The 60948-nt window shown below is 36.5% G+C and overlaps 6 protein-coding genes across 6 annotated transcripts; 1 reads left to right on the forward strand and 5 right to left on the reverse strand.

The window, feature by feature from the left end:
• Positions 1-10418: 10418 nt before the first annotated feature.
• LOC132188367 (shikimate O-hydroxycinnamoyltransferase) lies at positions 10419-14623 on the forward strand. The gene is made up of 3 exons (XM_059602795.2): positions 10419-10504; positions 10977-11416; positions 13508-14623. Exons 2-3 carry the CDS (start codon positions 11009-11011, stop codon positions 14402-14404), a joined length of 1305 nt encoding a protein of 434 aa, XP_059458778.1. The 5' UTR covers positions 10419-10504; positions 10977-11008; the 3' UTR covers positions 14405-14623.
• A 3685-nt stretch (positions 14624-18308) lies between these two features.
• LOC132188822 (uncharacterized) lies at positions 18309-19358 on the reverse strand. Its single transcript, XM_088517960.1, has 2 exons — positions 19148-19358; positions 18309-18737 (listed from the first exon to the last, which is right to left on the reverse strand). The coding sequence occupies exons 1-2, from the start codon at positions 19311-19313 to the stop codon at positions 18511-18513; spliced, it is 393 nt and encodes a 130-aa protein (XP_088374086.1). The 5' UTR covers positions 19314-19358; the 3' UTR covers positions 18309-18510.
• Positions 19359-30165: 10807 nt separating this feature from the next.
• LOC132188015 (putative leucine-rich repeat receptor-like serine/threonine-protein kinase At2g24130) lies at positions 30166-33495 on the reverse strand. The gene is made up of 3 exons (XM_088517672.1): positions 33396-33495; positions 30646-33090; positions 30166-30548 (listed from the first exon to the last, which is right to left on the reverse strand). Exons 1-3 carry the CDS (start codon positions 33493-33495, stop codon positions 30166-30168), a joined length of 2928 nt encoding a protein of 975 aa, XP_088373798.1.
• A 4439-nt stretch (positions 33496-37934) lies between these two features.
• LOC148585052 (uncharacterized) lies at positions 37935-38450 on the reverse strand. The gene has a single exon (XM_088517673.1). The coding sequence runs from the start codon at positions 38448-38450 to the stop codon at positions 37935-37937; it is 516 nt and encodes a 171-aa protein (XP_088373799.1).
• Positions 38451-45019: 6569 nt separating this feature from the next.
• Positions 45020-50393, reverse strand: LOC132188016 (putative leucine-rich repeat receptor-like serine/threonine-protein kinase At2g24130). The gene is made up of 4 exons (XM_088517674.1): positions 50303-50393; positions 48446-49880; positions 47109-48160; positions 45020-45432 (listed from the first exon to the last, which is right to left on the reverse strand). Exons 1-4 carry the CDS (start codon positions 50391-50393, stop codon positions 45020-45022), a joined length of 2991 nt encoding a protein of 996 aa, XP_088373800.1.
• Positions 50394-54424: 4031 nt separating this feature from the next.
• LOC132188017 (putative leucine-rich repeat receptor-like serine/threonine-protein kinase At2g24130) lies at positions 54425-57749 on the reverse strand. Its single transcript, XM_088517926.1, has 2 exons — positions 55193-57749; positions 54425-54840 (listed from the first exon to the last, which is right to left on the reverse strand). Exons 1-2 carry the CDS (start codon positions 57747-57749, stop codon positions 54425-54427), a joined length of 2973 nt encoding a protein of 990 aa, XP_088374052.1.
• Positions 57750-60948: the final 3199 nt, after the last annotated feature.

Genomic DNA, 60948 nt, shown 5'->3' on the forward strand with positions numbered 1-60948 from the left:
AATTGGAGAGTAAGTTTCACAGTAAGGTGAATTCTACAACGAAAATCTCTTTCTCTTTTCTTTTTTTTTTTTTCTTTTTTCTTTTGTTTTTGTTTTTGTTTTTTTTTTGAGCCTATGATGAGGGTCTCCAATCGTCAATTTTTTAATTTTTTTTTTCTAGGCAAGAAAAATATTATATAACAAGAAGAGAAAAAAATAAATAAAGGAGATGCGAGCCCCATACACAAATTACATCATTAGAGATGATGGACAAAGAGTTAAGCCTAAAGCCTATGACTAGCAAAGAAGGCCCAAATGCCGAAGATGGAGACATGATAGACAACCCACACTTGTAGTCGATGTCCTGAGGCCTATTGGGACAAGACATTATTTCTATTTTACATAAATAATCGGCCTTTTATTTGGCGGAGGTATTGAGAATAACTATTCCTTTTACGATAGGGTTAAATATCTTATTATCGCATGTGGTTTAATTTATTTATTTTTTATTCTTTAGGATTTATTTTTTATTACATAAAGTATATTTAATTTGCTAAAAGATGAAGATGATACTTCTATCTAAATTTCATTTAAAATTTGATGAAATGTCACATCAGCACAATTGGTAATTGACACGTATCTCTATAATTAATTTAATTTTTTTTTAAATTAAAAACATTAAAAATTATATTTAATTACATTTTTTTGTTTTTTTTTTTAAAAAAAAAAGTTTGGGGGTGGCCTGGCCCACCCCATCTGAGGCCACCCCCAAACTTTTTTTTTTTAAAAAAAAAATTAATTAAATATAATTTTTTAATGTTTTTAATTTAATTTTTTTTAAAAAAAATTAATTATATGGACACATGTCAATTTTTTATTGGTGTTGATGTGGCGTTTCGTCAAATTTTGGATAGAATTTAGACGGAGGTACCATCTCTGTCTTTAGGTAAATCAGAGGTACCCCATTTGATAAAAAGTAAACCATATGAGGCAAAAAATAAAGAAGTTAAACTACAAAGGAATAAAGTATTTAACCCTACGAAAATGAATACCAATTCTTAAGAAAATAGAAAACATTTTCTAAAAATATCTCATAACAGTCTTTGCGAGTGGTTGCACCACCCCCAATACACATGAATGTGGTTTGGCCACCTCTAATTGGCCTCTAGGGGTGGTCGTGAACTTGTGGCCACCCCCAGTTGCACCGGTGGTGATGTGACTACTCCCATATACTATTTTGGGTGGCCGACCGCCTATTGCAAATTCAACATTTATGATTTTTTTTGTTTTTTTTTTTTTTATAGTTTGAAATAAAATAAAAAATAATGAGTTTTTTTAGTAATTTTGATTCAATTCTAATTAAAACATATATATTGTCATCGAATTAATGATATGAATAATTATTCAATTTCACCATCCTCTATTTCTAATAATAACTATTTACTTTCTTAATGGAATACTAATTCCACAAACCAAACCGGGTCTTAGAGTAATTTTAAATACTCAATTTTCATCATATTCTTAATCTATTGGGCTAATGCGAATATGAATAATTATTTCATTCCATCATCCTTCATTTTCAATAATAATTATTTATTTTCTTAATGGAATATCCATTCCACAAACCAAACGAGGACTTAGAGCAATTTTAAACACTCAATTTTCATCCAATTCTCATTCTATTGTGCTAATGCGGCCGTGCTCATCCACCCTTAAATTTTTACATGTTTTACTAAAAGCTGATCCAATGACTAATGGGCAGCGCTACATTAGTTCATTATAATGGGAGTTGAGGATGTAACATTATTCATTTGTTTAAATTCGATTTATTTTATTTCAAACCAATGGAAGCTTGTTTACCGTTGCTCAATTAACTAATTAATTCCTTATAAAAGGTAGATAGATTCATTAGTGATATTGCTTCATAAACCCATACTAACAATTAGTTACTTATCCTGCCCTTCGGGTCAAGGATGATGAGTATCGGCTTGGGAGTTTCGCTCTCAAGGTTGAGAAATAAGTATTGGCTTGAGAGTTTTGCTCTTAAGGCCGAGAAATAAGCGCTACCTATACATTAGATGGTGTCTGTTTGATGCAGATTTGATTTTTAAACTTGATGATTAGTCATAGGTTAGCGGATGCTGTGTTATGGTTGATTTAGTCTGCTGTTGATGACTGTATCTTTAACTTCGGCTATGATTTACTTCAGAGCATTTTGCTCTGTTTGTAAGAACTTTAAGCTCCCAAGTTTTATCAATGAATGGGTATAGTATGTTTCCAAAAAAAAAAAAAAAATTAGTTACTTAATTATTATTATTAGGATTTTACCATCCGAGTTAATTTGATTAATTCACTTTTGTTTATAAATTTATTAAAAACAATAACATGACCAAACTTATATTTGTAATATATATATATATATATATAATGAAATGGAAAATTATATTATAGCTTGTAACTGTATTTCTATATTTATTATACACATCCTGATGTACACATATACATACATTGATATATTTTGTTTTGTTTTTTTTTTTCTTTTACTTACCTTCAAAAAAGTTGAGAAAATTCAAATTAATAACCTTCATTTCACGGATCGTAATCTCCAAATTCAACTATCTTTGGGGAACTAGTACATTGATATCAAGACCGATAATTACACAACTTTTGAAAAAAGAATGCAATCCTAAGCTAGTCCTAACCTAGTTGACCCGAGTTCGGCACTAGCCTTTGTCCGTTTGGGCTTGGGGGCTAGGGGCTCCATATAAATTAATATGGATGGGGTTGATTTGAAAGGAACAGTTGGAAGTAGAGCATCATTATGAGCCTTTAGATTAGGAGAACTGTTTATCCCATATTTATAGCATATTAATCTATTCCAACCACCATTTATTTTTCTTCAAAAATAAAGTTTGAAAGATTATATTTACAGTATTATTCTTCATTTTACACTAAATAGATATTTTTAATGGAGTGAATCATTCTCTAGTTGATCAAAGTTCTCTTGAGGCTCTCGAATTTTTGTATGGGGTTCGATGTGCACGTGTGAAGTGCGATTCATAGCGCCCATTGCCTGAACTCATACATGTGTTGCGGGTGGCACTGTGCTCTTCTTCATCACTCAATTTATTGTTAAGTGAGGATGATACTTTATAAACTAGTTGACTTCTTTATATCTAGTCAATGTGGTGCCCACTTTTTTTTCCTTGTACTTTCAAATTTTGGTTTTTCTTCTAAAATCTTGGATTGACAGGAAAAATGTGGATCTTTCAATTAAATGCACTTAATACTTTAAATGGAAAATATTTTTCATAATTATTTAAAATACTCAAAATAAATATAATTTTATTTATGCATTTTAAATAAAATCTTAACAGTCCCAAATCATGTAAACATGACCTTGTAGCCCTGGTAGGACGGCAAGGGTTTGAGGCCTTTGAGGCTCTATGTATGTCAATCTCTTAAAAACTGGTTTCTCTATAAAGTTTAGAAAAAATAAAAATATCCATCTTCGGGTGCAATATATAATGTTTCTGAAATGTACCTTTTAGGCATTTTATCATATTTAGTTGTATACATTTTCATGAGTGTTATATATAATGATTAAATAATTAAATTTACCTTTTCCTATTAACTTAAGTTTTTAGGATAATTAATAATTTAACATGGTATTATAGTCAAAGGTCTTCGGATCGAACCTTGACTCCGTTAATTTAACTCTCATTTTCACTTAAATATTTCACGTGTTGAGCCTCACCTATTAAAAGGGAGTATTAAAGTAATGATTAAATAATTTTTTTTTTTTTGACATGTCCGCACAAGAGGGGGAGGAGGATTCGAACTAGTGACTTTCGCTTTATTAGGCATGGTCCCGGCCGATTAAGCTACATCTTGGGGACATGATTAAATAATTAAATTTACTTTTTTTCCTATCAGCTTAAACTTTTGAGATAACTGATAATTTAATAATATAACGATTAATAGAGTAACGTTATATACAGGACAAATGTCCACCTTCTATTTATCAAAGTTGAGTTGATGTAGCGTGATCGTTCTAGTGATGGATGAAAGGTGAAACTTCATTTGATTTTTGCAAATGCTCAAGTAACCTTTAGCATAGCTATAGCTAAATGAACTTTATTTTTCTTCTCCTTTCTCCCCTATGCTTGAAAGAGAATCCTCTTAGAGAAAGGAATTCGTGTTATTGTGTATACTTCACCTCTAATCGATGAAGTCCATCTTACATTTCCCTTTTTCCATTAAATAATTCTTTTGACTAAATGATTTTCTTCCTTTGACTAAATAATTCTTCTGAATAATTAATTTCAATATTTTAATGCTACAATTATTATTGTTTAGTTTCATGCAGGTGTTTAGGCCAATGCATGTTATGATCCACTCTCTTAGAATGGGAGAAAAATCTAACCTTATCTCCATTGAGAGTGACAATTGTGTTTGTCTTTTGTTTCTGAAATGTACTACTATACATCTTTTCTTTCAAAATTTTAATTTTTAATTTTTTTTTTTTAATTTTTCAAAATTACCATTAAATATGTGAATTTCATGTGTAGGACTTATATAGCCCTACAAATCTAATGGTAATTTTGAAAAATGGTGAAATAAAAGAAAAGTCAAGAGAAGAAATATAGCATTTTCCTTTCTTCATTTCTATGAAAGGGGTCGTAGTCGTGTTAGGCTTTATTTCTCTATGTATGTCATTGTTTTCATGTAAGAGTGTAATTTTTATGTAAGGGTTATTTTCACTTGTAGTTTGTGGGTCTATGTTAGTCCTACTTTCCATGTAAGGGTTATTTTCACTTGTAGTTTGTGGGTCTATGTTAATCCTACTTTCCATGTAAGGGTTATTTTCACGAGTAGTTTGATTCGTATTTTCTCTATTTTCTTGCAAGAGTCATAATTCGTATAGGGCATAAGTCCTAATCCTAAGCCAAGTTGGGTTGTAGTCTTTATTTAAGAACAATATTGCAACAAAGTATGACATAGAATTATTTAGTAAAAATTAATACTTGCGTTGTGAAGTTTTGAGGTCTCTCTACAAGACTCTAAGAGCATTTTGAGATTGTATTTGAGAAATATAGCTTTTAAAGTTTTAAGTTAAAAAAAACGTTTTTTTTTTTTTTTTGTTGCAAAAGCTTCATTTTTAAGCTTTTGTCAAAAATGCATTTTATCCCATTTTTGTATCTTTAAAAGCTCTTTCATTTTTTTTTTACCAATTTTTTTTTTCTTCAAATGCACTTTTAGACCTCTCAAATGTACACCTAAATAGGCCATAAGTTAGCCATAGGAAAGTCGCGAAGGCTCGTAACAACTAATGTTACAATCGTTCTATACTTTAGGACTTGATGTCCAATACTATTTGCCTAACTGATAGGATCTCCAATATATTCCCATAATATTTCTCTTAATATTGTCCTAATATTTTCCATAATCATCATGATTTCATACTATTGCAATTTCCTTATTTTAGGCATTATTCTATGATAATTATTTTCCTAGAATAAGCTGCAATACTCTCTATAAAATGATGTAGATGTGGTATGACAATTCAAGGGATGAAAAGTTTATTTACAAAAGTAAGTGTTTGTTAAGAGGTGTGATTCCATTTAAAAACTTATTTTATCCCGTTACAAACTTAATATTTAGGTTCGCAACAAGCATCTACGACCCTATTGTTAATAGTTACACCTCTTTCCGTGCTACTTCACTTTGTCATCCCACTTTGTCATCCCAAATAAGGAGAAAATTTTTGTAGAGTAGCTTTTGGGCACTTACATTGTGCTAGTCAAATATAGTCAATGTTATTTTGGCTAGTCTTATAGCAGAAATTACCAAAAAAACAAAAAAAAAAAGGCCTTTGATTAAAGATTTGACTGGCTAGCAAACACCGTAGCACAACAATGCATAAATTAAATTACGAGAAACTTCACTTTAAATTTCTGAATTATATCCTGTTTTAACATCTTCATCCCCTCAAAAAAACTTCAAAACTTCTTAATTTGGACCCCTGAACTTTCACTTGCAGACAATTTAAACCTCGTTGTCAATTTTTGCCGTTAAAATCCTTAAAAAGACAAAATTACCCTTCAATTTTCTTTTTATTAAAAAAGAAAAAAAAAAAAAAAAGAAAAGTGAAAACAAAGGGTCACAAGGTGGTCCAACTGTGACTCTTGAAATTAAGGGTAAATTTAAAATTTTATAAAAAAGTCAAAGATATAAATGTCATTATCTAACTTTTAACGTTTAAAATATAATGGAGGGTTCAAAATGATAAAAATTGGAAGTTTAGAGTCCAAAGTGAGAGGTTTTAAAATTTGGTGGCATCTCAAAAGGGGTGGTAAATCAGGGGTTCAAAGTGAAGTATTCTCTCTAAATTAATAAAAATAAAAATAAAAATCTCAATATCTCTGATTTTTATAAAATTAATATTTTAAATGGAATAACGAAAAGTAGTTAACTAAAATGCTGACTTAAATATACCTATTATTAGAAAGTAGATAGTTAAAAAAAAAAAAAAAAAAAAAATCTCTTTAGCTAAACATTTACCATTCCAAATTTGAATTTCCTGGTAAAAAATAAATAAAAAAAATGCAGAAGGTCGCTGTAGTTGATCATCTCTGACAAGTGAAGGATCACGAAAGAAAATTCCTGGTAAAATGTGCAAGTCTTCTTTCTCTCTTTGTCTCTCTATAGATTTCAAGCATCGTGCGAGGAAAGATCACTGGATAGAACATGAAAACGAACTATGAGGAACGCAGACACTTAAAGTTGATCATCTCCGACAGGTGAAGGATCACGAAAGAAAATTCCTAGTAAAATGTGCAAGTCTTCTTTCTCTCTCTCTCTCTGTAGATTTCAAGCATCGTGCGAGGAAAGGTCACTGTATAGAACATTCAAACGAACTATGAGGAAAGCAGTGATCACTCAAAAAAAGGAAAATTACAATTCTTAATTCGTTTCTTTCCTGTTGTTATTTTTTATTTTTTATAACTAGATGGTTTAAGGATTTTACATATTATAAAACTTCTAATAATTTACATGACTCGACGTGTTTAGAACCAATTGTTAAATTAAAAGGCACGATTGGATCTCTTGTCAACATGGATAAAAAAAAAAAGTACAAATAAGATCTTTTCAATGATTTTATTTTTATAAATTAAAGAAAACATTTTTAAAATTTTTTTTTGAAAAAAATCATTCCTCAAAATAATTTTTGATGGTTGACTAACGAGAAATCTGTTTGGAGTCATTCTCTTACATATTTTATGTTTATTGTCTTTTTTTAATAAATTCATCATTAAATCTGCGAGACTTACATGTTCGTTCTACATATTTAATAATAAATTTGCCATCAAATCTTAGAGGTGGGAGGAGAACGATAGTCGCATGACTCAATCTTAAAGATGAATTTATCCAATATTTTTACCAAGTCAGTGTCTGAAGTGGAAATTTCCCTAGTTTGATTTATGTTCCATGTTTATTGGAATTTTCTGCCTATATGGGCTAATCCATATCCTGATAAGTGATATCCTAGACCACGAAGAGTAAGGGTTGAAAAACAAGGGTTGGAGATGTGAGAGAGAGAGGAGAAGGTGGTCTATTTGATAATAAGGGTGATTAAGCTAAAATACAAAATTAGAAACTCAATGAGTGATATGAAAAAGACTTGGCCACAAGGATGAATATATAAATTTTTTTATTGTTTTTATTTTATTATTATTATTATTTTTATATGTCCACATAAGAGATGATTTTTTGATGTGAAAAAGACTCGAAATTAAATTGTATGGGTGAAAATGCGTACTACAAAAAAAAAGATGATTTTTTGATGCGTATAACAATACACTTTTTGCCACCTTACTAATTACTGACGTGGTAATTACTGCCACGTCAAGAAAAACTTTATTGACGTATCATTTTTGACATGTCAATAATTATTGACGTGTCATTTTTTACACGTCAATATTGATGTGTCATTATTTCACACATCAAAAATTAATTAATTAATAATATTAATTTTTTTTTAAAATATTAGTTAACAAATTATATATATCACGTTTTCAATATTGTAAGACTATTATAAACTAAAAAATTAAAGTGCTTTTTAGTATTAACAATCTAGAATATTAATACATATATGTATTATCTTAGTCTAATTAAGTATATAGTATTTTTTTAAAAATAGGTAATCATATAATTTTTTTAAAAAATTTATTGACACGTCAATTTCTAGCGGGTCAATAATTTATTGACATGTCAAAATTTTTTTTGACGTGTCAAACAATGACACATCAAAAAATCCCAATTTTTGACACTCACATTTTTTTAATGTTCGACACACGTTAATAAAGTTTAGTGACATGTCAAATTACCTAACACGTCAAAAACACCTTGTCAAAAAAAATTCCATATTTTGTAGTGTGCGGGGAGTTATTAACCGCTACCTGTATTACACCTTTTGAAGGTGGTTTGCGATTTTAACCTCTTTTGAAGGCGGTTAGAAAAACCGCTAACCGCCTTTATATATATATATGAAACAACATCGTTTTTGTGTTTAAATATATATAAAAATCTAAAAATGATGGCATATGTAGTATGATATTATCATATTACTATAAAAATTAAGTTGTTTTGGTTTTGGTTTTTTTTTTTTTTTTAAATTGAACTTAACAAAAAAAAAAAAAAAAAAAAGGTTAGCAATTAGCGAAGGTAGTTAGTAAATTTTACTAACCGCATTTTCACTCTTACTAGATTGTGCATAACATTATAATACATAATATAATGAGTTAATTTTTATAAGTGTATAAATAAAAAAGTAATTAATTAGAATGATAAAATCTGAATAATATTAACTAATATTTAATATGAATTTGCAAAAAACCAAATATATATGAAAAATAGATAAACTAATTAATTAGTTGGTAAACAAATTCCAATGAAGTCGAACAATAAATAGTCAAAAATTGATCAAGAAGCGGAAGCAAAATTATTAGATGAAACAAAGTTGAAAGGATTAATACTAATTATACTATCATCCTCCACGACAACCACGTGATCGTCGCTGGACGTTGACGGGGCGCAACCTATCGCCACGATGGCTTTGATCAGTCGCAACAACTCATGTCCATAATCAACCAACCAGCAACCGCCAGACGTGGGAGGGACGATGCGTGACGACTGACGAGCAACTATATTTTTGTATTACTTCAAAGCATCCTTAAAATCATTTTGGTTGTGGGTCCCACAAACAGCCTCAGCTAGATTACTTATTTCTTACTAAACGTGTTATGTATTTTAAATATTATTATTAAATCTGTAAAAATTTACAATTTAATCATAAAGAGTCCATACTATCTGATCCATCCTTAAAACACCCATTTTACAGCATCTAATTATCACATGACACATCATCAATTTGATAAAAATACAAAAAATGAAAATGAGAACAACCACACCAAAAAGAAAAACTCCTAGCTGACGAGGCACTGCCGGAATCCAAGCCGCCGAAGCACGCCACCGGCTAGACCCAGCGTGGGTCATTGCCTGACCCACGCTGGATCTGGCCGGCGACCTAGCCGTGGATCTGCAAACCCATAGCGGGTCTCTCGGTGTGCTTTGGCGGCCTGGATCCTGGCAATATCGTGACTCTCTGGATGCCTCAAAATCTATTTTTAATGTCTTAAAACCTATTTCTAATGCTCTAAAACTTGTTTTTATTGCCTCAAAACTCTTTTTTGAATTCAAAACTAAAATTTAGAGGTAAAATGTTAACCCTTTAGATATTTTATAATCTTAAAATTTAGTGTATTTTAGTTTAAATTATTTTTATATATTTTTTATATTTTTGTTTATATGTCGATTAAGAAGTTTAAAAATAGTATTATCGTGATTCATTAGGGGGAGTAAAAGTAGTATTATCATGATTGTCCTGACGGAAGGTTTTATCTTTTGAAAATTTTGAAGAAGGAGAAAAAGACGGGAGAGAAAATGAACGGTTTTTCATATATACGTATGAAACACCACAAGTGAGTGGGACCCATTAATAGAAAGAAAAAGGAAAAACAAAAAGTGGGCCCCAAGAGTTGAGTTTGCAGGATAAGAATAGGTGGGGAGCCAGCGCAGGGGACTATGGTTATGGGTCAGGTCACCATCTCACCAACTCTCTCTCTCGCTCTCGCACTTACAAATAATTAATTAATTAAAAAAAAAAAAAAAAAAAAAGCTCTGTGTCTCCCTTCTTTACCCTTCTAGTGCAGAAAGAGCAAATATACATTTCTTTAAATCTTTAATGATCGCGAGTGCCCTCTAACATTTACGTGGCGGGTGCTGGTTCGTTGAGGTCAATGTAGTTGGCGTAGTAGGTAAGTGACAGAACCGGCATTTTAACCTTCTCTTGTTTTCTTTTTAAACTCACTCCTTACCAAAATCTCAACCTAGAAGACACAAAACACCTGTCTTCTACTGCGTACCTCTCAACACCGCCCCCCCCTCTCTCTGCATTTTCCTGGTAACTCTCCTTCTCCGTCTCCTTCTCACTCTTGTTCTTGTTCTTCTTCTCCTTTCTACATTCCCCATTTTCTCTTTCATTTCTTCTTCTTCTATTTCTTGTAATTAGTGATTGGATAAAGGAAAATACAAGAAATATATGAGAATGTGGGCGGAAAAACGATTTTTCAACAACCCAAAAAAAATTGGTTTGTTTCAGTTTATGCAGTCTGTGACGCCTACAGAAATCTGACAATCCAGAGGGAATTTTGATCTTCTGTGGGACCTGTGATTCGTGGCCCCGGCGATTTAGCAGACGAAATTATTGAATTAAAAGATTTTTTTTTTATTATTAAAAAAAGGGTTTCTTTTGAAATTCTTTCAGAAAGAAATATGCGTTGTACAGTGATAATTAGTGATTGGCTAAAAATTTCTGAAAATGGGCACGTTAGTTTGTATAATTTATAATCTGTTGTGGTGGTGGGACCACTCAGGTTGGCAAACGGCGAAGAAAAGGAAAGCAGAAATGATTATCAACGTGAAGGAGTCTACAATGGTGCGGCCGGCCGGGGAGACACCCCGGCGAGCGCTGTGGAACTCGAACGTAGACCTGGTGGTGCCGCGGTTCCACACACCGAGCGTGTATTTCTACCGGCCAACCGGCGCGGCCAACTTCTTCGACGCGAATGTGCTCAAGGAGGGCCTCAGCAAGGCACTCGTGCCCTTCTACCCGATGGCCGCCCGCCTCAAGCGGGACGAAGACGGTAGGATCGAGATCGATTGTAATGCCGAAGGGGTGCTCTTCGTCGAGGCTGAGACCACCTCCGTCATCGATGATTTCGGCGATTTTGCGCCCACGTTGGAGCTCCGGCAGCTCATTCCTGCTGTGGACTATTCCAAAGGGATTGAATCTTATCCCCTTCTGGTCTTGCAGGTACGCGAGTTTCTGCTTTTTGCTTTTTGTTTTGTTTTTTTGGTGCTATTTTGATAAAAAAATGATTTGTTTTTGGTAACGTAATAAATATAACTTGAATTATATTAATGATGAGTCTAAATATAGATATTACTACTATAAGATAAACGTAAAACTCAAGATACAATTATTTAAAATTTGAGTTCATTTATCTTATTACTTAAATAGTAAATCTTTACCCTAATTAAATAATTAATAATTAGTGTGAATGTAAAAAAAATAAAAAATAAAAAATTACAGCTCAATAAATTAATTGAGTAGGTCGAACTCGAAAAATAAATGAACAGAGCTTGAATAGTTTATCAACTTCAACAATTAGCTTGAGCTTAACTTGTGCTTAAAAAAATTAAATGAATCGAACTTGAATATTTAATACTTTTACTCGGGTTGCCATCCTAATTAGCATCAAACCACTCTTTTATTTTATTTTATTTTTTAAAAAATCCTTCTTCCCATTCTCCAACCCATTAAAACACTCATTCTCATTAAAATATCTTGAAAAATGTTACTGGTTTTTCATATAATAAGAAGAACTGGTGTATGTTTTTGTCCAAAATAAAGAATGGTAAGCACTTGAATTGGGCTACCCAAAAAATACCAAAAAAAAAAAAAAAAAAAAAAAACAATTTCTCATCGGGATACTCGCTTTAGATAAAAGATTTGATTAGCTTCTACAATGTGCATAAGTTAAATTATTAAAAAAATAAATATGATTCTTTTTCTTCTTGGAGAAGACTGACATTGGACTAGTCAAAATAGCTAATTTTGGCCAACAATAATTTATAATTCATATTAATAAAAAATTCAATATGATTCTCTCTTCTTCGAGAATATGGAAAGTAGATAAAAAGTAATATTATTTTAAATAAAAAAGTGAAAGTGAATATCTAAAATGCTAGTCGAATGTAGGTTTAGCTTTAAAAAAGTAGGTAGTTAAAATAGAAAAATGTGTTATCTAGCTAAATTTTAACTAAATATTTGTTAAGCCCGATGTGAGTGCTTCAAAAATAGTGAAAATAAATGAAGAAAAAATATTTTAAAAAGAATAATGACAGTTAATAATTAAAATGCTGAACGGAATGAAAATGCTTTGAAAAAGTGTGGAGTTAGAAGTTAAAACATTTGCTGAGCAATGTGAATGCTGACGTGGTCCACTTTTTTGATAATTATGGGTATTAATTGGAGTAATGCTATTACTCTTCCTAGAGTCCTCTTAGAGACATTTCAAATGTGATGTAGCTTTTAAAATCACCGTTGAATTTAAGATTTGATTTATTGACTTTTGATCTATTGATGATTTTAAAAGTCGCATTACATTTGAAATGACTCTATAAAGACTTATAACATTACTCTATTAATTGTGGTGGGAATGAGGTGACAGTGGTTGTAGCTGTCTATGTTTAATAAAGGTTGTCCTAAAAGTAAAGTTTTTAGGAAAGAAATAAATGTGATAAATTATCACTAAATGTTGAAACAATAAAAGTACTATAGCTTTTGGGTAAACACCTAACAAACCAATAGAAACGTTGAAATCAAAACCTAGTTCAAAAAGTCCCACCCATTGTAGCGGCTAGAACAAATCCAAATAAAATTTTTGGTTGTCATTGACACGCCACTACCATCAGACAACAGTGATATTGATCACAGTAGCTCCATTTATTTCTCTCTTAAAACTTTCTTTTTATGATAACCTTGACCAAACATAAACCACTACAACCACTGCACTTGATTCCCACCACAGTTATCAACTTGGACTTTTGTGTATCTAAGTGTACATGATATAACGTTATTTAAATTTTTGAATAGTCTTACCAACATTAATACCATGTACATCATTAGTTGCTCAGAACTTTAAATTCTGACTATAAAATAGAGACGTATTCCCAATCAGGGAGGAGATCCGGAAGCTTTTATCATTTCCAGGAGATTTTAAAACAAGCTTTCTTGTTGGTTGGGTTAGCGTCAAATGCAAGTTTTAATGATTCAGCATTGGTTGACCAAAAGGGATTTGTGTGTTTAGGAGGAAAAAATTGATCTATTTTCTGCGTGCAGGTAACATATTTTAAATGTGGTGGAGTCTCACTTGGTGTTGGTATGCAACACCATGTAGCGGATGGGTTTTCTGGGCTCCACTTTGTGAACACATGGTCAGATATGTCTCGGGGCCTTGATCTTACCATTCCGCCGTTCATAGACGGCCGGACCCTACTCCGTGCGCGCGACCCGCCTAAACCTGCATTCCAGCACGTCGAATACCAGCCGGCTCCGCTGATGAAGACCCCTGTCCAATCCACAAAATCCGGTACCGATAGCACAATAGTCTCAATGTTTAGAATAACCCGAGACCAGTTGAATACGCTCAAAGCCAACTGCAAAGATGATGGCAACACAGTCAACTACAGCTCGTATGAGATGCTGTCTGGTCATGTGTGGAGATGCTCATGCAAGGCACGTGCGCTTCCCGACGATCAAGAGACCAAATTGTATATCGCGACCGACGGACGGTCCAGATTGCGTCCTCCGCTCCCGCCCGGGTACTTCGGGAACGTGATTTTCACTGCCACGCCAATGGCCTTGGCGGGTGATCTTCTGTCCAAACCAACATGGTACGCTGCGAGCAGGATTCACAATGCATTGAAACGGATGGACAACGATTATTTGAGATCAGCCCTTGATTATCTAGAGCTTCAGCCCGATCTATCGGCTCTCGTTCGTGGGGCCCACACTTTTCGGTGTCCAAATCTTGGCATAACAAGCTGGATCAGGCTGCCGATTCATGATGCTGATTTTGGGTGGGGCAGGCCCATATTCATGGGGCCAGGTGGGATTCCGTATGAGGGGTTGTCGTTCATGATACCAAGTCCAACCAATGACGGCAGCTTATCAGTTGCAATAGCTCTACAATCTGAACATATGAAAGTGTTTGAGACATTGTTATATGAGATCTGAGGAAGATGAAACGCCCTGCCGTGGTTTCTTTCCTTCTTTCCTATGCCATGCCAAAAAGTTTTCCGGAGGAGGTGGTTGTGTTCCTTTTCCCTAGTGCTTCTCGCCTCTCTCTTCATACATAATTTGTACCATTGAAATCTGACTTGTTTAAACTGTGAAGTGGACTTAGAAACAAGTGTATCTTTTTATTTAATATTGAATTCACAGGAAGCATAATCATTTTATACAATAATTGTTGATATAAGTTATATAACTATTTGGAAAATACCAAGCGTTATTCTAGTGTTATTTTGGTGTCTTCTTAATTGTGATGTGACTTTTAAAATTATCGTTGAATTTGTGATTATCATTATTGACTTTTAATCTATTGGTGATTTTAAAAGTCACATCACAGTTGGGAGGATATTAGAAAAACACTAGAAGAATACCTAATAATTCCCCAATTATTTACTGTGAATAGAAAGAGGGAGGGGTTTGGGGATCTGGATCCACTGAAATTCTTAAGAAAATTTTAGTTTTTGAAATTTCAGATCTAAGTTGTCCATTTTCTATTTAAAGGTCATTATTCCGTTATATGTCCCACTACTAATAAAATATTAAATATTATTATTTTATTAGTAGTGGAACACGTGACAAAACAATAACCATTGAATAAAAAATAAACAGCCTAAATTTAAAATTTAAGAAATTGAAATTTCTTAAAAATTTCAATAGATCCTCATCCGGAGTTTGGTGACAAGAGATATGCCCTAATTGTACTTGAATCAAAATTACTAAAAAAAACTTTACCCAATTTTTAATTTTTCTAAAATGCAAATAATAAAAAAAAAGAAACCATAGAAGAATTAGAAAATGTGAAGATATTTATTTATTTTTGTTTTAAATTTAGTTTTAATAATTAGAAAAAGGAAATTTGGTTTTTCATTTGCTAAAAGCGAAGATATTTTGTAGAAACTTTGGGTGAAATTTTATTTTTCTGTTCATTCTAACATTTGTTGGGCGTTTTTGCTCACCTTTGAAGCGATCATTTTTTCCTGTGCTTTACATTTATCACATTATTATATCACCGACAACCTCAAATCCTGTCAGTGTCGGTGAAATAATTACTTGAAATAAAATTTTATATATTACGACTACATGACGCTAACCTGACCACTTGAACTATCGCTCTCATGACGGCCCAACCGAGCAGTTTTCCTCCACCAAATGTAGCAAGAGGGGCTAGAGTCGCCGTCACAAGTTAGCATCCATGCGCGACGAGCCACGTATTTGTATGGTGAGTGGTGAGTCACGCAGACAAAACTCTCCACCGAAGATCAATCAAGAAGCGTGTGGACCCCAGAGAATAATAATAAAGTGTTGAGAGTACATGATAAGAGTTTGTAGGGGCGAGAGCAGAGGAGTATGCCATGCTTTTAGGTCACCGTCTCACCAACTCTCTCTGTGCCGTGCATTCCTCCCCAGAATATACCAGAGTGACATGTATCTGCCATCTGGTGACGTGGCAGGTGATGGCTTGGCTTTGACTGGTCAACCTAGTTAGTTGGTGACTGAATGACAGGTCCCGTACTTTTGATTTGATTGTTTTGTCTGAACCTCACAAAACTTGGCGCTTTGAATTGAATGCCATCGCTATTAAGTCGTGGTTATCGAGGAATCTGTGGCGGTAACAGATTTCCGGCCCACCATCTCAAGCGGGTGGGTAAAGTCGGTGAACGTGTTCGGTAAAGAGTTTTAAAATTGATTGATGTTTAAAGGGGTTTTTTTTTTTTTTTTTTTTTTTTTTTAAACTGTCATAATTTTACAAATTTGTATTAATTTTTTTTTTAATTTTTTTTCTAATTAACATATTTTGCAAAACTTGTCTTTCTCAGTCGATCTGCCTAATCAAAGAGAAAAAAAAAAAAAAAAAAAAACCCAAACACAAAACTAATGTTTGAGAGAGAGAGAGAGGAGATAAAAATGATTTTAGAAGAGATGATAGAACGATTTTTTTTTTTTTTTTTTTATTTTTTTTTAATTATTATTATTAATATGGGTTATGGATAGTTGAGCTTCAATTCTCAGATCATTATGGCTGGCATAAATAAACATAAGGTCGTGAATTTCGATGAAAATATGTTGAACACAGTTTTTTTTTTTTAAGGCAAAAAATAGTAGGTTAGGAAGACTAATTGTAGCCATTATAATTGGGTGTGACTCAACTCCACAAGAACATCAATAGAAATTCAAGGTGGTTAATACTAATTAGGCATATATACAAATTTTTATTTGCAGAGATTTAAATGTATACCTTATTACATGTCCTAATCATTTAAAATTTTTTTTAAGTTATTGAACCACCACCATTAATGGTGGGTCAAACACAGTGTTGTACTCCATAAGGCAAGTAAACAACCATAAATCCACTTTGTCACTTGCAGCCAATAAGTTCACACTAATGACTATAAACAAGTAGTCTCAAAACATTAATTAACTAATAAAGGAAAACAAAGTTACACACACAAGTAAATCAAAAGTTCGAAGTCAACAACCATTTCATGAGCCACCATCAAATTGTCAATCCTTGCATTTATCCCTTTGACAACCGAATAAATCAAAACATAATTAATTACCCGTTAACTAATTTGGGGTGTTGCGAGTAATCCTTTGAATTAATTATGCTTGTTAATTAATTTTGGGGCGTAACATTTTGTGTTGCGTGCTTGGTCTGGAGACTCATTTGATGAACTTATCACATTAAATAACTAGTTTGAAATATACATCATTGACATTTGTTGTAGTGAAGGATTTACAAAAATCAAAGGGATTGGACAGCTTGCTAAGAAAATGATAGAGTTGAAAAATGATATTATGTATCCATTGGTTTATTTATTGGCAACATTATCATTGATTTTGCTAATTGTGACAACTTTAATTACTGTTGAAAGAGCATTTTCAGTAATAAATATCGTTAAAAATTGACTATATAATCAAATGGGACATTAGTAGATAAATAATTGTCTAGTTACATACAATGAGAATTATTGATGACAGTTTTTCAAGGAGTGACTTTGCATGTTTTTCGAGGAGTCGTTGATTTGAAAAGGAAGTAAGTTTAAGATAAGTACTGCCGGGGTGTGTCGGTGGAGGATAGCTCTGATGCCTAAGTCAGTAGTTGATTTGAGAGAGGGAGAGCACGTAAGCAATAAGAGCTCGAGAGAGAGATTTGTGATTACCAAATAATGAATTGGAGCTTCTCTTTTATCGGTATCAAGTAGTAGTTGTTGTTCCCCGATTCTCGGCTCCACGTTCTCGAGGATCCATTGTGCACAGTGTTGGTGAAGTGGATTGTGGGTTGTGGGCTACTCACAATCTTGAGATCGTTGAGTGTGTTAGTGGGTGGCTTGACCACGTTTGCCTTAGACATGGCTCCCGATTTGTTCTCGGGCACACATGGCTCTGCTTGGCGCTGACAGTTGGACCACGTTCTGTTGAACGTGAAGCTTTGCTTGGACGCTGGGAGTATCCCACATTCATTAGTGAAATGTGGGCTTCCTTAACTTGCCGAATGACTATTTTACCCTCGATAGAAGGTCTATTATACCCTCGGGCTATGTTGGGCCGGCTATAGCTCGGTCTAGGGAGTCCATATCTCGGCCTGGGCCTGTCTTTAATGTGCTCATATATTTGATCGGGCCTAGAGGTCTGTTGGGCTGTTTGTGATCGATCCATTACCCAACAAGAATGATATATTCAAGACTATCATCAATAAATTAAGAAATCATACAGCAATTTCAAAATATAAAAACTCGAGGGGAACAATTGAACAAATTTTAATATTTTTAATCAAATTTGTATTCAACTTTATTTTCTAATTTTTGTCCCCAATAAACCAAAATTACTGCATGCTTCAAGCTTGCGAGAGTCTTTGCAAATCACATGACTAGTACGGCCAGTAGAATAAAATCTTTCCCACTCTGCGTAATGTTACAAATAACAACAAAATCTTGAAAAATTACATGTCTAGTGTAATCGATCAACAATAAATATTACACACAGAACGTTCAAGGAAGCCCAAAACTCTGCCACACAAAAAACTCAACCTTCACTGCATCCACAAATATTTAGACTAGTTGGAAGGAAAAACCAAGGATTAAGCCCAAGCTTACATAGAATATTAAGGTTGAGATGACAAATCGGGGCTTTGCTTCCATTGATGCTGCATTTTTTTCACCTGGGCGTGGTCGATGAACAATATTTGCACCACCATAGGCTCCCTGCTTCCCTCTCTGAGATTTTCCCGAATCATATATTTCTTGCTTTTCCTTGTAACCTTTTTCATCATGTCCTGCTTTAGAATCGTAGATAATGATCAGGAGGACTGTTAATGAGTACGACGGTTTATTTGTATACTTCCCGACGCAGCACGGGGAAGAGTTTTCCCATACACCAAACAGAAATTAAAGATAGATTCTATATTAGACAAAGTCTCATCGACCAACAATGGAGTTTGACAGAGTCTCACCACAAAAAATAAAAGGAGTCGAAACGTAAAAGAGAAGTCTTATCTCTTACAAGAGTATCTCACTCAAAAGAAATATAATTCTTCATTCATTCCTAAATTGTTAGAAAATAACACTTAAATAGGCCGACAAAAATTTTAACCCTAATTTGACTGATTTTGAGCCAAAATAAAGACCCGATTATTATTTTTTCTCCACATTACTTCCACCAAGAAATCAAACAAGAATTAATTCTTACCATGAACTTGATCTTGTTCCTGCATGAGGCGATTTGAGAGCTTGCAAGCTTGATGTTCTAAAGGGCTTTCAAGAGCCGAGATTGAGAGGATCATCACTTCACTCATGCATGAGACGAATATCAAGCACGCAAGAATTGTAATTAACTTCATCTTGCATGGGGACATTAATGTGCACTTTATTGTTCTTTTGCTTGATTGGGTTTTGTAGGATATAGGGGCACACCTATTGTGATAGGTATGAGGATAAGGTGGCAATATATATATATATATGGGCTTCAAATTACATATATACAAGTTGAGGGGAAGAAGGATATGAGGAAATAGGTGTTTTCTGGTGAAAGAATAAGCAAGAGTGGCCCATGCAAATCATGGTTTTATGCTGTGTATCTGGAAAGGTGTAAACGAAAACTGCGTTACAGTGGAGCAAAGTCTTCAAAAAAGTTTCATTCCGAAAGCATATTAAAATATTGCTTTTGATATTTTTTACTCATGAGCTAAGTGCTCCTTCCCTGTTCGATCTCTTTCATTTAATTTACAATATTGTATATAAAATATAATCCTTAAATTTGTTTTGATAATTAGTGATGAAATCCAAAACTGACAAAATTAAAATGATAGGCAAGCAGTTGGTGTCTTGTCGAAGTTTAGGTCTGTTCTCTCCTCGGCCCCTTGCAGTTCCTAATGGAAATACAGTGCCTCTTTAAGCTGGTCAGCTTTTTGGCCAGGTTCTTCAAACACCACTTTGTAGTGCCATTTCTTCGATTTTCAACCAAGATTCAGAGGACCGGGCTAATTTTTTTTGCCTATTTCCTAATATTTGCTTGTATTTACTACATTATATTTTTATTTTGAGTCTGTTGTTGGAAAGTCCATCTATTTTTTGGTTTTAGAATCATCTACTCTCTCTTCCTTTCGAATTAGGAGTGAGAATTAAGAATCCCATTGTAACCGTTTTCCTTATTCACTTAAAAAAAAAAAAAAAATAAACAAACAAACAAGTGAATTAGAAACCACCTAATCCACTGTTTGAGATAGATTCTTGGTCCTAATTTTTGGGTAAAAAAGTATCCCTTTTCAGTCTCAAAGCTGAGGGGAATGTGGAAGTGACAAAAAAGAGAACATGGCTATCTGGTGAGTGCTAGGAATAAAGGGTAAAGTGTAATTGAAAATTTTATAACCAAAATGCTTAAAAGAATAGGATGCTTGATCAATTTTCTGTGGACAACTTTTAATGTCATGATAAGATTCAAACACGTGGTATGTGTTAATTGCTAATTAGCTCTTCATTCCAAGAAATATTCCCTTAATTTATTTCGGAGCAATCAACCATCATCATGAAGCATCGTTTCACTTGGAAACAATAGATAACAACATAACAAATGAAAGAGGCATTAACTGGAGATGCCAAATTCGCTAACCGGCATATCACAAATTCATAGAATGTTCAGTCGCATGACATCACGATTCAACAATTTCAACACTTGTGTGTCATTTTGTAATTCTTTTTGGGTAAAGTTTGTGTTAGAACACTTTCCTAGTGCCAAACATTGGATCAATTTACACTTGCAAAAAAGAAAAAAAGAAAAAAAAGAAAGAAATGTAAACAAGAGCCTGCTAATGGGTGCCAGCAGAAAATAGTTCTGATACTTATTAAGGCTTAAGCATCCCATATCCCCTAAATTTGGAGTGTATGGTTACGTGGCTTGGTACACACTTCATTGTTATTGGGCCGATCCCTTGTTGTGCACGGTATAATGGAATTGAGTATTTGGATCACCTTTTCCCTTCTGATCGATCTGTTTTAGGCCTTTGTAGGCGTGTTATGCAGGTCATGTAGCCTTGTTGGCCCAATTTCCATTGTCGGCCCAATTTCCAATAGTTACCTCTCAATTCATTCCTCGGATGTGGGTAATGGGATAATGAGAGTCTTTCATTAAGAGCATGTTTGAGAAATAGAGTTTTTAAGTAAAAAAAAATTTTTTTTGACAAAAGCTTTATTTTTAAGTTTTTGCCAAGAGTGCGTTTTAATCATTTTTGGACTTTTTGAACCTTTAAAAATGCTTTCAATTTGTTTTACCAGACGTGTATTTTTTTCTTCAAACGAAATTTTTAAGTGTTAAACGCACTTTTAGGTCTCTCAAATGCACACTCAAACAGACTTTAAAAGATTACCGTATTGATCGTGCCAAGGGTTCCAAAAACCCTATAGAGGAGGCCACAAAGCCTGTGGTTCTTCAAGAGGCTTCGTGACGCTTGGTATAGACTTAGAAGGGTACATGGTCAGGTTACTGCAGAAATATTACTCCATCCTTGATTTTCGTGGTCCTGGTAGATTACAAACGGGATGAAGTTTGTCTCTACAAGGAGATGTTTAAAGCCAGTCCCCCTGCTTCTAAGAATCAGATTCCAACCCAACAACAAATGCACAAAATTATACATAAATTATTGACAATTCACATACTCCCAAGTTTTATTTCTTATTTAGTGGTCAAGATAAGTTTATCATAAGAGAAAGAAATATTTAGCATGACTTTAATGTGTGGATGTAAGTTATATGTGAGCCAATGTTTATTTTATTTCCTTTCATTATTATTATTCTAGTTTTATATTTATATATTATGTGTTTCTATAATTTAGACTTACATTACATATCATTGTTTCGATGAATTTCTAAGCCTTGCGCAAGTAAAATTTATTGGACAATGTTGAAGCACATTCCTATCCGATTACTAGTAGTTTAGGTTTACCTAAACTCTAGAGATAATTATCTAATGTGTTCTGGTTACTAGTAGTTTAGGTCTATCCAAACTCTAGAGATAATTATCCAATGGATAAATATCATAGGAGTTAGGACTCTATCTAAACTCTTGAATAGTTATCCAATGTATTATAGGATAGGAATTAGGAGTTCTATATAATCTCTTGCTCTTGTAAATCTGTATATATATATAGCAGGCAAACCGTGAATTCAATTACGGTGATTTACAAATTCAATCACAGAATTGTGTGCTATTATATGGTATCAGAGCCCCTCATAGACTAACGTCTCTTGCTCTCATGTCTTCCGCTTCATCTTCTTCTTCCGAATCACCACGCTCAACCAATCTCACCACAAATTAGTCAGCCAACAATAACCAAGCTGTGGCCTTCACAATTCCAAATATGAATCATTCACTTCATATTCGACTAGCCAAAGACAACTTCATGTCATGGTGTACTCAGATGTTGGCCTATCTTAAAGGTTAGGATGCCTATTGCTTTGAGGATGGATCCTCTCTTCCTCCAGACACCGTTCCCAATCCTGAGTTCCTCACATGGACTCAGAGGGATCAGATGATCCTTAGTATACGCATCTCCACCCTCTCGGACGCCTATGTAGTACATGCCGTGGGGTGTGCAACGGCCTATGATTTATGGACAACTTTAGTCTCCATGTTTGCTTCCCAATCACGTGCTAGGGTGATGCAAATCCACTTTGAATTAGCCACTGCCAAGAAAGGTAACTCTACCATCACAGAATATTTTCAGAAAATCAAGTACATGAGTGACACATTGGACAGCCACTCAACGATTTTGAAAGCCTCTCCTTCCTACTTGCTAGCTTGGGCCCCGATTATAATACCTTTGTGACCTCAGTCACCACACGGGTTGATCCCATAACTCTTGAAGAAGTCTATGGCCATCTATTGGCACATGAAGCTCGGCTGGAACAAGAACTCTCATTCATTGATGCCTCACAACTAGCAGCTCACTTTACTCCTGGTGGCTATTTCAATCGTGGCCGTGGGTTCCGTGGGCGTGGATCCTATTCTAGAGGTCGTGGTGGCTCTCGAGGTCGTGGAACCTTCTCTCCAAACCATGCTCGGGGATCTTTCTACTCCAACAACAGCAATGCTGCCCCACGCCAAATCTGTCAGATATGCAGAAAACAAGGGCACAGAGCTCCTAGGTGTTATTCCAGGTTTGATAAGAATTTCTAGCAAGCTTGTTCATCATGTCCTCAAGCTTATTACTCCTCTTCATCACTATTCTCGGATGAGGAATGGTACCCAGACACCGGTGCAACCCATCACCTCACCAATGATATGGGAAATTTGAATATTGCATCCGAGGAATACTCTGGCTCTGATCAAATTTGTATCGGCAATGGATCAGGTTTGTCTATAACTCATATAAGGTCTGCTACTTTTTCTGTCCCAAGCCGTCAATTCCTTCTCAAACAACTTTTGTTAGTTCTCGATATATGCAAAAATTTACTCTCTGTCAGCCAATTTGCTAAAGACAATTGTGTTTTCTTTGAATTCCATTCTGACCACTTTGTTATAAAGGACTCCCGCACAAGGATTCCTCTACATCACGGCCCACTTAACAATGGCCTCTACTAGCTCCACACGTCTCCTGCATCTCCTACAATAAAACGCGTCATGGTTGGTGAGAAGACCTCGGTTGATCACTGGCATAAGCGCCTAGGACATCCAGCTGTTCGTATCGTCCGAAGCATTCTATCCAAATTTAGTCTTCCAATTCAGTCCAATAAAGCTCGAGTTTTCTGCTCAGCATGCCCGGTTGCCAAGGGCCATCAATTACCTTTTAGTTCCTCTAGTTTGGATGTTTGTAATTCTCTATATTTAATTTACTCAGATGTTTGGGGACCATCCCCAGTTGTTTCACTTTCTGGCAAGAAATATTATGTTTCTTTTGTTGATTCTTTCTCTCGTTATTCTTGGCTCTTTCCCATTCAAAATAAATCTGATGTCAAAACCGTATTTATACAATTTCAAAAAATGGTTGAACGTTTACTTAACACTAAAATTAAGCATGTTCAAACCGACTAGGGAGGTGAATATCATTCACCCACCACCTATTTTCAATCTCTTAGAATCAATCATCGTCTCTCATGTCCCCATTCCCACCAACAACAAGGATGCGTTGAGAGAAAACATCGTCATCTCATTGACACCACTCCCGCACTCCTTGCTACTAGTGGAGTACCCAAGTCCTTTTGGGATGAAGCATGTCAAACCTCTTGTTACCTCATAAATAGATTACCTACCCCGGTTCTTAATCATGCTTCTCCTTTTGAAAAACTCTTTTCCAAATAGCCAGATTATAACTTCTTAAAAGTGTTTGGATGTGCATGTTTTCCCCACCTCCGACCTTACAACTCCAATAAATTTGACTTTCGTTCCAAACCTTGTGTGTTCTTAGGCTATAGCACTCACCACAAGGGTTACCACTGCTATCACTGTGAATCTGACCGCATATATATTTCCAAGGATGTTATCTTTCATAAGTCTACATTCCCTTTCTTGGAACAGCCTTTAGATCCCTCTCAAGTCTCCACTTCGTCTATCGGATCTGCTCAAATTCCAGTTGTTGTCTCCTCTTGCCCAATCCAATTATGTCAGCCTCCACCTCCTCCTGTGTCACCTATGACACCTTCCCTAGTACAGACTTCTTCTCCTTGTAGCACATCTACTTTTTTAGCAGATTCTATTGAAGTTGTGGACTCTCCTCCTCCACTTGCTATTCCACGGACACATCACATGGTTACAGGTGCTCAAAGCAAAATCACACAGCCACGACAGTTCACGGACGGTTGCATTCGGTACCCCATACCTCTGCTTTACATTCCCAGCTGGACTTTAATCTAGATGAGCCCACATGATACACCAAGGCTGTTCTAGTTCCAGAAAGGAGAAAGGCAATGCAAGAAGAGTTCAATGCGCTTCTATGCAACCAGACATGGACTCTTGTTCCACCTCACAAGGCCAAAAATGTTGTAGGTTGCAAATGGGTATTCAAACTTAAAAAAAAGGCTGATGGCACGGTTGAGAGACATAAAACTCGTCTTGTGGCAAAGGGCTTTCACCAACAAGTCGGGATTGATTTTGGAGAAATATATAGTCCGGTTGTGAAGCCAACTACTATCCGAACAGTCCTATCCACAGCACATTTAGCTGGCTGGCCTATGAAACAAATAGATATACAGAATGCATTCTTACATGGACACCTAGCCGAAGAGGTTTATATGTGCAAGCCACCAGTTTTCTCTCATTCCTCTTTTCCTAATCATATATGCCGGCCAGACAAAGCAATTTATGGGTTGAAGCAAGCTCCTAGGGCCTGGTTTTCACGGCTGAGCAACAAACTCCTTGACATCGGGTTCACGGCATCAAAGGCAGATTCCTCTCTCTTCACATTCAAGTCGGCTGCCACTACCATCTACATCCTCATTTACGTCGATGATATCATCATCACTGCTTCAAATCAGGCTGCTATTGACGAGTTATTGCAACTACTTCGGGTAGACTTTGCTGTAAAAGATCTTGGGGATCTAAGTTTCTTTCTTGGGATTGAAGTCTTGCATCTAGACAATGGACTGCTCCTCTCACAACGCAGATATATACTTGACTTGCTAAAAAGCACAAAATGGATGAAGCCAAACTGGTGTCATCGCCGATGTCATCTTCTAGCTCCCTCTCGGCATTTAGTGGTGAAGCTATGGATGATCCTTCACTTTACCGAAGTACTGTAGGTTGTCTCCAATACCTATGATTAACACGACCAGATTTGGCTTTTGCAGTCAACAGGGTATGTCAGTTTATGCATCGTCCAACTACAGTACATTGGCAGGCAGTCAAACGAATACTACGGTACCTCAAGCACACATTGTCCCATGGTCTCTTGCTCAAACACACCTCTTCCTCTCACCTAGAGGCATTCTCAGATGCTGACTAGGCAGGTTGCCTGGATGATCGCTAGTCTACAGACGCCTATTGTGTTTTTCTTGGAGCTAATCTTATCTCATGGAGTTCACGGAAACAGCCAACCGTATCTCGTTCCAGCACTGAAGCCGAATACAAAGTTGTAGAAAATGCCACTGCAGAGGTTCTATGGGTACAAGCCCTTATTCGAGACTTAGGAATCACTCTCTCTTCTCCACCAAAACTATGGTGTGACAATATTGGAGCCACATACTTATCAGTCAATCCGGTTTTCCATGCAAGAACCAAGCACGTGGAAATCGACTTCCACTTTGTTCGTGACCGAGTGGCAGACAAATCTATCGAGATTCTGTTTTTATCCAGCAAGGACCAAATTGTTGATGTGATGGCTAAACCGATTATAGCTAAGAGATTTCAAACCCTCAGTGCCAAGCTCAACGTGTGTTCTCCCCCGTTAAGCTTGCGGGGGGCTGTTGAAGCACATTCCTATCCGATTACTAGTAGTTTAGGTTTACCTAAACTCTAGAGATAATTATCTAATGTATTCTGGTTACTAGTAGTTTAGGTCTATCCAAACTCTAGAGATAATTATCCAATGGATAAATATCATAGGAGTTAGGACTCTATCTAAACTCTTGAATAGTTATCCAATGTATTATAGGATAGAATTAGGAGTTCTATGTAATCTCTTGCTCTTGTAAATCTGTATATATATATAGCAGGCAAACCGTGAATTCAATTACGATGATTTATAAATTCAATCACAGAATTGTGTGCTATTATAGACAATATTAACATTAAAAGCGGTTTATTATTAATTATGATATTTGCATGTTTCATTTGTAGGTGCTTCAATAGCCCTAAACCTTGATTGTCTAGTCAAATTTCCATGAAACTGGGATGGAAGATAAGCATTGCTATCCATACGACACTATAATACTAATTAATGTTGTTTTACTTGTCAGATTACCTCGGGTGTGTAGAAAAATCAGCAAGAAGAAACACCAACATTTTGTTGGAGTAAATTGTTGAACTGAAGGTTTTTAGATTTATGAAACCTGGATCTTACAATGCAAGCCCTGATTTGCTAAATACTGTATTTAAATAAAGGTTACAACACTGATTTAGACTAGGACTCTTACATATAGTCCCACTTGGACTTGGACTAGGATGTACTCTTACACATAGATAAAGACTAACACAATACTACTCCAAATAATTTGAGAGAGGTAGAGCTAGGAAGAGATATACTTATACTCCTAACTTGCTAAACACTGCAACATACGTCATCCCACATTCATCGGCCATCCCTCAAGGGAAATGTTACATGGTCACGCATGCTATCATCTCCAGCAGTTCTACTGCTCCTTCCACCATATTCGTATGCGTCAGATGTCTCACCAAGCATATGTTCGGCCTCTTCTAGATTTGATTGAACATTAACCCACAGATGCGTCTCCTTCTTTCTTAAAACTTCTAATTCCATTGCTACTTCCTTCATAGTGGCCGGGTCTCTCATCCCCTTTCACTTTTAAGCACCTCTTTGCAAGCTCAACGACTTCCTTGATTTGCTCCTTATTTTCTTCTTCGACTATGCGAGTGTCAAGAATTTCAAACAATCGATCATCTTTCAATTAAGGAGGAAAGAAAATACATAGCTAAACTCCTTTCCTCCTTGGACCTATGGAATGAAAGTACCTTCTCTCTTGTTAGAAGCTCCACGAGGACCACTCCAAAGCTATAGACATCACTTTTCTCTGTCAGCTGGTTAGTCTGTAAGTATTCTAGATCCAAGTATCCAAGAGTTCCTTGCACTACAGTAGCTAGTTCTTTTTGATCTCGAGGAACCAATCTTAAAGTTCCAAAGTTGGAGACTTTTGCTGTGAAATTATCATCAAGCAGTCTGTTTGACAACTTGACATCTCTATGGATTACACGTGTCGAAGTTGCAGAGTGCAAATATGATAATACGTCCGCTGTTTCTGTAGCTACTCCTAGACGGATTTCCCATCATATGGTCGATGTGCTGCCTTCAGGATATATATATATATATATATATATATATATATATTATTTTTCGTCCCTGGTTGAGTCCTAGGTAGGTCTCGGCAGGGTCTCGGTCAAGTCCCAGGTAGGTCCGGTTAAGTCCCAGGCGCGTCACAAACAAGTCCTAGGCGGGTCTCAGTGAGGTCCTGGGTGAGTCCCGATAAGGTCTTGGTCAAGTCCAAGGCGGGTCCTCGTCAAATCCGAGTGGGTCTCGGTCAAGTCCTGTGCAGGTCCCGGCGAGGTCCGGGGTGGGTCCCTATGTAGTCCTGGGCGGGTTTCGGTCAAGTTCAGGTCAAGTCCTAGCGGATCTCGGCCGGGTCGCCAGCAGGTCCCGACCAGATCTCGGTCAAGTCCCGGGTGAGGTCTCGGGTGGGTCTCGGTTATGTCTTGGTCAAGTCTCGTCCAGGTCCTGGTCAAGTGCCGAGCGTGTCCAGGTGAGGTCCCGGTCAAGTCCTGGGCGGGTTCTAGTCAAGTCTAGGCGGGTCCTGGCGGGGTCACAGGCGGGTCTTGGTCAAGTCCTGTGTAGGTCCTGGCGAGGTCTCAGGTGGGTCCCTGTCAAGTCCCGGGTGGGTCCTGGTCAAGTCCTAGCGGGTCCCGGGCAGGTTTTGGCGAGGTTCCGAGCGGGTCCCGGTTATGTCCTGATCAAGTCCTGTGCGAGTCCCGGCAGGGTCCTGGGGAGTCCCGGTCAAGCTCCGAGTGGGTCCCGGGCAAGTCCTGGCGAGGTTCTGCGCAGGTCTTGGCAAGGTCCATAGATTTGAGAATGAGATGTCCAAAGTCGGAACATGGTTTATGATTTTTCAAAGGTTAACAATTTTCCAAAAATTGAAGAAGAATTTTCTGTCAAAAAGAAAATATTTCCTAAAAATTAAAGAAGAATTTTCTGTCAAAAAGAAAATATTTTCTTTTTAGGTCGAAGTAAACACTGTAAAATGCAGAAATCATTTTTCGAATATTTTAGGTCGAAGTAAACACTGTAAAATGCAAAAATCATTCTCTGGAAACCATTTTACGTCGAAGTAAACAGAGTGTAAAATGAGGGGTAATAATTTCTTAACATTAAAATTAAAAGATAATATTTACAATATTACCTCTCATTTTGTACTAAATGTTTTGTTACTATACTAAGCTTAAGATCCAATGGCGGAGCCACTTGAGGCTTTGGGGGTGCCAGGGGTGCCATGGCACCCCAAAGCTTTTAATTTAATTTAATTTATTTATTTTTTCTGTGTTTTCCTACCCAAGTCTCAAAAGAAAAAAGAAAAAAAAAATTATTCTCTTCTACTTACACAAATTACCACTCGGCACCCTAAAATTTTTTTAACAGCACCCTTAATATAAGTTATCTGAATTCGCCACTGCTAAGATCCAATAAAACCACAATCCGTTCAGGATACTTGAGAAGGCACAGAAGCCATCATAATGGCGGAAGACGAGCACTCTAATTTCTAGTGTGGCTTATGATGACACAACTGCTCCATCTATTAATTTAATTTTATTCTTATTTTTAATTAATAGTAGATATGGAGCATATCAATTTTGCAGAAATGTACGCAAAAATATACTAAAGTAAAAAAACTTTTTTGCAATCTGTATTTCTTTCAATCTTCTAGTTTGTGTCTTGATTTATTTGTTGGAAGCAGATGTCAGTACGTAGAGCTTGATGGGACAATACAAAAATTTCAAAATTAAGAATAGATTTACTTTGATGTTTTTTGGCTTTATTAGATTTAGTGCAATTTAACGGTTAAGATTAGTTAACCATTAGTAATAGGCATGAATTGCGAGAAAAAGTGTGTGCACGAGAATGAGATGCTTACTGCATAACAGGGTACTAATGCTTACTGCATAAACAAATTTCTAATCTCTTTATAAGAATAGTATCTTTGAGGGTATTTGGGTTTAACTTCATTTGTGCATAACGTAGTTAAACAATAGATTGAATTTGGTCTTTATTGTATCCTAAAGGAGACACTAAAAAAAAATACAGAAAATTGATGTTTGGAAAAAAAGTTACCAAATGCGACATTTGATTGTTCAAACGACACTATATATAAAGCAGTGATGTTTGAATAATGTTACTATTCAAACGACATTATTCACATGTCAAGTGTGACGTTTGAACAGTAACCACTACATAGTACAACAATTACGTTGATTTGGTGGGGGGGGGCAAATGCTTACAAACTTTTCTCTAACAACATATATTTTTACTGTAGGATTTCAATATCATTCTAATCTCTGATTTAGCTAGACCAGTGATATGTTACTGTAGTGTCCCCTGCAAGGTATCTCTTGAGCCGATCCAGGTCATCGGCTGCATCAAGCATTGTAGGCCGAGTAAATGAGGACTCCTGTGTGCATAGAATACCCAACTCAATTAACTCTCCAATGGCAACTTCATTCATTTTCTTTACTCCGGGGGATATATCCCTTAAAGCTGCCACCAAAGAAGGATCTACCACTCTTTCCACCCTTCCATAGAGATGACTCTTCACCCATTTGTGCAGGCTTAGCCCACCAACAAACATGTCGTCTGTTGGTCTTTTTCTTGTCATCATCTCAAGCACTAGAATCCCGAAGCTATAAACATCTCCTTTCGTAGATGGGCTTGATCCAAAACCATACTCTGCGTTAGAAATTTTTTGAAATATCGAAAAATTAAAAACATTTTATTTCGAAACAAACCAACATTCAAGATGCAAAGACAAGGGAGAAATATTTACCTGCAATAGATCCACATAACATATTTGCAGTAGAGTTTCCCATTTCGACAGCTCCATCATTTCCCCCTCCGGCAGTCATAACGAACTTTGATATCCCAAAATCAGAAACAAGAGCTGTCATGTCATCGTTGAGAAGAACATTGCTTGGCTTCAGATCACAGTGAATGACTCTGACAGGGGAGTGATGATGCAGATAGGCCATCCCTTCAGCTATGTCACTGCAAATGTTCACCCTCTGGATGAGACTCAAATCTGAACCCGTATACAGACAGCTATCCAAGCTCCCATTCGCCATATATGGAAGAACCAGAGCTTTGAAATCAGGTTGACTGCATGCTGTTATAATCCTTATCAGGTTCCTGTGACGGATCCTCTTCAAGATTTGGCATTCTCTGGTAAAACTCTTTGTTGAGTTTCCAGATTGCACATTTAACACCTTGACTGCAATGGTTGTTCTGTCTGGAAGAACTCCCCTGTACACACGTCCATGGCTGCCCGACCCAATCAGATTCCGCTCGTCGAATTCTGCCGTCACATCTGATAATTCTTTATGGGTGATTCTTGGGAAATTGTACATTAGTTCTGGGGTAGTTTGGTTGGTTACTGGTTCAGTCTTCTGAGGGAGAATCACAACACATATTGTTGATAAGAGTACTGATATGAATACTCCCAAGACAAATACAATCAAAAACACACGTGAATCAAGCCAACGTCTCTTTTGACGGCAAATTGGAATGCCAGCAACTCCGCCTAGTACTGTCGTGCGGAGTCGGCGATTCTCTAAGAAGGACATATTTGTTACGGAATCGAAGATGCCACCAGTGGGAATCGACCCTTCAAAGTTGTTGAAGGAAAGATTTAGATAGGTGAGCGATTGAGTTTTACTGAGGCTTACTGGAATCATTCCAGATAAGTTGTTTCGTGAAAGATCAAGCACTTCGAGGTTTCGTAGTTCCCCTGTGGATTCTGGAAGATGCCCTTCAAGAGAGTTGGCTGAGAGATTTAACGTCCTCAGCGCAATGCAGCTGGATATCTGAGGAAAAATAGTTCCATTAAGTTTGTTCAAAGAGAGATCGATCTCTTGCACATTTTCCAGCTTGCTAAGCTCGATTGTGAAAGGCCCTTCAAAATGATTGTGTGAAAGATTTATGAAAATTCTGTTCTCACGCAGACCTGCAATCTCTGAAGGGATACGTCCTGTCAATCTATTATATGATAAATCAAGCTTGTATAGCTCTGTGCACTTTGCCAAAGTCGGAGGTATTGTTCCTGAGAGAAGGTTGTTGTTGAGAAACAGAGAATTTAGTCGAACCAACTTTCCTAAACTTTCTGGGATTTCACCAGAGAATTTGTTGTGTGATAGGTCTAGCAGACCCAGATGATGAATCTTGCCTAATGCTGAAGGAATTGCGCCAGGGAAAAAGTTGTGTGATAAGAAAAGCTGGTCCAATCTTGACAAGTTACTCATCTCTGCAGGTATGGTTCCGTTTAAAAGATTGGATGCCAAGTTCAGATTTATAAGGTGGGAAAGTTTCCATAAATTTGGAGGAATTGATCCGAAGATAAGGTTTTCCCGTAGGTCAATAACTGATAGGGTGACAGGAAGTTGGCCGACGGAAATCGGCAATTGTCCCCCGAGGCCCATGCCGGCAAGTTCGAGCTCCTCTAGATGAGTGCAGTTTCCAAGGGCAGAGAAGAATGGATCATGATTGGTGTTGCCATCATGACTTTTCATCCAATTATATGATAATTGGAGATAAGTAAGGTTGGGCTGCTTCCTTACAAACTCTGAAGGCAGGTCACCAGAAGAATGATTGTCCTCCACATCAAGGTTGTACAATAATGAAGCATTAGTTAAAGACAAAGGAAGTTGTCCAGTAAATTGGTTATTATACAGAATGAGACTCCAAAGAGAAGGACAGTTTCCAATCTCGTCTGGAATTTTGCCTGTCAGAAAGTTTTCAGAGAAGTCAATGTTGTCTAACAAAGTGCAGTTGGAGAATAAGGTAGGTGGAAGTGTACCGCTTATGTTGTTTCGCTTAATATGTAATAAAGTAAGTTTGCAAAGAAGGGCTAAGGAGTCTGGTATTGAGCCACGTAGATTGTTTCCCTGGAGCCGGAGATGGCGGAGATGTCGAAGGGAGGAAAACTCGGGCGGAATGCTTCCGAACAAGTGATTGTCGACCAGCACCAGTTTACGAAGGCCGGTGACATTAGAAATGGAGGGTGAAAGCAGGCCTACAAGTTGAGTGCCACTCAGTTGGAGTTGTACTACACGGTGGTGTTGTTTGTTGCATGTCACACGCGTGAAGTTGCAAACATCAACAGCCTCGTCCCAGTTAGCGAGGGCGGAGTTTGGATCGAGTGTTATGGTTTTTTTGAATGCCAACAGAGCAGCCCTATCGGTAATCAAAGAGCGCTGCCTCTTCAATATTTTGGCTCCTCCTAACAAACAAATAAATTGTGTCAGTTATGCTTGAAAACCCATATCCCAAATTCAATCTCAAGCTTGAAAACCCAATCTGCAGAAAAACGAGAGAAAAAAAAAAATTCAAGCTTCTTGAAAACACATTTTCCAAATTCACTATCAAGTTTGTTGATTTCCCTTTGATTGAAGAGTTCACTAATTAGAACCTAGTGAAAAGCACTCATACCCCTCCAACTTCTATTTCATTGTCAATAACTCTGTTTTTTTTTTTTTTTTAAAAAAAAAAAATGCTTTGTAGATGCATGTATAATAGTGACAATACCATGCTTGGACGTCGGAGATGATGCAGCCACAACAATTGCAAATATTATCACACCACTGACTATGATTTGCAAAAGCTTCCCACCCAAGCCCATGGCCATGGCCACAACTTTTTCAGGGATATATATATATATTGTTTTCATATATTTTGTGTTTTGATGTGCTTTGATTGTACACTCTCTTCCCTTTAAAGGCGAATGGAACGAAGGCCAATTCAGCGCCCCAAGCTATGGATTACAATAAAATTTGAAAAAAAAAAAACTTTTGTGTTCTATAATAAAAATTAAAGTTTTCTTTAATTTTTTCGGTAACTGGTTGTGCTGTGTTTGTCAGTTAATTAAACTAGCCTAACTATAATCTGCTCTATCGGCTGGTTTTATGGACTATAATTCATACAAAAAGTCTTTTAAAAGATTATCTAACCATATTTCTTTACTCAATAGCATAAACCCACATATCAAATAAATCTTTGAATCCGTAAAAATTGGAATATGTTAAATATTTGTTCTCAGATGTAGTTTAAAACCAAAAGAACCGAAATGAAAAAATAAATTACCAAAATGAAAATCTAGAGAAATCAATAATAAAATAAACAAAGTCACAAAAGCCCAACCAATCACAATCCATCATATCCCAACATTGATATCCAGTTCATGGCTAGAATTTTTTTAAAGAAATCCAATGGCCACAAATGAGACACGTATTCTCACAATAACAAAATAAAATAAAATAAAAATTATTTAAACCTTTAAAAAAAAAAAAAAAAAAAATTGGGCCGGATGGCTCCGGCCACCCTCATGGGCCAAATTAACAAAAAAAAACAATATATAGGGTTGGCATTTGGGGGTGGCCTAACCACCCCCTTTGCCATATGGGGTTGGCTCGACCACCCCTTGACCATATTGGTTGGGGGGGGGTGCGCTTTTGGTCACCCCCATTTGGCCCCTTGGGGGTGGCTGAACCAACCCCATAGGTCGTGGGGGTGGATCGCCACCCCCAATCTGGCAATTTGGGGGTGGCTGAGCCACGTCCCTCAATGGGTTTTAGGGTGGTTTCGGCCACCCCATTTACCTCTCTGGCCACCCCGAAATTTTATTATTATTATTTTTTCTTGATTTTGTTTTTGTTTTTGTTTTTGCTTCTTTTTTTTTTTTTTAATTATGGACATTTTTGGAATTCCATCAAAAAATATGTGGCACTTTTGGAAATCAGAGATTAAAAAAAAAAAAAAATGCACGTGCGCCACATGTGTGAAATTTTCGGTTAAATTAGACGAAAATCTTTAACGGATGGGTCACATTGCAAATTTTTTATACTTTGTTGGAGTACATTATCAATTTTTAAATATTGGAGACCAAATTATAAAATGAGGTGAAACTTTAGAGAGTAAAATATATTTTTTCTATTTTATATATATATATATATTGTCATGGAAACAGTTATATTATCATCACTTGAGTGGAAGGCAGCTATACTCTAAAAAGGTTTGCTTTTAGTTTCTAATATTTTAGTTGTAATTAATTATGTATAATTCTTAGCAGCATGTTGTGTTTCACCCCTCTCTTACCTAAAATACTTGGTGGTGCGGTACACACTTACGATCGCCAACACCTTTATAGCAGAAACATGCTCTTGTCAAGCTGTGCTTCTGTCATTATCCATGGCATACACGTATCTTCCACAATCCACATTCCCAAGTTGGAAGCTACTGTGCTGCCATTATATATATTTTTGAAAGGGAATCTATAGAATATTATTGAGCTCATAAAGAGAAAAATCAAGAGGAGAAGAGAAAGCTCTCCTTCCTGACAATACCATCAATATAAGATGGGATTTGATGCCACCATATTGACATGGTGACATGTTTTATTTGTTAGTCGTTTATTCTATTTTATCTTTCAGTCTTTATTTGAATTAGGTTTCTTTGTTAGTCTTTTATTTAGTTTAGTTGTCTTTCGTAGACTTCTAAATTAACTTTATTTCATTGTTATCTTAGGATTAGGAGTCTTGGGCTATAAATATATGCTTATAGCCTTTAACAATTTAGTTTTTGATTATTAGATTTAGATTATTATTGAGTTTGTTTAATAAGAATTACTCAGAGTTGAGTTTCTTCATTATGTTCCCTTAAAGCATAGATGGTCTCTATTATTTGAGAAGATTTCTTTGATTATTGTGATAGTCTCACAATCTTAGGAATATTTACCCCTTCAACTTGCTGTTTTCTTGTTCACCACAATCCTACGCTGCATCCGTTGGTATCAGAGCTCAATTACTTTCCATAAATGGGGAGGAGCAATCGCTTTGCAAACATGAACGAGGTGCACGTGTGCATAGAGGCGGCACGTAAGGAGCAACCTGCGATTCGTTTGCGGCACATGGAGGAGACGTTTGGTGGTCTAACCGTGAGAAAGGAGGGGCGTGCATGCACCCAACACGGGGTCCTTACCGATCACTTGGCTGACATGGATGGTCCGAGCGTTCGTCGTCGTCAACCAAAACCGAGATACGCGGGGGCGAAAGACAAATTTATCGTCAAGGGTGAACCTATCAATCCTTATGCGGGGCACGGAGTGCGGAAGGATTTTCCAACGGCACAAGCCCATGCTATATCACGGGATGCAGGCGTCAAGCTCGACATCCAGAAAGAAAAAATAGAAAATACCTACAAAAAAAAGGTGTCTTGGGAGATGGCGAAGGTCAAGCATCAATCGGTGTCCCGATACATTGGAGGTACGTACCGACAATTTCAGACTACATGCACCATAGGAGGCAAGGTGGCCAAGCTTGTCACCAATCCAATGAGTGATATGAATGTAGTCTCGGAGGAAGCTGTTCGGGAGCTAGGGCTCAAGACCAAGAGACATCCTACTTCTTATCAATTAGAATGGCTTGCGAAAGGAAACAATGTAATAGTTTCTAAACGTTGTTTAGTATCATTTTCTATTGGAGCTAAATATAGGGATACTATGTGGTGTGATGTGGTCAACATGGAGACATGTCACCTGTTATTGGGCAAACTATAGCAAGATGATAAAGCTGCTATCCATAATGAAACAAAGAACACGTACAGCTTCATGTTGGGTAAAACCAGATTGGCGTTGCTACATAGCCCATGGGTGGAGCCAAAACCTTCACAAGGGGATGGTCAATCCTTTGTAGCCAAGTAAGAGATGGCGGACAAGGAAAGCGGCATCAAGGGAGTGGTATCGGGGCCAATAAAGGAGCTGTTGGGAAGATTTGTCAACATGGTCCGAGCAGAATTATCAAAAGCAGTGCCATCATTGCGAGAAATTCAACCTCAACTTGATTTAGTGTCGGCATCTAATGTTCCTAATCATCCACACGACATCAAGAGTCCTAAAAAGCTTGAAGAATTGGGAGAACAAGTGGAAGAAGTAAACCTTTCAGAGAGTATCGCAATTTTTCATGAAGAAGATGAACCCTTGGAAGAGGTAAGTCTTTCGGAGAGTTTTGCAACTTTTCGTGAAGAAGAGGAACCCTTGGAAGAGGTAAATCTTTCAGATAGTTTTGCACTTTTTGACAACAATTCTACATATCATGTGCTTGATAAGAGCCCCGAAGATAAAGTCTTTGATTTTAGTGTTGAGCCAATTGACTATGTTGATTTCATTGGGATAGATGCTATTTTGTCAAATTCTTCTAACCAAATTTGTGATGAGATCTATTTGGCGGAGGGGAATGTTCTATCAAAAAATGACGGGGTCATTGCTAGTTATTTGAAGATTTTCATGGCACGTGGAAGGGAGAAGTACGGCAAATCCGAAGAATTGCCAAGTGGTGTGTGGGGACTTCGCAACAACCATCAAGATATTTCGAAGATAAAGGGCATCACACTTATTGTGGGGTGTTGCCTTGTCTTGATCTTAAGGAATGGAGAATGGAATGAGTTGACAGGGCACCCAAAGGACCGTGGAAAAAATAGTCCAAATTCGAAGGCGAATTCTCTCCAACCTTGGGAGGATGATGTAGATTGGAATTCAAGGCTTATCTTATCTTATCTTTTAGTCTTTTATTAGGTTTCTTTGTTAGTCATTTATTCTATCTTTTCTTTCAGTCTTTATTTGAATTAGGTTTCTTTGTTAGTCTTTTATTTGGTTTAGTTGTCTTTCGTAGACTTCTAAATTAATTTTATTTCATTGTTATCTTAGGACTAGGAGTCTTGGGCTATAAATATATGCTTATAGCCTTTAACAATTCAGTTTTTGATTATTAGATTTGGATTATTATTGAGTTTGCTTAATAAGAATTACTTAGAGTTGAGTTTCTTTATTATTTTCCCTTAAAGCGTAGATAGTCTCTATTGTTTAGAAGATTTCTTTAATTCTTGTGATAGTCTCACACTCTTAGGAATATTTACCCCTTCAACTTGCTGTTTTCTTGTTCACCACAATCCTATGCTACAGCCTGCATCAGCTGCAGAGTTGGCCTCCCTCGCCGCATGTTAGAAACAAGAATAACCCACGCTGCCCATAAGAGATTTTGCATCTTCTACAAAGTGCCCAAAGAGACTATCGCACTACACTGGGGAGTTTACCACATTTACGATTTGCAAAGCATCCTCCTCAAAAATGATATCCACATGACCTCTCTCTTTCCCAAACATCACAACATAGAGGGCAGCCATTGCTTTAGCTCCCACCGGCAATAGGGACAACTTCTTCTTTATACCACAGGCCGCCAAAAAACGCCCTCTGTCATCGCGTGCAATTATACCCAGTCCCACTATACCTGTATTTTTGTTCAAAGCCACATCCCAATTTATTTTGATCATATTCATTGGCGGTGGTCTCCAGATAGCGGGTATGTGCTCACTAGGTTGCCTTGCAATTCCTCTCTGCCCATCACTGACTCTCTGAAAATCCTCCAGAGCTTGTTTTGCTTCTCGTAGAACTTGTGAGGGATGCGTAAATAGGCCTCCATGCACCACGTCATTACGCCAGAGCCAAATCCTTATGGCTGTCAGAGCAAACAATGCCACCTTTGTAGCATCACACCGAGACAGAATTGGAGCAAACAAATGGCAAAAATCCATTCCGACATTTGGGCTTTTCTTAACGGGCTGCCACTCCAAATGTCAAAAGCCGATGCACACTCCCATAATAGGTGAACCACTATTTCTTGCTCTCTAAGACATATTGGGCATAGAGCATTCTCCACCACCTTTCTCCGTACCAGATTTGCTTTAGTGGGGAGTAAATTGTGACAAGCTCTCCATAAAAACATCTTGACAGCATTAGTGACCTGAAGACTCCAATAAGCCTTCCACACATCATTACCATTGTCTGGTTAGAAGACTCACCCTTATGCACATCTGTTCTCTCAACCTCTATATGGTAGGCGTTTCTCACAGAAAAGACCCCATTTGTAGTGCTCCTCCATGTTAACCGATCTCGTGGCTGCAGAGGGCTAAGTGGGATATTTTTTTATTATGGCTGCCTTTTCCCCATCGAACATGCTGTCTATAAGATGCCCATTCTGTAGCGCCCCAGAATTTTCAAAGTTATTTAAATGGATTGTTTTGATGATGATGTTATTTTAGCCGATGATTTTGAGAAATTTATGGTGTTATAGAGAATGATAATTAGAGAATGGTAATTGGTGAAATAATAGGATAGTAAATGGTAAGAGAAATAGTATTGGTAGAAGGAGGGTGGAATTGTAGATGTTTAAAGGTAAGTATAATAGTATTGGTAGATGGAATAGTAAAATGAGGGTGGAATTGTAGGTGGATAAATGTAGGTATAATAGTATTGGTAGATGGAATAGTAAAATGGAAGGTAGAATAGTATTTGGTTTTTTTTCCTATAAATAGAGGTCTTCCCCTTCACAAATTTCACCACTCCTCTCCCTTCTCTTCCACATATTCTTCCTTCTTCCGTTTTCTACTCGGTCTTTATTCTTTCTCTAAGTGTTTACACGAAACAGAGAGAGAAATGGCGAGACAAAGCGTTGCAAGAAAGAAAGAACACGAGAGAGAACGGACTCGAGAAATTAGTTTCAAAAGATATACTAGTGGTGTTAGTCAGATTGGAGCAACTAGATCCTTCAGACCACTTTTAGCTTCAGTCTAGAAGTAAGTAAATTCACTACCTCTTCTAAAATTACTTTATGTATTGCTATTTATACATTCTTGTATCAAAATGTAAATGATTATTTTATTTACCTGTCATGGAGATATGTTGCATGTATGAAGGATTTTTAAAAGAATTATTTAGAAAGTTTATATTTCTTTAAATGCTTTCTAAGTACAACAAGTTTATATTTGGAAAAGTTTACATTTTTTAGGAAAGAAAGTTGAGAAATAATGATGATTATAAGAAAGAAGAATGATGATAAACTCTCCTACATGTTGCTCTAAGATGCATCAAAAGAAGTACAAAGAAAAGTACAAGAAATGAGTTAAATGTTTATGAAATGAGGGCACATGTATGGAGGAGAGTATTTTTGGCTCCAAGATAAGATGAGATGAGTTCGGTACCGATACTCGGATGGAGGCAAAACCACTGAAGGAGGCTATGCCAGAAGGTGGTATTCCATCAACAGACCGTTGAGTGCACCAAGAGAAAGAGTTAATTGACGGTTGGGGCATGGCTGAGGCCTCAGTTCAGTGCCATGGTCACAAAGGACCCGCAACCCTCGTACACAGGGGTAACAGTGTACATGGGCCATAATATGAGAAAATGATAATATAATTTCAACAATGATATACTATGATGATTTACAATGATGATTTATAAAGATAATTTATGACGATGATTTATTACTAAAGGTAATAGTATGTATATGCTACGGGAGATGCAACTGTACATACATGTATTATTATGGCTAAATGTATATTTATTTCTGAAAAAGATTTTTAAAACTGAGAACAAGGAGTAAAACTATTTATGGTTGTGGATTTTACTTGCTAGGCCTCTTTGGGCTCATTCAGTTTTATTTCTTGTTTTCAGATAGAAAGGACGCTGGAATAGGAGGCCGGAATGGGGGTGGAAATAATTATTAACTTTTAAGTCTTTTCATATCAGTTATTGTAATAATATGATATTCCTCAACTAAAGTTTAATGTTTCCTAATTTCGCTTGTAATAAAATCTCTTGAAAAATGTTTTATACATTGATTGTATCCTTTAAAATTAAGTACTCTGATAGACCTTATAGATCTTTGCAAAGACTTTTGCTGAGTAAGAAGAAAAGTGACAAACTCAGCCTTAGCGGGCTGGGGATGTTACACATTCCATCCCTTAGTTTCACTATCAATGAGATCAGCAACTTGTGTTTCTTTTGGAACTGGTCCTGAAAAGATTGCACCTTGAAGGAGATTGGTTTAGGAATCCAGCAATTGTCCCACACTTTGATATTCTTTCCATTCCCCACTCTCCATATGGTCCTTTTCCTTATTATTTCCTCTGCTGCAAGCATGCTTATCCAAGCCAAGGTGGGACGCTTTCCCACTTGTGCCTCCAAATCAGAGAGCAGTTAGGGAAATATTTTGCTTTAAGAATTCGAGCAACCAAAGAGTCTGGTGATTGGAGAAGCCTCTATATTTGCTTGGCCAATAATGCTTTATTGAAGATGACCAAATCCCGAAAGCCCAAACTTCCTCTATCTTTTGAGACCCCATCCTCTCTCAACTCACCAGTGAACTTTAGAGGTATTCTCCTTGTGACCCCACCAAAATATCTGTATAAATTTATTAATCTCCTCACATAATGTGACAGGTAAAAGGAACACACTCATACAATATGTTGAGATAGCTTGAACGATAGCTCTGAGTAAAATCTCATTTCCTGCTTGAGACAAAAATTTAACCTTCCAATTCTGCAACCGACCCCAAACTTTGTCTCTAACAGATTTGAAAGCCTTCAATCTCGATTTACCCACTAACGTTGGGAGTCCCAAATATTTTTCATACCGTTGTGTGGCTTGTAAACCCGAGAGTCGGGTGATCTCCTCCTTCTTTTCACTACTTGTATTACGGCTGAAAAATATAGAGGTTTTATTTCTATTCAATTTCTGCCCCGAAGCAGCTTCATATTTTTCCAAAATCCTTGAGAAGCTTCTCCACTCCACCGAATTAGCCTTGCAAAATAATAGGTTGTTGTCCGCAAAAACAAATGACTTAACCCAGGGACTTTTTTTGAAGTAGGCACACCTGTAATGACCCCATTCTCCTCCGCTCTAACAAGTATTGAACTAAGTGCCTCCGCACAAATAAGGAAGAGATACGGGGAAAGAGGATTCCCTTGTCTCAACCCTCTCGTGGGTCGGATTTGTCCCACTGGCTGTCCATTCACCAAGATGGTATATGTAACTGAACTTACGCAAGCCATTATTAATTTTATCCACCGTGGGGGGAAACCCATTTTGTGCATAATTGCTTCCAAAAATGCCCATTCCACCCTATCGTACACCTTACTCATGTCTAGTTTTATACTCATAAAACCCACTTTACTCCACATTCGGGTGTGCATCAAGTGTAATGTCTCATATGCTACCAAAATGTTGTCAGTTATTAGCCATCCTGGGATCAGGGCCGGCTCAGGCCCTAGGCGAGTTAGGCCCTCGCCTAGGGCCCCCAATTTAATAAGGCCCAAAAGAAAAAAAATTTTGAGTTAAAAAAAATTTGGAAAAAAAAAAAAAATTTATTTTGGACCAAACAAAAAATTGAAGGCCAAAATTTTTTTTTAATAGGGCCCAAAAAAAACTTTCATCAAAATTTAAGGTCTCAATTTAATAAGGCCCCAATTAATAAGCCCACTATAAATTTTAAAAATAATTCAAAAAATAAATTAAAAAAGGGACAAAGCATTAAAGCCTTACATTATTACATGCCAATTCCCTAGAGCTCTACAAGCCTGACGCTACAGTACACGCCAAAATCATGCAGTCATCCTTTTAGCCTCTTTTCGGAAATTTTTTATTTTTGGTGAGAAAATGTATTCGTCAGAAATAAAATATTACCATTTATTTTCTATTTATTATTTAGCTATCTAGGGAAAGTCAAGAGCCAAAAATATAAACTGCTGTCAGCCTAGTAAGGTTACCCTGAACATTTTAAATATCAGAGTCTCTCTATTTGTCACTTTACCTCTCCCCTTTGCTTGCTATTTTCTGAGTTTTTCTTCTCTGCTTATCTCATCATTTTCTCTTCCTCTCCGACTCCGAGTGACCGAGTCTCCTATCCTATCTCCAAGAACTGCTTCATAATTCCTTTGCCAAATCAAGTTTTATTGTTCTATTTTTGTTGTTTATTTTATTATAGTCATAATTTTTTTTTTGATAAATCGTGTTTGTTTAATTTCTTAGTATTTTTAATTAAGCATGTCTACTAGAAAATATATATCTGGATATGAAAAAACTTAAATAAAAAAGAAGAGAAGAGTAGACAAATTGATTGAATCTCAAAGAGGAGTTCTAAATAAATTTGTTATTAGCAATAAACAAAATATTGAGGATAATTTAGGTGAAAAACTCATAAATGAACAAGAAACTCATCAAAAAGAATTAGAAGATAATGAAAATGTTATTGATGTATCTAATTCTATTGCTACAAATATATAAAAAGACTTGATTCTTTTCCAAATGCATGTATCGCTTATAGAATTTTATTGACAATACTTGTTACAGTTGCTTCTGCAGAAAGAAGTTTTTCAAAATTAAATCTGATAAAATCCTACCTAAGATCAACAATGTCACGAGACAGATTAAATGGATTAGCCATATTATCAATTGAAAAAAAGATATTAGAAAATCTTGAATATAAAAACTTAATCAGAAATTTTGCATCTCAAAAAGCGAGAAGAAGAATTTTTAAATAATATATATATATATATATATATATATATATATATATATTTGTTACTTAAAAAAAAAAAAATTGACTTTAAAAAAAAGAAATTGTTACCTAAAAATAAAAAATAAAAAATTTAGGCCTAATTTCAAAGTTTTGCCTAAGGCCCCAAAATACATTGAGTTGGCCCTGCCTAGGATGAAGGCACTCTGATTTTAATAGATGACGTGCGACATCACCACTTTTAATCTGTGCTGCCATTATATATATATATTGGGTCATGGATCGGCCACATAAAGCCCAACATGCCTCTAGGACTAGTCCAAAGGCAAGTTCACTTTAAACAGGCCCAGACCGAGATATAGTGGCTAGCCCATCGAGGAAATAACAATCTTTCCAATGATGGTATAATGGACGTTCGGAAAGTAAAGGAAACCCACGCTCATTAACGAACGTATGATACATGCGGCGCCCAAGCAAAGCTCTCACGTTCATCAGGACATGGCCCAGTTGTCAGTGCCAAACCGAGACACGTGCACCCAAGGATAACTCGGGAGCCCACGTCCAACACAAACGTGGCCGAGCCACCCACTAAAACACGCCACTATCTCATGATCGTAGAGTAACCCACAGCCCATGATCCACTTCGCCAGCATTGTGCACGTGGATCCTTGGGCACGTGGGGCCGAGAACTCTGGGGTGACAACTGCTGGATGATGCCTATATAAGAGAAGCTCCAGTTCAATTGTTTGGTAATCACAACTCTCTATCTCTCTCAAGCTCTCATTGCTTAATTATCCTCTTTCTACAAATATTGACTTACGTATCAGAGCTATCCGCCGGCACATCATCGACAGCTTTTTTTTTTTTGCAGACCAACGACTCTTCGAACTAAGTGCCATATCACCCCTCGAAATACTGTCATCAACAATATATATATATATATATATATATATATATATATATATATATATAAAGTAGTTAAATTGTTGAGACAATATCTAGTTGGCCACAAAGCAATCCCTGCAAAAGAGAACCATTATAGACAAGAGAGCTTATCATTGTGGGACTCAGGGTATAGCATTGATATTACCTTTGACTTTCAGATCTGGTGGGCTGACGATAGGATTTTGGGTTTTAAGGAAAGTAGAGTCGTATCCCGAATATTATGTTCACATTTTGACTTCTTCTCGATCAGGAATGAGAACTTGGATTGAAGTACGGACCCCAATTAGCTGTGGGCTTCAAGGGACAGAACCCAATAGTGGGCTCGGATCTGTTATAATTATAGGGATTTGGGCCTTACGGTTGGTCCAATTCCTAAAACAATAGATCATATTTGAGCTTTATTTTATAATGAAGCAAATTTGTTGTTACCTAATGCACAACAACTACACTAATTTGGTGGGGGCAAATATTGTTCTAAAGATGGCCACTTTGTAACGCACCGTGAAGCAATCTATTATTCTTTTCTTTTGCAGCAAAAACTACTGGACCAGTGATATGTGAATGATTTTGTCTGCAAAGCATCTAATTATAAACACGTAACTAGACCTATTATTCACTTGATTCAATTTTTATCATGTATAATAATGTTCCACACTCTCACTCTCACGGTCTCATTCTTACCGTCTTTAAGATGACTTTTAAAATTACATTCTTACTCGATCACGGTTGAGAGTTTGAAAATAAAAATGTAGGGGCGAGAATGTATGTAGCATTACTTACTTTCGAATGGATAATGCAGAAATGGCAGAAATAAATCACAAAATAAATGGCATTAGAATGTATGTACAAGAAACAGAGAAAGTGTTAGTCATCGTCGAAAGTGGAAGATGAAATTCCAAGAGAAGAGGCGAATGTTGCTGTAGTGTCCCCAGTAAGGTATCTCTTGAGCCGATCCAGGTCGTCGGCTGCATCAAGCATTGTAGGCCGAGTTGATAAGGACTCCTGTGTGCAAAGAATACCCAACTCAATTAACTCTCCAATAGCAACTTCCTTCATTTTCTTTACTTCGGGGGATAGATCCTTTAAAGCTTCCACCAAAGAAGGATCTACCACTCTTTCCACCCTTCCATGGAAATGACTCTTCACCCATTTGTGCAGGCTTAGCCCACCATCAAACATGTTGTCTGTTGGTCTTTTTCTTGTCACCATCTCAAGCACTAGAATCCCGAAGCTGTAAACATCTCCTTTTGCAGATGGGTTTGATCCAAAACCATACTCTGAAATGTTACAAAGCTTTTTATTTTCAGTAACTTTCAAACAAGTGGTATAAATTAAAGATAGTGCAAAACAAATTTTAGTGCACACAAACATGACAGTGGGAGCCTGTTGGTCGAGATAAATCAATTGTAATCTACCTTAGTTCTAGAAAATATCTATGCCTCCAGTAAAAATAATCAAAAAAATTTCGGTCTTTCATTTAAATTTTCATAGGCTCTATTTGTTTTGAAGTAAAATATTTGAGAAAAATATAAAAAAGCCCACCAAACTAACCATCATTTTTGAAAGAGTCTTACAATGATAAAAAAAGTACTAAAGTAACTCATCAAACTACCAAAATATGTCAAAAATGCCACATTTTTTTATATTTCTATAATATCCTTATTCTTTTAAAAACTAAAATTAATAAATTAATAAATAAAAAAATAATTTCTTAAAATTAAAAAAAAAAAAAAAAAAAAAAGTGAAAGGGTTGGCTGCCAGTTGAGCCAACCATTTGATTTTTCATTTATCCATATTTTTTATACTGCACTAGCGATTTATAATTTAAGCCATCTACATTGACTAATTTTTTATTTATTCGAAAAAAAAATATTTTTTATATTTATTCGCCCTTTGGTTTTTTTTTTTTTTTTTTTTAGTTTTTTTTTAATTAATTTTTTATTTAGTTTTTAAAAGAATAGTGGTATTATAAGAATATATAAAAAAAAAAGTTGTAGCATTTTTGACACACTTTGGTAGTTTGATGGGCTATTTTAGTACATTTTGAACATTGTGGGGCTATATCGCAAATAATTGTTAGTTTGAGGGGCCTTTTTATATTTGTCCCAAAATATTTTCAACGAAAAACAATTTCTAGTCGTTTAGCTGGTATGCGAAATCATAGACCTCAATTGATGTAGTGGAAGACTAAAGTGACTAACCAAAGAACGTCTTTGATTCTGCAAAAAGAAGCGTCTTCGTCTTCTACCCAAAGAAAAGCTCAAACCCACAGGTTAAGAAAAGAACACAAACTCCACAAAATTTTGAGAGAAAATTCTTTGATTTGATAATAATTCAATGAATCTATGTTTTACAATATAAGCTAGCCTATATAGATGAGACATACTTGTAGAGAAAATAAACATAATCATAATAAAGAAAAGAAAATAATCAAAGCAAATATAATCCTAATAAGAAAATGAAATAAAGTCCAAATCATATTAAATATTCTACAAATAAAATTCTAATAAAATAAAATAAAATCCTAATATAAAATTGACAATCAGCGGGAATCGTAATAATATTTCGTTTTGTACTTTCGTCGTCCGAAAACGGATAAAATTCTGATCAAGCAGCGCATGCGCAACTCCAATATTATTTTTGTTATTTTACTTATTTTCATTTTTACCAAAATTATAGGTACATATCGTCCTACATCATCAACGGACACATATGATGGCGACGACGGTCACCGTTGACGGAGAATGAATTACGACAAGTGTCTATGAGGAAATGTTCAAACTCAAAAAAAGTTTACAATTCTATAAAATGAAAATCATTTTTTGGGGATTAAATAAGGTTTCCTGATCAACCAAATTTGTTTGCGGTTTGACTACCATTTTATATTTTACCAAAAATTGAAAAATTAAAAACATTTAACATCGAAATGCAAAGACAAGGGAGAAATATGTACCTGGTGCGATGTAACCAATAGATCCATATAACATATTCGAAGTACTAGAGTTTCCCATTTCAACAGCTCCACCATTTCCCCCTTCAGCAGTCATAACCAACTTTGATATCCCAAAATCAGAAACTAGAGCTGTCATGTCATCGTTGAGAAGAACATTGCTTGGCTTAAGATCACAGTGAATGACTCTGACAGGGGAGTGATGATGCAGATAGGCCATCCCTTCAGCTATGTCACTGCAAATGTTCACCCTCTGGATAAGACTCAAATCTGAACCCGTATACAGACAGCTATCCAAGCTGCCATTAGCCATATATGGAAGAACCAGAGCCTTAAAATCAGGTTGACTGCATACTGTTATAATCCTTATCAGGTTCCTGTGACGGATCCTCTTCAAGACTTGGCATTCTCTGGTAAAACTCTTTGTTGAGTTTCCAGATTGCACATTTAATACCTTGACTGCAATGGCTCTTCCGTCTGGAAGAACTCCGACATAGACACGTCCATGGCTGCTCGACCCAATCAGACTCCACTCATCAAATCCTGCCGTTGCATCTGATAATTCTTTATGGGTGATTCTTGGGAAATTGTACATTAGTTCTGGGGTATTTTGGTTGCTGACTGGTTCAGTCTTCCGAGAGAGAATCATTACTCTAAAGCGCCGGAACCCAATCACACAACATATTGTTGATAAGATTACTGATATGAACATTCCCAAGAAGAATATAATCAAAAACACACGTGAATGAAGCCAACGTCTCTTTCGATGGCAAATTGGAATGCCAGCAACTCTGCCTAATACTGTCCTGTCGAGTCGGCGATTCTCCAAGAAGGACATATTTGTTACCGAATCGAAGATGCCACCAGTGGGAATCGACCCTTCAAAGTTGTTGAAGGAAAGATTTAGATAGGCGAGTGTCTGAATTTTGCTGAGGCTTACTGGAATCTTCCCAGATAAGTTGTTTCCTGAAACGTCAAGGACTTCGAGGTTTAGCAGTTCCCCCATGGATTCTGGAAGATGCCCTTCGAGGGAGTTGTCTGAGAGATTTAACGTCCTTAGCGCAATAATTTTGCTGAGGCTTACTGGAATCTTCCCAGATAAGTTGTTTCCTGAAACGTCAAGGACTTCGAGGTTTAGTAGTTCCCCCATGGATTCTGGAAGATGCCCTTCGAGGGAGTTGTCTGAGAGATTTAACGTCCTCAGCACAATAATTTTGCTGAGGCTTACTGGAATCTTCCCAGATAAGTTGTTTCCTGAAACGTCAAGGACTTCGAGGTTTAGTAGTTCCCCCATGGATTCTTGAAGATGCCCTTCGAGGGAGTTGTCTGAGAGATTTAACGTCCTCAGCGCAATGCAGCTGGATATCTGAGGAAAAATAGTTCCTTTAAGTTTGTTGGAAGAGAGATCGATCTCTTGCACTATTTCCAGCTTGCTAAGCTCGATTGGCAGAGGCCCTTCAAGATGATTGTGGGAAAGATTTATAAAAATTCTGATCTCACCCAGACCTGAAAACTCTGTAGGGATTCTTCCTGTCAATCTATTATATGATAAATCAAGCTTGGACAGCTCTGTGCACTTTGCCAAAGTTGGAGGTATTGTTCCTGACAGAAGGTTGTTGTTGAGAAACAGATAATTTAGTAGAACCAAATTTCCTAAACTTGCTGGGATTTCACCAGAGAATTTGTTGTGGGATAGGTCTAGTAGACCCAGATGACGAATCTTGCCTAATGCTGAAGAAATTGAGCCAGGGAAAAAGTTGTGTGACAAGAAAAGCTGTTCCAAACTTGACAAGTTACTCATCTCTTCAGGTATGGTTCCATTTAAAAGATTGGATGTCAAGTTGAGAATTACAAGGTTGGAAAGTTTGCCTAAATTTGGAGGAATTGATCCGAAGATATGGTTTTCCTGTAGGCCAATAACAAATAGGTTGACAGGAAGTTGGCCGGCGGAAATCGGCAATTGCCCCCCGAGGCCCATGCCGGCAAGTTCAAGCTCCCCTAGATCAGTGCAGTTTCTAAGGGCAGTGAAGAATGGATCAAGATTGGTGTTGTCATCATGACTTTTCATCCAATTATATGATAATTGGAGATATAGAAGGTCAGGCTGCTTCCTTACAAACTCTGAAGGCAGGTCACCAGAAAAATGATTGTACTCCACATCTAGGTTGTAAAGTGAAGCATTAGTTAAAGACAAAGGAAGTTGTCCAGTAAATTGGTTATTGTACAGATTGACACTCCAAAGAGATGGACAGTTTCCAATCTCGTCTGGAATTTTGCCTGTCAGAAAGTTTTCGGAGAAGTCAATGTTGTCTAACAAAGTACAGTTGGAGAATAAGGTAGGTGGAAGTGTACCGCTTATGTTGTTTCGCTTAATATGTAACAAAGTAAGTTTGGAAAGAAGGGCTAAGGAGTGTGGTATTGAGCCACGTAGATTGTTTCCCTCGAGCCGGAGATGTCGGAGATGTCGAAGGGATGAAAACTCGGGCGGAATACTTCCGAACAAGTAATTGTCGACGAGCACCAGTTTACGAAGGCCAGTGAGATTAGAAATGGAGGGTGAAAGCAGGCCTACAAGTTGAGTGCCACTCAGTTGGAGTTGTACTACACGGTGGTGTTGTTTGTTGCATGTCACACACGTGAAGTTGCAAACATCAACAGCCTCGTCCCAGTTAGCAAGGGTGGGGTTTGGATCGAGTGTTATGGTTTTTTTGAATGCCAACAGAGCAGCCTTGTCGGAAATCAAAGAGTGGTGCCCCTTTAATATTTTGGCTCCTCCTAACAAACAAATAAATTGTGTCAGTTTTGCTTGAAAACCCATATCCCAAATCCACTCTCAAGCTTGAAAACCCAATCTGCATAAAATTAAAACGAGAGAAAAAATGGAGAGAGAAGGCCAAAAGCTTCTTGAAAACACATATTCCAAATTCACTATCAAGTTTATTCATTTCCCTCTCTCTCTCATCTACCAAGAACAAAGAAAGATTTTTTTTTAAAAAAAATACTTAATTACAATAAAGAAAAATGTAGAGAGTTTGATGTATGTTTAGTTTATTTTAAAAGTGACTCTCCAAATTAAAAAAATAAAATAAAAAATAAAAAAGAAAAGTTTTTTTCTTTAAATATAACCTTTGTTTGAAGAGTTTCACTAATAGAGCTTTGTAGATGCTTGTATAATAGTGACAAGTGACAACATATACCAGGGTTGGACGTCGGAGATGCTGCTGCAACAATTGCAAATATGATCACTCCACCGACTATGATTTGCAAAAGCTTCCCACACAAGCCCATGGCCACAACTTTTTCAAGGAGATATATATATTGTTTTCTTATATATATTTTGTGTTTTGATGTGCTTTGATTGTACACTCTCTTCCCTTTAAAGGCGAATGGAACGAAGGCCAATTCATCGCCCCAACTCCCAAGCTATGGGTTAGAATAAAGTTTGAAAATTAAACTTTTGACTTCTTTAATGTTTTCGGTAACTGGTTGTGCTGCTTGTGTTTATCATGTTAATTAAACTAGCCTATAATCTGCTCTACCGGCCGGATCTATTGACTATAATTCATCCAAAAAGTCTTTAAAAGCTTGTCGGTAACCAATTTTCTTCTCCTCACTCAATTAACCAAATATAAAAATATATTTATTATATCATTTTAACCATATTTCTTTACCCAATATCATGTGGGAATAAATTTTTGATCCTTAAAAATTGGAATATGTTAAATATTTGTTCCATATATAGATGTAGTTTAAAACGAAACGAACCGTAAAGAAAAAATAAATTACCAAAATGAAAATCTAGATTAATCAATAATAAAAATAAACAAATTCACAAAAACCCAACCATTCACAATCCATCATATCCCGACAATAATACCACCACTACAAAATATTTTGAGAAGTGTGATTGTATTTCATTTTTTTCTCTAGGCATTGCTGCCAATGATATTATGGAAAATGGTTCGGATACCATTGTCACCTTTATCGATCACAGTGCACGTGTTGAGATATCTATATTAAGATTGAGATTCATAGTAATTAGCTATCCAAATTATTAACAATTTTACAGTTAATGTGAGAAAGTATATAAGAAACCTATTTAACAATTTGAACAGCTTATTTTTGTGAATCCAAATGCATGTATCTTAGCCCTTACCGTTTTCATAATCTCATCAATTGTCTTTATCATTTGCTGGTAAGGAGACATGATTGTGACAAGTTGGAAGTTGCATCATAAACCACTACCAATATATATACCACCTTTGTCATCATGTATTGATCAACGGTCTATTTTTTCCATTTCTTTGTATCTTTTTAATCGTATTTCATATATTTGTAAGAATATTAAAGTTTAACTTTACGAGATAGTTAATGTTATTTTTATCACTAGGGATTTTTATTTTTCAAGTGCCATTTTAATACTATTTTTTAAGATATTGAAGGATATCTTATATCTTTGAAGCCTTACGCAACCGCGCTTTAATTGCCTAGTCTTTGAGCTCTTTGAGCCTTCCCTTTTCAAAAGTGTTCTACTTGCAAACAGTAGGAATTCATTATATATATATATATATATATATATATATATATTGTCATGTGAACGGCTATAATATTCTCACTTGAGTGGAAGGCCGCAATAATCTTATAAAGGTTGCTTTTTCTAATATTTTAGTTGTAATTGACGTATAATTATTAGCAGCATGTTGTGTTTCACACTTCTCTTATACCTAAAATAATTGGTGGTGCGTTTCATGGATCACACATACAATCGCCAACTCCTTCTAGTTTGAGAACTAAGAAACATGCTTCTCAAGTTGTGCTTCTGTCATTATCCATGGCAGACACGTATCCTCCACAATCCATATCCAACCCAATTAGTTGGAAGGTACTGTGCTGCCATTATATATATATATATATATATATATATATATATATATATATATAGTAGTTAAACTGTTGAGACAGTGTCTAGTTGGCCACAAAGCAATGCCTGCAAACATTGGCGGACCCAGGAAATTCGTCCATGAGGGGCATGGTTTTTTTTTTTTTTTTTTTTTAATAAATACAAAAAATAAAGTTTAACAAAAATATAACAAGCCGAATAAGTGAATAATTCAACAAAAATTTTAATTATGTTCTAAAACATGTAAATATAATTTACAATTTGTTTTGTTACGACTAGCACTTAGGCAATTGTCCTCGACAAGTCTTCATACCTTGGAATCGCTTCATGATTTCTTCATTACTGATAGTCTTGAATATATCTTTCTCAATATACGTAACCTAGGCATTAAATGGTGGCTTTTGTTTTACCTAGGTTTAAATGATTTTATAGACAATTAGATTTAAAATGAATAGCCACGATTAACAATTGAAGAATTTCTAATTTTTTTCAATTGAAATTTTTTTAATTTTTTCCCAATTAAAGGAGATCTGGATCCGAATTTGCAGCCTGGCAGGCCTAACGCCTGGCCTGCCCCCTTGGCCAATGGCCTTGGACTTGTCTTGCACGTATCCCTTGGAGGCATAATTATTTTTTGTCTTGTGTGTTATGTCAATGAGAACATATTATAATTTTATTAATTTATAATATTATTTTTTCCGCTCCAAAGTCCAAAGCAGGCTCCACCTGTACAAAATTGTCAAATGAAAAACAGTGCATTTGAAAATTGAACTGTTCATCATCTTCAAGCTTTCAACATTTCATTTTTCGGCAAGACTGCAACATTCAAATTCTTAAAAATTTTCAAACTTCAACGGAGCATAATATGACCAGAGCTTGAGGAAGAAGGCATAATCATGAGTAAGAGGGGTATAATCAGGACATAAAATTTTTTTTACCATACTCAGGGGGGATTTTTGGGAGTTGAGGGTGGGCAGATGCCCCCCCTCGACCCCCCCTGGATCCGCCCCTGCCTGCAAAAGAGAAAACGATTAGACACAAGAGATTATAGCGGACCAGTAAAAAATAGTTTCAATGCTTTAGTCAGTTATCACTTCCGAGGTGGATAATGATCAAATCATAAGAGTTTTTAGTGAGAATAGGTAACTGGAAAAAAAAAAAAAAAAAAAAAAAAAAAAAAGGTAAAAAATGTAGTTTACCCTATGAAATCTTAGGAGTTTTTTAATTTTAACCCCAAGGTTTAAAAATTGACAATCTACCCTCCTGAAGTTTCAAAAATTGGCAATTTAAACCTTCCGTTACTAATTTCCTTTAAATTGGACAGAAATTTTTTAAAAAAAGCCTAAGGGTAATGATGTAATTTCATAAATTTCCTTCTATTTAGACGAAAAAATTAAACGGAGGGTTTAAATTGCCAATTTTTTAAACTTCAAGGGGTAGATTGCCAATTTTTAAACTTTAGGGTTAAAATTGAAAAACTCCTGAAACTTCAAGAGAGTAAACTGCATTTTGCCCAAGAAAAAAAAAAAAAAAAAAAAAAAAAATCCCTATACCTTTACTGGGTGTGATTTATATAGTGGCTTGGCGTTGATGGAGGCTGATCCCCGTACCCCCAAATCCTAGGATTGGGAGCATGGCACTGGTATGGCTGAACATTATGTTTTGGTGGAGAGATGATCTTCGTTCCCCTAAATTGTTGGACTCAGGGTTTGGCGTTGAGATTTCCTATGATTTTCAGATCTGGTGAGCTAAAACGATAGCATTTTGGGTTTTAAGGAAAGTAGGATTGTATCCTAGCCATCAGATAGTATGTTGACATATTGACTTCTTGGCTATCGGGATTGAGAACTCGGATTGAAATACGGACCCCAATCGGTTGTGGTCTTCGAGGGACGGAACTTGATAGTGGACTCCGATCAGTTATAACGATAGCGGTCTGAGCCTTGACGGCAAGTCCAATTCCTAACACAATAGATCAAACTCGGGCTTTATTGTATCATGAAGCGAATTTGCTGTAACCTAATGCACAACAACTACACTAATTCGGTGGGGGGCAAATATCATTTTAAAGATAGCCACTTTGTAACGCACCTTGAAGCAATCTAATATTATTTTCTTTTGACTAGTGATATGTTGATGATTTTGTCTGCAAAGCATCTAATTAAACACTCAACTGGACCCATTATTCACTTGATTCAACTTTTATCATGTATAATAATATTACACACACTCTCTCACTTTCATAGTCTCATTCTTACCGTTTTTAAGATAACTTTTAAAATTACATTCTTACTCGATCACGGTAGAGAGTTTGAAAATGAGAATGTGTATAGCATTACTTACTTTTGAATGAATAATGGCAGAAATAAATCACAAAATAAATGGCATTAGAACGTATGTACAAGAAACAGAGAAAGTGTTAGTCATCGTCGAAATTAGTGGAAGATGAAATTCCAAGAGAAGAGGCGAATGTTGCTGTAGTGTCCCCTGTAAGGTATCTCTTGAGCCGATCCAGGTCGTCGGCTGCATCAAGCATTGTAGGCCGAGTTGATAAGGACTCCTGTGTGCAAAGAAGACCCAACTCAATTAACTCTCCAATCGCAACTTCCTTCATTTTCTTTACTTCGGGGGATAGATCCTTTAAAGGTGCCACCAAAGAAGGATCTACAACTCTTGCCACCCTTCCATGGAAGTGACTCTTCACCCATTTGTGCAGGCTTAGCCCACCAACAAACATGTCGTCTGTTGGTCTTTTTCTTGTCACCATCTCAAGCACTAGAATCCCGAAGCTGTAAACATCTCCTTTTGTAGATGGGTTTGATCCAAAACCATACTCTGAAATGTTACAAAGCTTTTTTGTTTTCATCAACTTTCAAACAAGATAGATTGTGCAGAACAAATTTTAGTACACACAAACATGACTGTCAAATGATTTTTGTTAGAAGATATTTTCATTACGGAAAATTAGCAACCCCAACGGCAACGATGGCCAGAGACAGAGAATGAACTACGAAAAAGAGCGTGTGTGAAAATGAGAAGTTTAAACTCGAAAAATAGTTTACGATCTTAAAAGAAAAACCATTTTTAAAAGGATTAAAGGAGGTTTTCCTTGTCATCCGAAACTGTTTTCAGTTTGATCACGATTTTCTGCCGTACCAAACACCAAAAAATAGAAGAAAGACTGTACCTGGTGCGATGTATCCAATAGATCCACATAACATATTTGCAGTAGAGTTTCCCATTTCAACAGCTCCACCATTTCCCCCTCCAGCAGTCATAACCAACTTCGCTATCCCAAAATCAGAAACTAGAGCTGTCATGTCATCGTTGAGAAGAACATTGCTTGGCTTCAGATCACAGTGAATGACTCTGACAGGGGAGTGATGATGCAGATAGGCCATCCCTTCAGCTATGTCACTGCAAATGTTCACCCTCTGGATAAGACTCAAATCTGAAGAATCCGAACCCGTGTACAGACAGCTATCCAAGCTCCCATTCGCCATATATGGAAGAACCAGAGCTTTGAAATCAGGTAGACTGCATGCTGTTATAATCCTTATCAGGTTCCTGTGACGGATCCTCTTCAAGACTTGGCATTCTCTGGCAAAACTCTTTGTTGAGTTTCCAGATTGAACGTGTAAAACCTTGACTGCAATGGCTGTTCCGTCTGGAAGAACTCCCCTGTACACACGTCCATAGCTTCCTGAACCAATCAGACTCTGTTCATCGAATCCCGCAGTCGCATCTGATAGTTCTTTGTGGGTGATTCTTGGGAAATTGTGGATTAGTTCTGGGGTTGTCGGTTTTCTGATGGGTTCAGTCTTCCGAGAGTGAATTATTACTCTAACGCGCCGGAATCCGATCACACAACAGATTGTTGATAAGAATACTGATATGAATATGCCCATCACGAATATAGCCAATTTCACACGTGAATGAAGCCAAGGTCTCTTCCGACGGCAAATTGGAAAGCCAGCAACTCTGCTAGATACTGTCCTGCAGAGTTTGCGATTTTCCAAGAACGACATGCTTGTTACTAAATCGAAGATGCCACCAGTGGGAATCATCCCTTCAAAGTTGTTAAAGGAAAGATTTAGATAGGCGAGTGTCTGAATTTTGCTGAGGCTTACTGGAATCATCCCAGATAAGTTGTTTCCTGAAACGTCGAGGACTTCGAGGTTTCGTAGTTCCCCCATGGTTTCTGGAAGATACCCTTCGAGAGAGTTGTCTGAGAGATTTAACGTCCTCAGCGCAATGCAGCTGGATATCTGAGGAAAAATATTTCCATTAAGTTTGTTGGAAGAGAGATCGATCTCTTGCACTTTTTCCAGCTTGCTCAGCTCGAGTGGCAAAGGCCCTTCAAGAAGATTGTGGGAAAGATTTATAAAAATTCTGATCTCACCCAGACCTGAAAAATCTGGAGGGATTCTTCCTGTCAACCTATTATATGATAAATCAAGCTTGTACAGCTCGGTGCACTTTGCCAAAGTTGCAGGTATTGATCCTGACAGAAGGTTGTTGTTGAGAAACAGAGAATTTAGTTTAACCAAATTTCCCAAACTTTCTGGGATTTCACCAGAGAAATTGTTGTGTGATAGGTCTAGGAGACCCAGATGACGAATATTGCCTAATGTTGAAGGAATTGAGCCAGGGAAAAAGTTGTGTGACAAGAAAAGCTGGTCCAATCTTGACAAGTTACTCATCTCTTCAGGTATGGTTCCATTTAAAAGATTGGATGTCAAGTTGAGACTTGCAAGGTGGGAAAGTTTCCCTAAATTTGGAGGAATTGATCCGAAGATTTGGTTTTCCTGTAGGTCAATAACTGATAGGTTGACAGGAAGTTGGCCGACGGAAATCGGCAATTGCCCTCCGAGGCCCATGCCGGCAAGTTCTAGCTCCACTAGACCAGTGCAGTTTCTAAGGGCAGTGAAGAATGGATCAAGATTGGTGTTGTCATCATGACTTTTCATATGATTATATGATAAATGGAGAGAATGAAGGTCAGGCTGAGTCCTTACAAACTCTGAAGGCAGGTCACCAGAAAAATGATTGTACTCCAAATCAAGGTTGTAAAGTGAAGCATTAGTTAAAGAGAAAGGAATTTGTCCAGTAAATTGGTTATTGTACAGATTGACATTCCAAAGAGAAGGACAGTTTCCAATCTCGTCTGGAATTTTTCCTGTCAGAAAGTTATCGGAGAAGTCAATGTTGTCTAACAAAGTGCAGTTGGAGAATAAGGTAGGTGGAAGTGTACCGCTTATGTTGTTTCGCTTAATATGTAATAGAGTAAGTTTGGAAAGAAGGGCTAAGGAGTCTGGTATTGTGCCACGTAGATTGTTTCCCTCGATCCGGAGATGGCGGAGGCGCCGAAGGGAGGAAAACTCGGGCGGAATGCTTCCGAACAAGTGATTGTCGACCAGCACCAGTTCACGAAGGCCTGTGAGATTAGAAATGGAGGGTGAAAGCAGGCCTACAAGTTGAGTGCCATTCAGTTGGAGTTGTACTACACGGTGTTGCTTTTTGTTGCATATCACACGCGTGAAGTTGCACACATCGACAGACTCATCCCAGTTAGCAAGGGTGGAGTTTGGATCGAGTGTTATGGTTTTTTTGAATGCCAACAGAGCAGCCTTGTCGGAAATCAAAGAGTGGTGAGGGGGGTTGTGATGGCCTAAATTTGTTTGACCATATGTGAAAGCCAAATATTGTAGAAGGAGAAGAAACAAGAATTTTATGAAGATCATGATACTGCAATAATGTCTTGGAAGTCTCCTCTGTTTTTCCTACTTTCACATTGCTTCATAATCATAACAAGCTTATGAAAGCAGCAGAAGAGTAGGGCTGTCATGTGGCTCAGGGAGTGCGAGAGAAGTTTAAGTGAAGGTGGAAATAGATATTTGGGCAAGAAATATTCAATAGAGGCAATGATTTGCTAGGGGATAAAGAATTGTTCTTTTTTCATTATGCTTGCAACCATGATGAGTAGATTTTCAACTTAAACAAAATGGATACCCACTGAGATGACAATAAAAGAAATGGTGCAAAAAGATTAGTGGATCACATTCTTCTTCTAGTAGCTAGCATACAGAAACAATGAAATTTTGGTGTCAGCCACACACACAGAAACGAATGCAGTTGACATTAGTGCACACACACAGACAATGGGAGCTGGAGTTGACATTTGAGTGTTCACACACTCAGAGAGAAGGAGAGATGCAGTTGACATTTGAATGTTCTGTCTAATGTGCAAGGAGTACTTCAAGGACAGAATGAGAGATGCAGTTGACAGTGAAGGCAATGTTTTGATGGGCACTTTTGAGATATTCATTGGATTGTGTATGGCAGAGAATGAGAGATGCGGTTGTCATTCAATGCATAGATTTTCATGTTAACCAAAATGGATAACCAGGGTAAAATGAGTAATGCTTGAGAGCATCACTTTAGCCATTCTATGTATGTGCTAAGAGGAAGTGGCTCTTGAGTTCAGAGCTAATGATATGGCCGGCTGGAGTGCGGTTGCAGTTCCACAATCAGTCAACTTTTCTTCATTTACTATGCTTTGCTTTTGTTCATAGTGAAACCAACACTTTTTGCTCTCTGCATTGGTAAAGATGCTTCTGTTTTTCATCAATTACTGTAAGATTAGGATAAAAGTTACTTTTGTCATTATTTTAACATTTAAAATCTTATCAATTTAGTTGTTATCTTATTGTGGTCTATTTAAAGATTATTTTGTTGTTAGTAAATAATCAAAAAGTACTTTGCAATCAACCTGTGTATTCTCCTGTCCTAGGTGGAGTTTTGTGGCGTTCTTCTACTCAAAGCGGAGATGTGTTACACTCAAATCCCTTTTCCAATTTTACACTGAAATCCCTTTTCAAGTATGGAACCCTTGCTCTGTTACTGTAGAAGCCTAAGATCAAATAAAGCTCAACCCTTTACGGCTATACTGGTGAAAGCACAGCAGCCATCATAATGGCGCAAGACAAGCACTCAAAATTCTGGTGGCTTATGATTACACCACTGCTTATATTGGGGAAAGAAGTGCACTGGATGACATTTATTTTTAAGTAAACTTCTTTGAGAATATATTTTTCATCAAATATGTTGACAATGTGGTAATTACAAGGAAACAACAATAGTTATAATGTGCACTGCTAATGAATTATGCTTGATGATTCTGTTTTCAATTTCCTGTCTTCATCCACCTACAATTCTAGCTGTTCAATTGCCAGTCACAGAATTCTGCAAAATTATTGGAAAACTGTTTTCTTGTTCCCTTTTATCTTTTCAAAGATTTGGTTTCTTCTATTCATTATTCACTGAATATATGTTTTTATTTCAAGTAACCATTTAATTAATTTACTTTTAAATCTGATTATCCTAAGGTTCCTGGGTACACTCTTATGGACATATACATTCTGATTTTCCTGTTTCACTAGGGCTTGGAGGGTTGGGGGATATTAAGTAGTTAATGCCAGAGCTAATGGGGCTCAACTGCTCTCTATCTGATCTATGATAAAGGCAGCATACCCTTTTTTCCCCTCATCACTTTATCCACAAAAATGCCTAATTCCTCAATCCGAACATCAGCTGATTAGTGTCAGCTTTGTGTCTCATTGACAGGGTACTTTATCTTTCTTATTTTTTCGTTTCTACAATATGTTATTAAATCAACACTTATTCCAAAAACTTAAGCTAATGTAAAGAAATGAATTTAATTCTTTAATTTATAGTCTAACACTCTCCCTAATGTGTAGACTCAAATTCCCACTTAATAAGTGAGTTCTAATACTTATTGGAGCTATGCTCAGGAAGTGTCACCGCATCAATCATATCGGGGCTAGAGAATAGCGCAATTTGACTTTCTTACAACTTATGATTGAAAATAGCTTCATTCTTCTTGATGGCTACATTATGTCTTCCCCTTGTATCTATCAACCGACAATTCATGGTTGATCTAGAAATTCTCAACTGTGATTCTAGTGACTGTGCCATTTGTCTGATTATTCTGATTAGGCAAGGACAGAAGCTCCAGATAATGTTCAAGATATAATACAAGTAGTGGATTTCTTCTATGTCAAGCCTTCTTTCAACCCAACATTGAAAGTAATTACTCCAGTGTTTGAATATTTACTGTGTGCTGTCATTTTCACACATGAGACTGACATCAACCATGCGCAGAGAGCCACATGAGCTGAAGATTTTTGACAATGACTTCTTATGGAAGTACACCTGAAAACCGTTTGGTTGACATTTAGTAATAGCCAGCCAATCTTTATAGAGCATTTATTTGATCAAGTATTTTGACAAGTGTGATGGTATTTCTTCTTTTCCCTGGTCATTGCAGCCAATGATATTATGCAAAATGGTTCGGATACCACTATCGCCTTTATCATTGCGCCCGTGTTTAGCTAGCTATCTATTTTAGGATGAGATTCATATTAATTAGCTATCAAAATTATTATCAATTTAGGCAATTCATGTGAGAGAGTATATAAGAAACCTACCTAGCAATTTGAGCAGCTAATTGTCATGAATCCAAATCCATCTATCTTAGCACTTACCGTTTTCATAATCTAATAAATTGTCTTTATCATCTGCTGGTAAGGAGACATGCTTGTGACAAGTTGGAAGTTGCATCATAAACCACTACCAATATACATACCTTTGTCATTATGTATTGTTCAACCGTCTATTTTTACCATCTCTTTGTATCTTTTTAATAGTATTTCATATATTTGTAAGAATATTAAAGTTTAACTTTATGAGATAATTAATGTTATTTTTATCATTAGGGGTTCTTATTTTTCAAGTGGCATTTTAATTCTTTTTTTTAAGATATTGTATTTCTTAAGGAAATCTTATATCTTTGGAGCCTTAGGCAGCCGCTTTAGTTGCCTAGTCTTTGAGCCACCCCTTTTCAAAAGTGTGCTACTTGAA

Source organism: Corylus avellana, chromosome 6 (assembly GCF_965113065.1).
Source record: "Corylus avellana chromosome 6, dhCorAvel1.hap1.2, whole genome shotgun sequence".
NCBI classification, from domain to species: domain Eukaryota; kingdom Viridiplantae; phylum Streptophyta; class Magnoliopsida; order Fagales; family Betulaceae; genus Corylus; species Corylus avellana.

Coding starts and splice junctions, on each gene's coding strand:
- LOC132188015 (XM_088517672.1), bottom strand. CDS start 33,495: ATGGCCATGGGCTTGGGTGGGAAGCTTTTGCAAATCATAGTCAGTGGT. Junction 33,091..33,395: donor ATCTCCGACGTCCAAGCATG/GTATTGTCACTA, acceptor TTTGTTTGTTAG/GAGGAGCCAAAATATTGAAG. Junction 30,549..30,645: donor GTTATGTGGATCTATTGCAG/GTAAATATTTCT, acceptor TTTCTAACGCAG/AGTATGGTTTTGGATCAAGC.
- LOC132188367 (XM_059602795.2), top strand. CDS start 11,009: ATGATTATCAACGTGAAGGAGTCTACAATGGTGCGGCCGGCCGGGGAG. Junction 11,417..13,507: donor ATCCCCTTCTGGTCTTGCAG/GTACGCGAGTTT, acceptor TTCTGCGTGCAG/GTAACATATTTTAAATGTGG.
- LOC132188017 (XM_088517926.1), bottom strand. CDS start 57,749: ATGATCTTCATAAAATTCTTGTTTCTTCTCCTTCTACAATATTTGGCT. Junction 54,841..55,192: donor TATTGGATACATCGCACCAG/GTACAGTCTTTC, acceptor GTAACATTTCAG/AGTATGGTTTTGGATCAAAC.
- LOC148585052 (XM_088517673.1), bottom strand. CDS start 38,450: ATGGATTTTTGCCATTTGTTTGCTCCAATTCTGTCTCGGTGTGATGCT.
- LOC132188822 (XM_088517960.1), bottom strand. CDS start 19,313: ATGTCCCCATGCAAGATGAAGTTAATTACAATTCTTGCGTGCTTGATA. Junction 18,738..19,147: donor GGAACAAGATCAAGTTCATG/GTAAGAATTAAT, acceptor ACGATTCTAAAG/CAGGACATGATGAAAAAGGT.
- LOC132188016 (XM_088517674.1), bottom strand. CDS start 50,393: ATGGGCTTGTGTGGGAAGCTTTTGCAAATCATAGTCGGTGGAGTGATC. Junction 49,881..50,302: donor ATCTCCGACGTCCAACCCTG/GTATATGTTGTC, acceptor TTTGTTTGTTAG/GAGGAGCCAAAATATTAAAG. Junction 45,433..47,108: donor TATTGGTTACATCGCACCAG/GTACATATTTCT, acceptor GTAACATTTCAG/AGTATGGTTTTGGATCAAAC.